This window comes from Canis lupus, chromosome 3, assembly GCF_048164855.1.
Source record: "Canis lupus baileyi chromosome 3, mCanLup2.hap1, whole genome shotgun sequence".
Taxonomy (NCBI): domain Eukaryota; kingdom Metazoa; phylum Chordata; class Mammalia; order Carnivora; family Canidae; genus Canis; species Canis lupus.
Window position 1 is genome coordinate 43,769,851 of NC_132840.1, and position 60,070 is coordinate 43,829,920.

The following is a 60,070-nucleotide window of genomic DNA, read 5'->3' on the forward strand; positions in this document are numbered from 1 at the left end:
GAGTCCTCATTGATTTTTTTAACACTGGTTGAATTGGAATGAGGAAGTCTATTGTATCAGGTAAACCTTCTTCAGATGAAAGTAACAGAAAATACAACCTGTACTGGCTTAAGTATAAATGGAATTTGTTGTATCACAGAACTGAAAGTTCTTGGGGATAGTTTTGGCCCCAAGAGTGGCCTGATCCCAGGCCAAAGAGAGAGAGAGAGAGAGAGAGAAACAGGACCTAGTTTCTCCCTATTCATCTCTTGGCTCTGCTTTTGCTGTGTAAGCACCATTCTTGGACAGACTGTCCAATCAAAGCAGCAAAAGAACTATAGCAGCTCCAGCCTACATCTTCCCAGGTTCAGGTGAACTAGGAAAAGCACTGCCTTTCTCCCAGCAACTTTGGCAAAAAGCTAATTGGTCCTGGCCAATTACAGACCATTCTAAATTGCAGTGCCCAGGAAAATGCAGATGCTGATTGATTTAGGAGTCATAGGCCTCATAACTGAAGCCCAGGGTTAGAGCTCACCCAAAACTCTGGACTGCAAGAGGGAGGAGGGAAGTTCTCCAGAAAGAAATTAGAATATGTTTACCAAAAGAAGAGGAAAATAGATCTTGAGATGTCAAAAACTAGCAAATGTTCACTACGGTGCATACCATAGTCTGACTAAAAGTTGACATGATTTGATCTAAGCAACTAAGCCAGGTATGGCCACTATGTAAAATATTATTATTATTGATATAGATATATTGATTAAATTAGCCAGCAGTGAAATCATGAAAAAATTACTACGCTTGGAGTTAGTTAGAAGACCTCATCTAAAGTCATAGCTTTGCTGTTTGCTAACTCTATGACCTTGGAAAAATCAATTAACCTTCCAAACGACATTTTTCTAGGCCATAAAAAAAGGATTACCTTAAAGTATAATTCCGGCATCATAGGGTGGCCTTACAAATATAAACACATGAAAAGTGCCTGACACATAAAGGGTACTTACTCTGAAATCCTGGGTCATAACCTTTTGTCTTCCACGTGTCCCCACCCCAGAGCAACTTCCTTTCCAACCAGTGTTTGCTTTCCTGATGGGATTTGAGAGATTTCCCCAGAAAATCTTTGGATCCATTGCCTCATTGAGCCCCAAATTGTACCCTCAGCTACATGATTAGAGCATAGTTCACTCCACTCTAAGGAATGTCATTGTGGTATGGTGAACCAGACACAGACAGTGGCCTTTGAGCAGAGCCTGGGGTGGAGACAGAATGATCTCTCAGGGAGGTCTAGAAAATGTCACCAGAGAACACAGATTCCCATGGTTTAACTTTCAGGAATGGAAATGAGGGCTCTGCTCCCCACCCCCCACCACTACCTCATACATGCTGCTGCTTTGTGTACTAGTTTGGTTACTAAACAGTGGGCCCCTTATTCCTCAGAATTTGGTTTCGAGTTTGGAGCTGCTCCATGGGTAGCCCCAGAATTTCCATATAAGAAATATTTAGGGATGCCTGGGTGGCTCAGCGGTTGAGCATCTGACTTTGGCTCAGGGAATGATCCCGGAGTCCTGGGATCGAGTCCCACATTGGGCTCCCTGCGTGGAGCCTGCTTCTCCCTCTGCCTGTGCCTCTGTCTCTGTCTCTCTCTCTCTTTTTTTCTCTCTCTCTCTCTTTCTGTGTCTCTCATGAATAAATAAAATCTTTAAAAAAAGAAAGAAAGAAAGAAATATGCAGGGGCAGGTGTCTGGCTGAAATGACTATGCAGAAGAATTGTTTTTAAAACTGTTTGCATTTTTTATAGGTAGGTTTCATTCAGGTTGAATACTATTTGAGATGGCGTGGGCGATTATCTGGAAACTTTGGTTATCCCTTGATACCACTGTGGACTGCCGTCTTTCCATCTCCATGACTCTGTATCTGACTTATAAATGTAGTAAAGTGTAGCAAAAGGAGCAAAATTTCCTCATGGACATTTTTTTTCTGCCTCGTGCCAGTCTAGGTTTTCTAGGAAGCAGACAGATACTAGGATGGGGTTAGAAATGCAAGCAACTTATCGGGAGTGGATACCTGTGGAAGGTACAGGAATAGAGTGTGGGGTTGTAGGGTTGAGCAGGGAAAACCTTTACTCCATGATGCAGGTCTGATACCTATGAAACAAGAAGAGGAAGGAAGGATGATAGGTAGGTAGAGCCTCAGACTATGCATAGGTCTGGAAATGTCATAGACAGCCTAACAGGAAGGCCTGGCACAAAGATTGCCCTTGAACAACTACCACGTTGTTGGATTGAAAGAACAAATCTTACTAAAATGTCTTTACTACCCAAAGCAACCTACATATTTAATGCAATCTCCATCAAAATACCAACAGCATTTTTCACAGACTAGAACAAACATTCCTAAAATTTATATGGAACTTAATAGCCAAAGCAACCTTGAAAAAAGAAAAGAAGGGGCACCTGGGTGGCTCAGTCGGTTAAGTGTCTGCCTTCAGCTCAGGTCATGATCCCAGGGTCTGGGGATTGAGCCCTGCTTCGGGCTCCCTGCTCAGTGGAGAGCTTGCTTCTTCCTCTCCATCTGCCTGCCACTCCTCCTGCTTATGCTCTCTCTCCGTGAAAGAAAGAAAGAAAGAAAGAAAGAAAGAAAGAAAGAAAGAAAGAAAGAAAGAAAGAAAATCTTTTTTAAGAAAAGCTGGAGACATCATAAATCTGGACTTCAAGTTATATTACAAAGTTGTAGTAATCAAAACAGTATGCTACTGACACAAAAAATGAATACATAGATGAATGGAACAGAATAGAAAATCCAGAAACAAACCCACAATTAATATGGTCAATTAATCTTTGACAAAGCAGGAAAAGAACATCCAATGAGAAAAGGAGTCTTTTCAACAAATGTTTTGGGAAAACTGGACAGCAATATGCAAAAGAATGAAACCGGACCACTGTCTTACACCATACACAGAAATAAACTCAAAATGTACTAAATACCTAAATGTGGGACCTGAAACCATAAAAAAAAATCCTAGAAAAGAGCTCAGGGAGTAATTTTTTTGATATCGGCCACAGCAACTTTTTTCTAGATAAGTCCCCACTATCCTTTGCCAAGGGAAACAAAACTAAACTATTGGGACTACATCAAAACAAAAAGCTTCCATACAGCAAGGAAAACAATCAACAAAATTAAAAGGCAACCTACAGAATGGGAGAAGATATTTGCAAATGACATATCAAATAAAGGGTTAGTATCCCAAATGCATAAAGAACTTATAAAACTCAATATCCAAAAAACAATTCAATTAAAACATTGGCAAAAGGCATGAACAATCATTTCTCCAAAGACATACCAAAAACCAACAGACACGTGAAAAGATGCTTATCGTCACTCATCATCAGGGAAATGCAAATCAAAACCACAGTGAGTTATTACTTCACATCTGTCAGAACAGCTTAAAAAATACATACAAGAAACAACAGGTGTTGATGAGGATGTGGAGAAAGGGGAACCCTCTTGTACTGTTGGTGGGAATGCAAACTGGTATAGCCACTCTGGAAAACTGTGTGAAAGGTCCTCAAAAAGTTAAAAATAGAACTACTATATGATCCAGCAATCACACCACTGGGTATTTACTCAAAGAATACAAAAACACTAATTCAAAAGGATACATGTACCTCTATGTTTATAGCAGTATTATTTACAGTAATCAGACTATGGAAGCAGCCCAAGTGGCCACTGATTGATAAATGGATAAAGAAGATGTCACACACACACACACACACACACACACACACAGAGGAATATTATTCAGGGGATCCCTGGGTGGCGCAGCGGTTTGGCACCTGCCTTTGGCCCAGGGCGCAATCCTGGAGACCCGGGATCAAATCCCACGTCGGGCTCCCGGTGCATGGAGCCTGCTTCTCTCTCTCTGCCTGTGTCTCTGCCTCTCTCTCTGTGTGACTATCATAAATAAATAAAAATTTTTTAAAAAGGAATATTATTCAGCCATAAAAAGAGTGAAATCTTGCCATTTGTAATAACATGGATGGCTCTAGAAGATATGCTAAGTGAAATAAGTCAGAGAAAGACAAATACCATATAATTTCACTCATATGTGGAGTTTCAGAAACATAACACATGAGCAAAGGGGAAAAAAGAGAGAGAGGCAAACCAAGAACAGACTCTTAACTATAGACAATAAGCTGATGGTTATCAGAGGGGAGGCAGGTGGGGGAAATGGGTGAAATAGGTGATGGGGATTAAGGAGTGCACTTGTTGTGATGAGCACTGGGTGATTAAAATGAAAACTTAAAGAACAACAACAACAAAAAGGAGTCTCATGTTGTAGAATAGTTGTCATACTCAAGTATCTCTATCATGCTCAGTCACTGGCTAAGGACTGCCTGGGGGAAAATGCTTAGACCTCACATGCTGGGGTAGATCCAGAAGGTGCCACAGCTGGAAACTCTCAGCTCTCTGCATGCCTTGAAACAGGTTCTTTCTTGGAAAGAGGTCTGAGTGGCACACCCTACAAGGCCACAACCCCCCTGACATCCATCTGCTCATTCTGTTCATGCCTAGAATCAGACTCACAGAAGGGAGGTAGAGTGCTGTTGTGCTCCAGAGAAACGCCTTGGCTTCCTTTATGACTCCCTTGGGTGAACTTGTAGTTATTCTATATTTTAGATTTCTTCTCTTTGACATATCTCCTCTGCCTGGCATGTCTTTCCTTCAGACATTGTTCCCTTGTCTGCCTCAGGTCTCTGCTCATATCACCCTAGTGACACCTCAGTCCATCTCTAATTACAATAACAACCCCCTTGCAAGCTTTATTCCCCCTTCTGGCTTGATTTTCCTCCCTAGCACTTACTCCATAGGACTAAAAAAAGTTTGTTTCTAGGGCACCTGGGTGGCTCAGTGGGTTGAGCATCTGCCTTCAGCTCAGGTCATATTCTCAGGGTCCTGGGATCGAGCCTCACATCAGGCTCCCTGCTCAGTGGGGAGTCTGCTTCTCCCTCTCCACCTCCCCCCCACCTGCTCATGCTTTCTCTCTCTCTCTCTCTTCAAATAAATAAAATCTTTTTTAAAAATAAAAAATAGAAATAAAAATTAAAAAGTTTGCTTCTATATCGCCTGTCTTCTTTGATGAGACTATAATTGTTGTCAAGTCAGGAAACTTTGTCTGTTACTCTATCCCTACAGTAGTGACCGGTACATAGCAAATGCCATTAAATATATGTCACATGAAAATAAAGAAAGAAGGAAGGAATAAAACTGATAAAACCACACAAATCATCTAAAAGTTGGTAGATATTACTAAACCTTTCTCTTTCTATTTTATTTTTTTTTATTTATTTATGATAGTCACACAGAGAGAGAGAGAGAGAGAGAGAGAGAGGCAGAGACACAGGCAGAGGGAGAAGCAGGCTCCATGCACCGGGAGCCCAATGTGGGATTCGATCCCGAGGCTCCAGGATCACGCCCTGGGCCAAAGGCAGGCGCTAAACCACTGCGCCACCCAGGGATCCCTAAAACTTTCTCTCTCTGATGCAGACTTCATATCTAGGATCATTTAACATTTCCATGAAGGTCAAGCATCTAACTTCTTGCAACTTTGCATCTAACTTCAAGAAACTTTGCAAAACTGTATCATTAAAAAGAAAAAAAAAACCTTCCTACAAATCATTTATTAATTACAAAGGAAATAGTACTTAGACAATGAATAAATCTGGCAGATGCCACCTCAACAAGTGATCCAAATTGGCATCACTAGCATTAAGACAAAACAATATATTTTAAAGACTTTTTTAAAAGATTTTATTTATTTGAGATAGTGCTCATGCAAAAGAGCACGAGGAGGGTGGGGGGAGGGAGAAGCAGACGCCCCACTGAGAAGGGATATGGGTCTTGATCCCAGGACCTCAGGGATCATGACCTGATATGAAGGCAGATGCTTAACCCTACTGAGCCACCCAAGTACCCCAAGATGAACCAATATTGTGTGCCTCTGCATATGACACAGTGAAAGCACACAATACCACTTCTGTGAAATTCTCACCAAAAAATGTATAATCTGAATGTAATCATGAGGCAAGTCAGACAAATCCAAGTTGAAGGACATTCTAACAAATAACTGTCTTACTGTTGTTGTTTTTTTAATTTCAAATTAGAGAAAATCAAAGAAAGGCTGAGAAATTGTTCCAGATTAAAGAGACATGACAACTACATGGAATGCATGATCTGAGACTGGATTCTGGCTTGGGAAAATAAAATAGCTATAAGGGACATCATTGGGGCAATTATAATGGAATTTGCCCATGAACCATGAATTGAATGAGTATTATATCAATGGCAAATGTCTTTTTTTGATCATTTTGCTTAGGTTATATAAAAGAATATACTTTTCTCAACCACTACTCTGAAGTGTTTAGGGGTCTCCTAGCACATGACATCTCCAATTTATTTTCAAAATTTTCAGAAAAGTCATACACACATACCATAGAAAGACAGAGAAAAAGAGAATGATAAAGCAAATGCGCCAAACTGTAAACAGTTGGTGATGTTGTGTAAAGTGCATACAGGATTCCTAATTTTATTCTTACAAATTTCTTCTAAATATAAAATCATTTAAAAATTAAAAGTTACAAAAGTGTGCTTTTAATCTCAAATAAAGACCCTCTCTTGATGTTAATCTGGGGGCTGGGAAAACAGTTCAGGTAATCACCATCGATCTTTCTTTCAAGCAGTTGAATTATTTTGCAAATCAAAATAAGAACTCAGGAGAGTTCCAGAAATACGTAACACTAATTTCTATTGGAAATGTAATCTACTCTTTTTCTCTAAGTGCTCATCAGACATTGCCTGAGTACTGGTCATTTTGTCAGAAGTGGTTGTTTGCAATGAGTTCTTTTGCAAAACAGAACATTTTATTATTTCAATTTTGTAAATGGAAATAAAATGTATGCAAAGAATAAAGGCCGAAAGAAACAATGAGTCTACTCAAAATAATTTCAAAAGACTTGGCCTCATTTTCTTAATCTTGATGTTCATTTTATAAGCATTCTGTACAGGAAGCTGAGTGACAGCAGGATTGTTTAGGGGGGAAAAGTGCGTATTTATTTTCTTATGAAGTATTTATAAATTAGACATCACACAAGGCTACTGTTTCTTCATTTATCAGTTTTCTAAATTACATTTTCCACTCTGTATTTCTCTACATTGTACTCTCCACCAGTGTATATCTGGCACCTTCTAGGTGCTGTAAAAATACAGAAGAAGGCCAGGACATGGGTCTTGGTGGCAGAGACCACTAGTTGCCTATTCAACATCCATTTCTTTCTCAAACAGAATACCTTTATTGTTGGGTGAGTCAGTGTACTCTGCTATAAAATATTTCCCAGCCTTCCTTGCAGATGTGGTGGCCAACAAGGCATAAACCAAAGTTATAAGGTGAGGTTTCTGGAAAAGGTTTGAAGAATTTGACTGTGAGGCCAACACTTTCCCTTCCTCTTTTCCTCCATCTTGCCTGGAACACAGATATGATGACTGGACTTTCAGAAGTCATCTTGTAACCACAACAATCAGGCTCACATTGTGGGGGTGGTAAAGGGAAGAGCTAAAAGAGGCTAGGCCCATAATACTCTTCTAAGGTCCACATTATCACCTGGCCTGTTTTCTCAGAACTCCTGTTAAGTGCAAGAAAAATCCACTTCTACCTTATTGAAGCCATCATCTCTCTGGATCTCTGTAACTAGCAGCTGAGTGCAATTCTTAAATGATATAATCTCTGATTTCAAGAACTAAATGAGAAGAGAAGACTAGTGCACCCAGAGCACTTAGACAACACCTCGGGGTAGTAGAGTGTTAGGAGCCAGCACAGGCAGAAAAAGGAAGAGCTTTAGGATCATTTACTCCTGTAGTTAAGTTCTCAGTTTAGTAATTTAGGGCATGTGACAAGTTATCTAACCTTTCTGACCCTTGGTTTCCTCTTTTATAAAATGAGGATGACAATAATGACCTCATACAGTTGTAATGAGGAGTAGAGATCATGGGACTGGCACTTAATAGGTCCTCCAAAAATGATGGTTGTAATTTATAAGGTAGATGAATTCCCAGAGGGATGAAATCTATATGCATTGAAATTGTCAGGAAAGCCTTAGAGAATACATGGGATTTTACTGGCAGTGAAGGATGGAAATATTCAGGGAGGCTGAAAGGGAAAGGTGTTCCACATGGATGAAAGGAAAGACAAGTAGAGCCTAGGTAAAGATATAGGATTGGCTGAAGCAAACATAGTTGAGAGTTACTATTATATTCTATAACTGATATAGAATTGAGGAAAACAAAGCAGCATGGATGGAGTGGGATCAGGGTGGCAAAGAAGGCTGGGATCAGGCCCAAAGCCAAAAGAGAAGATATGTGTATTGATATGAAAGAGCACAGGAGAATCCACAAATTTTATACAAAAGGAGTGTTCAGAACAGACATAATAAAAGCTCAACTGCACTAAGGTGTTCAGTTATCCTAAGTGATTTTCTTTCAGAACAAGCAGCAAGGAAATGAGTCAGAGTGCCAAATGGAAGGTGAATGTCTCATCCAAAAAAATATCCATTAATTTAATGGAAAGATTGCCTAATAGCAGACATTAATCTAGTTGTTAGAAAGGTGCTATGGGGGTAGCTTGAGTCCACACAGCTTTCTTCCTGTGGTTTTTATATAAAATGAACTTTTGGCATATGACAAAAAAAAATTAATCACACCAATCAGACAAAATATGTTTCTTTGTATAAACCATAAAGCACCAGCAGAAACTTGCCCATTTTGATTCTAATGGTATCTTCTTCTATAGCCCATTTGAAAAATCTGCTTAGCAATGCCATTTGTTTCCAGCAAATATTTTGGAACTTTCTCAAGGTAAAAGTTAAGAGGTCCATTAACCAATCCCTCCACTCTGGTTTTCACAGAATCACCAAATGATTGTTGCTTTTCCCACATGTTAAGGATGCAAACTGGCTACACCAAATGTCTGAGTTCTTACAGGCCTGCCTCTACTTCCCAGAGAGACCCACCCACAAGTCAGTCTCAATTTGAGAAGTCCTCTCTTCCTTCTCACAGTCTGAACTAGAGTAGGTAGTAGGAACTGTCAACAAATCGGTAGAAAGCCTGGCTTGACTGATCACATCTCTAAGTTGTCATGCAAAAAAGCATGAACTTAGAGTGAGAAGACTTGACTTTGAGTCCTGACTCTGCAGGCAAGTTGGGAGATATTGGGCAAATCACATGTCCTGACCCACAGTGCCCTTTCCTATAAAATAAGGTTACAACTTTTACTGCTTCAAGAAGTCTTTCCTTAATAAAATAATGCGTGGGCAGCCTGGGTGGCTCAGTGGTTTAGCACCGCCTTCAGCCCAGGACAAGATCCTGGAGACCCCAGATCGAGTCCCACGTCGGGCTCCCTGCATGGAGCCTGCTTCTCCCTCTGCCTGTGTCTCTGCCTCGCTCTCTCTCTCTCTCTGTCTCTCACGAATAAATAAATAAAATCTTTAAAAAAAAAAAATAAAATAAAATAAAATAAAATAAAATAAAATAAAATAATGCGTGAACATGCTCTGTAATTCCTAAAGAATTACAAATGTACGATGGTTTCATAGGAACTGAGAGTGCCTATGCACCATGCTCCTTTCTTTGGGAAGAGTCTCCATCACATTCTTCCAAAGGTGGACCCAGGAAGCCATATTTGAAATAATCATGATGATGATAATTTAGAAAACAAGAGCTACAGTTTGGAATGACGAAAAAGTTCTAAGGATGAATAGTGGTGATGGTTGTACAACAGCATGAATATGCTTAAGGCCACTGAATTGTACCCTTAAAATGGTTAAAATGGGGTGCCTGGGTGGCTCAGGTGGTTAAGCGTCTGCTTTTGGCTCAGGTCATGATCCCAGAGTCCTAGAATTGAGGCCTGCATCAGGCTCACTGCTCTGTGAGGAGCCTGCTTCTCCCTCTCCCTGTGCCTACCCGTCTCCTGCCTGTGCACTCTCTCTGTCTCTGTCAAATAAATAAATGAAACCTTTTTTTAAAAAGATTAAAATGGGAAATTTAAAAATATGTAAAAATTTAAAATACGTATATTTTCCCATATACAAAATTTAAAGAAAACTAACAGTCAACACATTTTGAGGACGTCTTATATTCTTGACAAGGGATATTTTATTTCATCTTTCCAATAATCTCATTCAGTAGGTGCCTCTGTTATACTCATGTTACAGACAGACAAATAGAGACACAGGGAAGCCAAGGAACTGGCTAAATGGCTAGTAAGTAGTAGGTTTGATTTAAATCTAGGCAGAATCAGGGAAATACAATCAAAACCACGATGAGCTACCACCTCACACTAGTAAGAACGATGAAAATTAAGAAGACACAGGAAACAACAAATCGTTGGAGAGGAAGTGGAGAAGGGGGAACCCTCTTGCACTGTTGGCGGGAATGTGAACTGGTACAGCCACTCTGGAAAAGTGTGGAGGTGTGGAGGTTCCTCAAGAAGCTAAAAATAGAACTGCCCTATGACCCAGCAATTGCACTACTGGGTATTTACCCCAAAGATACAGCTGCAGTGAAATGGCAGGACATGTGCACCCCGGTGTTCATAGCAGCAATGCCCACAATAGCCAAACTGTGGAAGGAGCCTCGGTGTCCATCAAAAGATGAATGGATAAAGAAGATGTGGTCTATGCATACAATGGAATATTACTCAGCCATCAGAAAGGACAAATACCCACCATTTGCTTCAAAGTGGATGGAACTGGAGGGTATTATGCTGAGTGAAATAAGTCAATCAGAGAAAGACAGTCATCATATGATTTCACTCATATGTGGAACATAAGAAATAGTGAAAGGGATTATAAGGGAAAGGAGGGAAACTGAGTAGGAAAAATTAAAGAGGGAGACAAACCATGAGAGACTCCTAACTCTGGGAAATGAACAAAGGGTTGTGGAAGGGGAGGCGGGGGTGGGGGGGTAACTGGGTGATGTGCACTGGGTGTTATACCATATGTTGGGAAATCAAACTTCAATAAAAACAAATGGAAAATAATAATAATAAATAATAGTAAATAAATCTAGGCAGATGTCAGAAGGTACCCTCTCCACCAATCAGAGGAAAGCACGAGTCATAAAGTCAGGGAAGCAAGTCATTCTTGCTCAGGAATTTGATATAAGAGACGTAAAAATTTTTATCAGATAATGAATGGTTGGTTCTGGACTCTTCTGACAGAAATCTTGGGTCTCTGGCTCCAAGGCAAGTTGAAGCCCTCTGCGAGTCAAAGTTATAAGGAAATCAAGAGTAGGCAGAGAAAGGCCATCTAAGGAAAACAAGAGACCAGAGAGGGAAAATGAGGAGTTCTGGATAACTTTCCAATTCCTACATGTGCCTTATATTTTGTATCCATATGCTTATCAACACAATCTTTTTTACCTAGGCTGTTCCAATGTGCTATATAATTTGCAACCAAGCGAATTCTAATTATTCCAATAAAGTATTTCAAGAGTGAAGAGAAGCTGTGTATGCAAAAATATCTAGAGCATTGCTTTTATAATAATTAAACATTGGAAAGAACTGAGCCACCCAACAGTTAGGAAACAATAAATCACACAATGTCCATTCGATAGAATTTTATGTAATCATGAAAATGCACAAACAGAAAAACTGTATATAAGTGGAATGATTACAGTAGGGAAAATATATTGAAAGCTGTGATGCTAGGAAAGATGTGTGTTGTGTGTGTGTGTGTGTCTAAGTGTGTGTGTGTGTGTTCTATATTGTTAAAAAATTGCATTAAAATATCCCTCCCCCTTCAACCAGCTTTATTGCAGTATTCCTCTAACTCAAGTTTAATCTACATTGAGATCTCACTCAATAAACGATGGGACATTTAATTTTCAGAATCATTGGGGTTTCCTCCCTTTCTGTGTAATCAAGGCGTTCAGAAAGCCAGGGGATGTGCTAGTTAGTCACAGTGGTCACCGGCATTGAAACTGTTCCTTCTGCTCCCTAATGATGCTTTTGAGCTTTATGTTTCAATATCCATCAAGCATTCGGCTCTGGGTAGACTTAAGGATGAACCCCTCAGCCATTCACTCCACCAAGCCCAGACACTGTGCTCTGCTCACCTAGCCACATACCTGCTGTTTTCCGACTCTTTCCTGGTTCCTCTTGTTGCCTCTGCTAAGAATTTGCTTGCATTATCCTACTTTAAAAAAAAAAAAAAAAGAACTCTATTGCTATGATTTACATACAATACTATTCACCCATTTAAAGCCTAAAACTCAATGGTTTTTAGTACATATACACAGACCTGTTCAGCCACCACCATAGTTAATTTTAGAACCTTTTTATCATCCCCCAAAGAAATCCCCTGCTCACTATCAGTCCTTCCCCATTTTGTTCCCGTTCCTCCACTCCCTGAAGCCCTAGGCACAAAAATTGCATTAAATTGTTGAGAAAAGTTGGAGGGCTCTTCAAATCCCCTCTCTTAAAATATTTGATAGAATAATCTAGTTTCAGAATTGGAAGTAATTTTGGAAGTCATTTGGTTAATTTTTTCATTTCTCACCTTCTAAACACTTTTAATGAGGAGGAGCTTTCTGCCCTCAAGTATAAAGTAACTGCAAAGTGGCTGCCCACCCTCTGTGCTTGAACACCTCTGGTGACAGAAGTGCTGAAGCATCTTGGGTTGATTTATTACGAAGTTCTCCCTCATGTTTGTTTCTTTGCTTTAGTTGCTACCCAATTCTACATTACTTTCAGGTGTACAACACAGTGATTTGAGAAGGGTACACATTATGCTGTGTTCACAAGTGTAGCTACCACCTGTTGCCTTATCATGTCATTATAATATCACAGACTACATTCCCTATGCTGTGCCTTTTATTACCAAACTTATTTGTTCCATACCCGGAAGCCTGTATCTCCCTCTCCCCTTCACCCATTTTGCCTCTCTTCCAAGCTCCTCCCCTCTGGCAACCATCAGTTTGTTGCCTCATGTTTTTTCTATAATTCTTCCCCTTTCATTCTAGTCCTGTTGAGGTCAAGTCTATCCCTTCTTCCCTCCTGACATTTCCATTTATTGCTGCAACAGACAATTGCTCTGAAAAGGCAATCACTCACCACAGTTCCCTCTCCACTGCAAAACTACTTGAAAATTCATTCTTAGAGCATCTTGGATCACAAGCCTCTCTGTGGGCAGAAAATGATTATCAGTGTCACAAGGAGAAAGCAGACACGTATGTGCGTGCCTGTGCATGTACGTGCATACATGAACAGAAGGATGGAAAGAGAAGAGTAGCAGAAGAGAGCAGGGGCCAATTGCAGATGGAAAACCAGCAAAGGGTCTACGGCCATACCACCCTGAACGCGCCCGATCTCGTCTGATCTCGGAAGCTAAGTAGGTTGGTTAGTACTTGGATGGGAAAATCAGCAAAGGGGTCATGGGAAAATAGCTCTGACAGTGCAAAGTGGAGACGAATTCCCTATCCCCAGCAGATCATTTTTCTATCTGTCTCTAGAACAGGTGATATCATAACCATAGCTGTGTTATGTCATAGCATACCAGAGACCAGTGGAGTCAAAATAAATAAAAAGACTTCTTAAGCTAGTTTGGAAAAAATAGGTTGGGCTTTCACGGGTACATATTAAAGAAAGACTAATTCAAGGTACTAAAGTCTTTGCTCATGAGAGTGAAAAAAGACAGTACTTGGGAATGGCTATAGAACTCTTTCATATTTAAAAATAAGTTGTAGGGGATCCCTGGGTGGCTCAGTGGTTTAGCGCCTGGCTTTGGTCCAGGGTGTGATCCTGGAGTCCTGGGATCCGGTCCCTCATTGGGCTCCCTGCATGGAGCCTGCTTCTCCCTCTGCCTGTGTCTCTGCCTCTTTCTCTCTCAGTCTGTGTCTCTCATGAATAAATAAAGAAAATATTTTTTAAAAAATAAAAATAAGTTGTATATTTTTATTATTTTTTTATTTTAGTGAGAGAGTGGGGGGTAGGAGCAGAAGGAGAGGGAGAGAGAGAATCTTAAGCAGGCTCCACACCCAGCATGGAAGCCCATGTAGGGGTTGATCTCACAACCCTGAGATCACGATCTAAGCTGAAATCAAGATTCAGGCACTTAAGTGACTGAGCCACCCAGCACCACCCCACACTCTTTTTAAAAAGATACTATTTTTTTTTAAGTGATCTCTACACCCATCATGGGGCTTAAACTTAAAACCCCAAGATGAGTCACGTGCTCTACCAACTGAGCCAGCCAGGCACCTCCCTGTAAGAGCTCTTAATCATTACTTATTGGAACCCTAGGTACTCCGATGAGTAACTGCTCATTTTTAAAGCATTCAAAAGTACCAACCTTAAAGAGGTTTCTGTCTGGGCATTGTGGATCAGCACACATTTGCTAACGTACATACCAAGCGATGAGAACTGAAAGCAGGTTTTTCTAACCGCCACAGACAAGCACAGCCATGCAAATGAAGACATTCATCAAGGTCACTTTTTCTCCAGATGTCCCAGTTTCAGATTATAGAATTTACCAATTTTAGTGCCTGACAACACCCAGCATTCCACTTTCCTTCCTCAATAAAGGGTGTGTAAGAACCCACCGAAATAGGCTTGACAACTGCTCATCTGAGACAATTATTATAGTCATTGCCCTCTGCTCCAAGTCCTGTACTTAGAACATGTATTATAATCTAGCTCTTAATCAGACTGGATTCTGCTACAGCTTAATTTACCAGGCACACTTCCTAAGCCACCTCAGTGAAACCCGTGTGACTCCCTAGATTAAAATGGACTCTACATGTGGCAGCATCTAAAAAGGAAAGAGTGCTCCAGGAGGGAGGTGGAGAGTGCAGGCAGGAGACTATACAAAATCAGTAACACATTTTCAGAAAGTGGAGGGTTTGGGGGAAGAGGGAAGAGAAATAAACAAAATGTCCCAATAATTTAATGGCAGGGCTAGAAGAGAACATTTACAGCTATTTCCAGGACTCTCCAACAAAAAGCTTTTCCTGGATGCACTGTCGTTCATAATACTGACATAACTCTCAGGCGACAGCTCTGGCTTGTACACATGGTCATGATGCCCTTTCACACAGTGTGAGGAGAGCATAACGGAATGCTCAGGAGGTGTCTGGAAGGCACACAGCAAAACAAAAAGTTGACACTCCTCCACAAAACTCCATTAAAATACAGTTTCTCTATTACTAAATCACATTCTCCATTTTTCTGCTTTATAAAGTCAGAGATGCTGGAGGGTATGTAGCAGAATCAGCCCCCCCAGGAGTGAGTGCAAAGGGGGATCGTGCAGGGCACGGACGTCCCTTGGGTGAGGAGCTGGAAGGACCGGATGGAGACCTCCCATCCATTTCGGACAAACGCATGTCTGTGTTCGGGCTGTGGTTGCTAGGTCGCTGCCAGGCTTATTCTATAGTGAAATAGTATCCTCCCGAAGCCACATCCACCACAGGGCTGCGGACTTCCTCCCCATGGTGAACTGTCGCCTCAACACAGCCAGGCAACAGGATGCCAAGGCCTTCCACAGGCAAACAACCCACCTGCCACCACTTCTGTTTGCATCATCTTCCCACATGGGCTGAATTCCTTCTTTGAAGAGAAGGAAGCCGCTGTGGCCCGTCAGATTCTGGGGAGGTACCACATGGTCGCTGTCAAGCTTCCAGGACTGCTCCGCGGAGGCAAAGGGGCCCATCGGTCCGATGTTCTGTGGGCGGTTCCCGGGGCACCACACGGCGCGCTGCGGGGGCTCTGCGGGCCCAGGTCACCGGCCTTCCTCTTGCCGGGCTCTGGCGTTCGGCTCCTCGGGTTCTCCTCACCACCTTCCTATGTGCTCCTCATTCTGCTCAAGGTCCCGCCCTTATCATCCTTCAAGGCCTCGGGCTCCCTGGCGGCGACGCTCACCCCTGCTTCCCAGGGCGACTCTGTCACTTACCTGGCAAGAGCCAAGGCCAGCTTTGGGCGTGTGCGCTCCGCGGGGCCCTGAGCCCAAAGGTTCCCAGGCTGGGTTAATGCTCTGCTGCTGTCGTCGTTTTGAAAAAAAATTTTTTAAGATTTTATTTATTTATTCATGAGAGACACAGAGAGAGACAGAGAGAGGTACAGACATAGGCAGAGGGAGAAGCAGGCTCCACGCAGGGAGCCCGACATGGGACTTGATCCCGGGTCTCCAGGATCACACCCTGGGCCAAAGGCGGCACTAAACCACTGAGCCATCCAGGCTGCCCAAATTTTTGTTATTGTTATTAGAATTTTATTTAGTTGTGAGAGAGAGAGAGAGAGAGAGAGCAAGCAGGGGCAGGGAGGGGCTGATGGGGAGGGAGAAAGAACCTGAAACAGACTCCACACTGAGCATGGAGCCTGATGGCGGGCTGGATCCCATGACTGTGAGATCATGACCTGAGCCAAAATCAAGAGTCGGTCGCTTAACCCACTGAGCCATCCAGGAGCCCCCACTGAAATTCTTATTTATTTTTGGAACCAGGGGGCCCACTCTTTCATTTTTCATCAGACCCCACAAATTATGTAACCAGCCTCATCTCACAATATTTCAAAGTAGCTTCATGTCAAAACTCTCCATTCATCTGGACATTCTTTTTATATGACCTGATTTGGGGTCTTTTAACCATCTTGATTGTTCTTCTCTGACTTTAGTTCCTGGAACTCCCCATAGACTCTACATACGATCTAGTGAGTGTGGAGTATAGGGATACCCCAAACACTGCTATTCTAAAGGCTCCTAAGATTGTGTGTATATTTTCGGGAATAGAAAGCAATTACTGTTTCCTGTGTGACAGGCATTATGTCAAGCATACTACATGTGTTACTGACTTCCACCACAACCCTCCTAGTTAAGAAACAGATAGGGATCCCTGGGTGGCGCAGCGGTTTGGCACCTGCCTTTGGCCCGGGGCGCGATCCTGGAGACCCGGGATCGAATCCCACGTCGGGCTCCCGGTGCATGGAGCCTGCTTCTCTCTCTGCCTCTCTCTCTCTCTCTCTCTCTCTCTCTCTGTGTGTGTGTGTGTGAGACTATCATAAATAAATAAAAATTAAAAAATAAAAAAAAAATAAATAAAAAAAGAAACAGATATATTCCCAGTTTTCAGATGAGAAAACTGTGGCTTAGAGAGGTTATGTAACTTGCTTCAGATTGTATAGTCATAGGTGGCAGAGAACTCCAACCTGTGTCAGAGAACTCCAACCTAGGCCTGAGTGATGGACTCTTCCACGCTATGCACTACTATGGTTTCTTCCAAGTTATTAGAAGCATTATTTGGGAGGCTAGATGCTGCATATATGGAGCTGTTACCAACTCTGATCTTATTGTTAACTAATTGTCATCTCGGGTGATTCCACTGGGAAGGTCTCTTTGGGTGCTGACTGAGCTACTCCCACATAGCCATTTCCTATTCCAGGTTCCTTATCTCTATTAGGTACTTTTCACAGGTGCCCTCCCAAGCTTGCCTCTATATTGGTTTCTAATTGCTGCTGTAACAAATTACCACAAATTTGGTGGCTTAAAACAACAAATTTATTATCTTTCAGTTTGGGAGTTCAGAAGGCTGAAACAGGCCTTACAGGGCTCAAATGAAAGTGCTGGCAGAGATGTCTTCCTTCTGGAGACTCTGGGGTGGGCGGGGAGTCCATTCTTTTTTCCAACTTCTGGAGGCTGCCTATATTATGTTCCTCGGCTTGTGGCCATGGCACTCCAACCTCTGCTTCTGTCTTCATGTCTCCTTCTCTGTCTCTGCCCTTCTGCCTCCCTAAGAGAACTCTGTGATGGTGCTGACTACCTGGATAATCCACAAGTCTCCCCATTTTAAGGTCAGCAGATTAGAAACCCTAATCTCATCTGCAACTATGATTTCCTCTTGGCAGGGAACATAACATATTCACAAGTTCCAGGAATTAGGACGTGGACATTTTTGTCCACGTCTACACACCACAAACACTTGCATACATGCACACCCCTAGCTCCTTGTGGGACCTGGATTCCAGGGCCTTCCCCTCTCTATAGATTCTGCTCACCTTTCTATGGATGCATTCTGGTTCTGTGTCAATAAACATTTATAAACCACCTATGTGTGCTAGACATTCTTTTTTTTTAAAGATTTTATTTATTCATGGGAGAGACATAGGCGGAGGGAGAAGCTGCCTCCCTGCAAGGAGCCCCATGCGCCCCTGAGCCAAAGGGAGACGCTCAACCACTGAGCCACCAAGGTGCCCCAGTGTGCTAGACATTCTGCTAAAGGCAAGGGATACCAAAAAAATACCTTAGTCCCTGTCCCATAGGAGCTCGTGTTTTAGAGAAGATGACAGAAAAATAATAAAGACAAGAAAATATGGCAAATACTGGGATAAAAGGGAGCACAGGAGATGATGGGGCACTCAGGACTTGGGTTTTGGGTATATGCAAAGATATGTCCTATTGCACCTATTCCTGTCATAGATACACAAAATCAAGACAGTAGAATTCACCATGAAAAAGAAGGATCTGTGATCTGGTCTGTGGCATCCCTAACATATCAGTGCCCAGTGATGGCAGGCAGAGCTGGGCAGCTCACAGACTGAGAAGCAGAGGCACACAGAAATTTCCCTGTGCGCTCCTGAAGCCCTCACTTCAGTAGGGGGTCAGTGGCAGCCAGGAGTTACTCATTACCAAGATGAAGAGGACCACTGCCAAGTGGAACAAGCTTTTACAGTGTTCACAAGGGATGGGCTCATCCCAGGTGGCTGGTCCTCCCATTTCCTCAGTCTGAACCTGACCTAAAAGAAGGTCTTATTTTGAAGGTTGAAAAGGGAATGAATTGTTAGATTAAATATACAAAGATGTAGTTTAGTTCCTCTCTGAGTCACAAATGTGGAGTCTGAGGAAGGAGCTAGAGCTTGTAATCTTTCAATTAATTTATGTTTATTTTAGATATCTATCTTAGCCCGGTTTCCTGGACATGCCTGATGACTGACCTTTGTTCCCTACTTTTATCATAAGAAACAAAGAAGCTATCATCTGAGTCTGTAGCTCCTACCCACAAACATTTCACAGGATCTTAGTGAGAGACTTATTTCCAGCTCAGCACTGAACTCTACTGTCTCCTTTCAGAAACACAAGTGCATGTATATCTGTATCTATATCTATATCATCTATATATTTATATTTCACTTTCCTATTTAACCCTCTTAGCTATAACAAACCAGGCTCTCTTATTTAAAACACATGCACACAAATTTCCTTTCCAGTGGCATAAAAAGCTACTTTGATGAGACTGAATTCATGTTAAGTCAGGTGACTGTGAAATTCCTAGTGTTTGTATAGGGCTTTATAATTAGTCAAGAGTATTCTTGGCCATTGAATTTTGTTCTTCATAACCATCTTGTGAAAGTGTCCTCGATGGGGGTCTGTTAAGCCCTAAGAACCTTTCAAAGCCAGAGTCCTCTCTGAGAATGCTAAATGGGGACTTGCCATTTTTTCACTATGTTGAATAAATTCTGCTCTTCATCTACGACTAATCCAGAGATCAGTTTTATCCTCTGCTTATAGTCCCATATCTGCTCTATGGCCCTCTAGCGACATGGTCATCATCTGCTCAGGCAATCTCCATCTTTGGTTGTTTCTGACTGATGGGCAGACAGAGGTTATAGATGCTCTTAGTGTATCTACAAGAAAGCCATGAGAAAGGACACCACCTTCATGGGGCTTGCTGTGAGCCCATTACAGTTTCTCTATATTGAAAATAGCCAACCAACCCAATCAGATCCTTTCTCTTGGGCAATATGAATGACAGGGAGTCAGAGGAAAGGTAGGTCACTGAATCTAATGTCTTTCCTTTCCATTTTTTTTTTTTTTTGCAGTTTTATACCTTTATTTGACAATCAGCGATTAGTTCTCATCCACATTAACAGTCTGTAGATTTTTGAAAGTGGTGACAGGTACGTAGGTAACCAGCGTGTAGAGCTTGTTTGGTGAATCTTCATCCTCGTTACATTTTCTGGACAACCGCACACGGATACGGTATGGAACATTCCTTATTCCTTTGGCCCAGACAGCTTTGTTGAGCCTGGTGTCAATGCGCACATCTGGAGTTCCCATCTCCTTCATGGCAAATTTCCGGATCTCTTTGAGTGCCCGAGGGGCATGCTTCTTGAAACCCACTCCATGGATACGTTTGTGAATGTTGATGGTGTATTCTCTGGTCACTACCTCGTTGATGGCAGAACGGCTCTTCTTCTTCTCGCCACCCTTCTTTGCGGGAGCCATTCTGCCGGGCCCTAGTTGGAAAGGAAGACTAATGTCTTTCCTTTCCAAATAATGCATGAAGCCTGCTGTTTATCCCAGTCCTTGAAGTACTGGGGACTTGGAGTTACTAGGGCTAAAGAGGACATTGCCTCGCATCAAGATAATGCAACTCCATTAATGGAAGGAATTGGGATGCTTCGCCTTGAAACTTTCAAAAGTCAAATATAAAAGTCTAATTATTATGTTCATTGAAAAGGTAAGGACATGCAGTCTCAGGAAAATTAAGAAATCCAGAAGTCCCCTGTCTAGGAAGTGGGACAGCTAGCCTCTGCAACCCTGGCTACAGATTTTAATTAACCAAAAACAAAACAACCTAACTGAAAGTTTTTAAAAATTAAAACTAAGTTAAAATTTTTTAATGTATGTTCTTTAGATAATAAAAACAAAAACCTATAGCATGACCTGGATGAATCTCTGGGGAATTATGCTGAATAGAAAAAATACAATTGCAAAAGGTTACATATTATGATTCTATTCATATAACATTTTTGAAATGATGACATTTTAGATAGGGAGGCTAGATTTATAGTTGCTGGGGAGAGATGGGGACAGAGGTGGGGTTGGTGGTCAGCAGGCTTTGATTCCAAGCTGGATGGTGTGGACACTGTTCCTTTTGCCCAGAGCCAAAGCAGAGTGAGTTTTGGGTCAGATGTTTTTCAGTGAGCCAACCCACAGGAAAGGCTTGGCTTCCAGAGTAATTTCTTAACTCACTGTCCACCCTAGAGAAATTAAGTGAAGTTGTAAGTTTTTCAAATGGTTAGTGTGGCACTAAGATTGATACACAGGTACTTCCTTGGGCAGAAAGAACGTATACAGCAGCTTAGTGTTGCAGGGTCAACTGGACTTGCAGGTGACAGTGAAGATTGATGACAACTACAAACCATCTCATCTGTTTTGTGGAAAGACAGGGTGACCAGATGGCTTGGGAAGTGAAGCCTAAGAAAAACACAGTTCCAGCTTGGTACAACTCAGTTCTTTCTGAGCTTTTGACTGCTCGCAGCCAACAGGCCAATGGTAAGGGCAAAGATGTACAAGAAGTCTGGCAGATAGTGCAAGAGAGGAGTGAGGTGAAAGAGACAGCAGAGGACATGTGTGGAATTCACAGCTTGAATAGACTGTGCTTGGGCTCTGTCAGAGACTGTGAGGCTCTAAGCAAGTCTCTTAGTCTGAGTTTCTGATTCCTCATTTGCAAAACAGAGCAATGAATCCTTACTAGCCCATTCCCAATTGGTTGGGACAAACAAATGGAATAATGTAAGTAATAAATATCTTGTCAACACTTACATTATTTGCAAATGCAAAGAATATAATGCGATTTGGCAAGATTCCTACTAGTGGTCTCTAAATTTCTGGACCTATAATTTGGCAAGTAAGTCAATTCCACCCAAAGGCTGATGGGCCCATGGCCCTCAAGTGAGCATCACTAAAGGATCAGGTCTTGCCAGCAGCCACCGCACTTACCAACAATTCATGGATGGGTCATACCATGGGAGAGGAAGGGAACACGATGGGCCCCATCTGAGCTGAGCTCTAAGAACTTCAGCCAGCTTCCTACTATGTTTCCATAGCTGACCCTTGGCCCAAAGAATCCCTTTCTATGCATATAGAAAGTCTTTAATAATGAATAAATGCTCATCTAATTTGGCAAGGGTTCTTTTCTTTTACTCTTAGGTAATTTGGGAAATCACCGCTTTTGGAAATGCTGCACAGGAGAGGGGAGACTCTCATGGTGGGTAACACTGGGAGAGAGAGGCACTTAGGGTTGGGCTGAAAACCATCTTTGACAAGTGGCATGGTGTGGCAGAAAGCATGTTGGCTCTAAATGCAAGTAGCTGTGTGAGTAACCTAGCTTTGTCTCCTCTGAGCCATGGTTTTCTCACCTATAAAATGGTGACGACAATAGTGCTCTCCTCACAGAACTGTCCCGAAGATCAAATGAGATACACAGATATGGTACAGCTGGCACAGAACAGGAGCACAATAATTTGGATCTTCAGGAGCCTTGTATAGCTAAACTTGTCTTCTTTGTAGTTCCTGGGAATGCACCTTATCAAACATGGGATTTGATGGCAAACACAGACTCATATTAATGCTACATCAATTACAAGCTACGCAATCTTCAGCATTTTAGCTAATCTCTCCTAATCTCTGTCTCCTCAGTGTAACACAGAATTTAATAATAGCTATTAATATGGTTGTTTAGAAAGGTAAACAAGTAGTAAATGTAAAGTGTCTTAAGACCTCACCTTACACACAGTTTGAGTGCAATAAACAGTTGTTCTCACCATAACTATCTTGGGTGTGGCAGCAGGCGTGCACAGAGAAATGAAGGACAGTGTCCACAGAGATCACTATTATTTTTAAGAATCCTCACTAATCCTTGGTTCCACCTGTGCAGTAAGTTCTTCCTACTTGAGTTCCACAGTAGTTCACACTAAAGGACTTCGGGAGTGTGGATGAGCCAACAGGATAGCATGATTGCCAAAAAAACGATGGATGGGATCCCAACACCACACCTAGACTACGGGCTGACACATTCACGTTGGTCATGAATGAACTGGAGAGCATGTCAATGGGAGCACGTGTGATGGGAAAGTGGCTGGAAAGATGCCATGTGAGAAATGTCTGAGGGACTGGGACAAGAAAAACTAAAGAATGAGTACAAATAAACCAGTATTTGAAGGGCTGAAGAGGAAAGGATGATTTCATTTATTCTTCATTCCCTGGAGAGCAGGACTCAGAAGAATGGGCTGAAGTTATTTGGGGATACAACTCAAAGAATGTTCTGACAATGTGGCTGTCTAGCAGTGGAGCGGGCCTGAAGTCCAGTGAAGGGGGGCCTGAGTCCCAGAACCTGGCACTTAGGGGCAGAGGTGGGTAGGCAGGCATGCACATCCCCCACGTCCTGCACAACTCTGAAAGTCTCTCTCAGGAGAGGCCCATGAAACAGCTTTGAATTAGCAAGTCATTTATATAAGCTGATTCCTTCAGTGTTACAAATCTTGGGGGCACCACAAAAAGATTCAAGGGAAAGATATCTTATTTACCTCAATACTAGTTATAGTTCCTACAGTACAGAAAAGGCCCAATCTACATATTTCACAAATACAAAATGCTTCTCTCTTCTAAGGAGGGTGCCTGAAGTGCCAAGCCAACTTCTTTCTCATGTTAAATTTCTCGTTCCAACAAAATAGTGAAGAAAGGAAATTATAATCACTAACATTTAAAAGTGGACTTTGAGGGCAGCCCGGGTGGCTCAGTGGTTTAGCGCCACCTTCGGCCCAGGGTGTGATCCTGGAGACCAGGGATCGAGTCCCACATCAGGCTGCCTGCATGGAGCCTGCTTCTCCCTCTGCCTGCATCTCTGCCTCTCTCTCTGTGTCTCTCATAAATAAATAAATAAATAAATAAATAAATAAATAAATAAATAAATAAATAAATAAATTTTTTAAAGTGGACTTTGAAGAAGTAAAATGCTTCATATTTGCACGTATTATTTAATAGCACAAACTTCAGTTTGCTTACATGCAATATGGGGATGATAGTGATATTCACCTCTAAGGACTGTTCATTCATTCAACAAACATCTGAGCTCATATTATGGCCCAGGCCTGGTTCTACTTGCTAGGAACTTACATCACTGAGCTAAGAAGACACAGCCCTTGTGGAGTTTATATTCTAGCTGGGGGAGATGGCAATAGATGCAGTAAGTAAACTAGAGTGTGTTAGCGTGAACATACTATGTAAAAGTGCTATGATAAAGTTACACAGGGACAGGGAGGAGGAGGCGGCAGTTTCTGAGAAAGGATTCAGGAAGCTAACATTTTAAAAATTACTGTATGGACAGGTTCAGCAGAAAGTCTTCAGTCTGTGTTAGCTATTCTTACCGTGGAGACTTCTGAGCTTGCAGGACCTACTGCCGTCCAGTCCTGAATTACTGAATAGGTGACATGTATTCAAAACCAAAACTAAAAGGGAATGGATCCTGATATTGTTTCCAAGTAGAAGAATCAATGAAAATGCCAGATCTCTGGCATTTTCTCACATATGCCAGGATGCTGGTAAGAATCTGCAGGAAATACAGAAATGCAGGAACTAGGGCTTGAATGCAATTACATCAGGTGAGTGACCTAACTTTTCTAAGCTTTAGTTTCCCCCCTAAATTTGACCGGGGCTACTGTAACATTTGGTAATCACATATTTAAAATGCTGGGCACACAGCAGGTACAGTTAGTTTACATTATTATCATAGTCCAAACTCCTCTGAATTTTCAGATTCTGTGTTCAGGATGAAAAAATAAGGCTGTATATTCCTCAGGAGGGAACATTCCACAATCATGTGTTGCTAGGAGTTGGCCTAAGGTCACTTGTTATGAGAACAAACCAGGAAAACATAAGGAAGCGTTCAACTGATTAAATGCTCAGTCCAGTTCTGCAGCCTAACTCCTTGGCTGCAGTCTTCAGAATTCCAGAAGATGCAAACAAAAGACACACTGATCCACTCAAAACAGTCCTTCGTGCAAATCTGAGGATTTAGCCAAAAAGCAGCCAAAAGGATTTATGAGGTGTGCTTTCCTCCACAGAGCCTCAAGTCAAGGAGACACACAGGCTCCCTTGAATCAGCCCTATTTTCCCAGAGACCTCTTTCGCATGGTCCCTCTGCTTCTTCCCACTCAGAGAGGCTCGGGAAATGAGAATTTAATTTGTGTGAACTTTTTCTCTTGGGGACTTTACAAAGGAGCTCTTTTCTGTTTACCCCTATCAATCCCACTTCCACAAGTTCTGAAGCAAATGAAAGATTTGAAGTAATTATTGGTGTTAGTGCCTTTTCTACTAGCCATCCCCAGATCAGAGGGCTATTTCTAGAATTGGAAGTCCTCCACTCACTCCTGGATGGCATAGCAACCCCTCATCTGCTGATGGGAGATTTGCATCCAGCAAATGTGCTCCTTCCAGGGTAGCTGTAACCAGCTGGCACTTCAAAAGGAATACAGGGGGACAAAGGTGTGGGCTTTGCTGGGTCTAAGTCAGTGATTCTCAAACAATCTGTGGTGAAGGGCCAGTTTGTTCTTATTTCCAACCCATCATGGACTGATAACTTTCATAAAATCCAATAAAAGTTAATTGCTAGGAAAAAATTTAAAGACATAAAGTGCAAGCCAATGTTTTATTACCAAATTCAACACTCATAAAATTACTGTCACATTGTGAAAATGTTAAATGTTTATTCACAACTTCTGTATTTTATCTAGCTGTGGATTGCAGCACTGATTTGCCACTGGTGAGCCACGAACACTTTACTTGGAACACAAAGTCAACTTGCCCCCTTTCCCTGTGAAATATTTGAGTGCAGTGGTTGGCACATAATAATCACTCACTAAATATTAGCTGTTGCTGTTCTCCCCAGGTTGGTGAGACAAGGGGACATGTTAACCAAGAGGCTGAGATGGAGGTCAAGTTCCTACCCGGTTGCTACTGACCTTGGACAAGTGTCTTCACTGTTCTGTTAGTTCCAAAATATAAAATACATAATGAGACAATCTAGAGTCTAACACCTAAATCAGTGACTTGTGAATGTAACTGAAACCCAGTGAGAAAAAAAAAAAATGCATGACGTCCCAGGACACAAACCCACCAACACACTCTTGAGCAGGCAACTGCAATTTCATGAAGTATTATCCTTACCACATGCTATGCATTGTTTATTTTCTGTTTATTTTGTTTTCAAATGATGCTCAAGACTTCTTTGATTTCAAACCCACAGCTTGAAAAATGCTAGAGCAAATGATCTCCAGGGTTCCTATCCTCAATGATAGGGATAATGAGTAAGTAGGTTCCTGTCAGTCATTTACAATCTGATTTCCATTTAGAACGGACATTATTAAAGACAGGAACATCGAAAAGTTTTTGCTGCTTTTGTTGAAGCCAGCTGATTCTACACTGGATATTCTTTAAAAAAATTTTTTTATTCAAGTGTAATTACAGTGTCACATTAGTTTCAGGTTTACAATGTAACAATCCAACCATTCCATACATTTCTTAGTGTTTGTCAAGATATACGTACTTAATACCCTTTAACTATTTCACCCCATCCCCCACCCCCAACCTACACTGGGATATTCTTAGTGAATCTATTGGTCTTAGACTCACACCCTTGGATGGTAACCCAGAGGCATCACTGAGTAACTCCTACCTGCCCTCCTGCAAGTTTCCTTCGGGCAAATGTGACCGACGATTGTGAGCGAATTTCCTTATTGGATTTTGCTGTCTGGCCTAAGTTGCCTCCTTTCTTCTGGAGAAAAGGGGCAGTAGTGGGAGTCAACAGGCTGCCTAACTGTTGGGACTGCACTGGTATTTTCACTCCTTCACATGTTAGAAGCAGCAGGAGAGGACTTTGTAGGAAAGGAATACTGACGTGCAGCCTTCTGTGTCAAAGGTGATTTCATAGTCCTTTTATTCTTTTAATAAATCATGTAAACTTGTGAACTGCAATTCCGTTGAAGAATAAAATGTGAAATCATTTCCAATGACTTCTACTTTTGTGCTCAGTATAACCTCCCCTTTCCTCTTTACTAAGAACATCTTCCCTCGGCCTCCTGATCTGGGCAGCTAAGCGTTTGGTTTGGTAACTTAACCCTCATAATATTCAGCATGAGGCTCTGTAGCTCTCTCCAGCTGAGGTGTCTTGGAGCTCTGGGGTGTGGAATGGAGTGAGGTGGTCTCAGCTGCACCCCTCACCTTCTCCCTGAGCTGATTCTTCAGTTGCTTCATTTCCATCCACAGTGAATTTGAGAGCAGGTTCTGAGGAAATGACACCTTTCAAAAAAGTTCCATCTAAATGCTAGCTTGCCTCTTCATGAAATTCAAAAGGATATCTTGAGGTGATGCCCCCCCCCCCATCCTTGGTGAGTGTGAGTTTTCTGTCTGACTAGAAGCCTGCACTTTAGGATACTATCCATATCCTGGCTTGCTCCTGACGGGCACATGTGTGAATTCTTTCCTGAGAAGCACTGCCAGGGTTCCCCTCAGGAGTTGTGGGGAGTGTTCTCCCTTTTCATTTATTTACTTATTCATGTGGGAGAGAGAGAGAGAGGCAGAAACACAGGCAGAGGGAGAAGCAGGCTCCATGCAGGGAGCCGGACTCAGGGGTCACACCCTGAGCCGAGGGATCCCATGGGGAGTGCTCTCCTGTCAGGCACTAGTCCCAAGCCATTTTCTGTGGATTCACTTGAGACCACAGTGTACAAGAAACATCATACCTGTGTCCCACCAAATTTGTCCTCTCTTTCTCTACTCCTCTTAGCTTTGCAGAGTCGACAGGAGGACCTCTTTCTGGGATAATGCTCACCAATTTTCAGACAAAAATTGATCTCCAAGTTGAACGCACTCTTCTCTGCAGGTGGTTTCCTCAAGAGTTGACATCCCTCCCTCTTTTACATGAGTGTGAGGGATGAATGCAATTCAAGAATTGGTTCTGCTGAAATGACCTTTTGAAAAACCTTCGGAGGAAAATGCTGGCCACAGAGCTGCAGTCCTGTGGCCACAGAAAAGTGTGGGTTTTGGAAGCCTGAATTTTACTTTTTATTTGTATTTCAGTGTAGTTACACAATGTTATATTAGTTGGAAAACTGGACAGCTGCAAGTAAAAGATCAAATCAGACCACTTTCTAACACCAAATACACAAAATCAAAAGGTAGTTAAGTACCTAAATGTCAAACATGGGGTTTTTTTTTAATTCCTTTTTTTTTTTTTTTTTTTTTTTTACCATGAGCTCTTCTCACATCTTCTTAGAAAACAGTAAAGACTCCACTTAGCATCTCACACTATCTCAGATTTCTACTGTAAGCCACGTTGCAGGCTCTGTGAACAAAGCAAAAGACAGACATATGGTCTGTGTCCTCAAGGAACTCCCAGTCTAAGGACACATCAAATATATGTATTCCACACACACATGTAATTGTGACAAGTGCTCTGAAGGAAAAACACGGTGTGACACAAGACTGGACATGGTGTGAGGAAAGAGGTCTCTAAGGAATTAATATTTAACCAAAGGCTAAGAAACAACCAGGTGGAATGAATAGCAAAGATATCCCAGGCAGAAGTAAATGCACCTAAGGCAGAAAGACTTCATTCCCCAAGGGGTGGGCCTGTCAACTGGGCACAAAAGATGAAGTCAGAGAGGCAGTTGAGAGGCAGCCTGCCCAGGACCTCCAGGTAGGTTAAGGACAATAGTATTGGTCCCAAAAGTAAAGAAAGCCATCAGAGGGCTCTTTTGGTGCCATGATCAAATGTTCATTTTAAAAGGGTAATTACAGCTGCACAGCTTGAGAGCACATCAGAAGTCAAGAATGGAATGGAGAGGGCAGCATGTATGGTGGAAGGTAAATTTTAAAGCCATTTCTATATACGCTGGGTCTAATCCCTTTGCAAAGCCTCACCTACTAAACAAGTTTCAAGAGCAAGGTTGAATTAAGTTAATACCAATTTAATTTCCTATACTTTTCCTGTTCTGGATTCATACCCTTCCTCTTACCATTTGCCAGCTGGGTGGCTTAGGGATCCCCTGGGCCTCCTCAGGTTCCTCACTTAGGAACCGAAGCACACTCTTCTACTCTGAAGATTTACATTAGGGTGAAACAAGACCTGCATCCATGGGTGCTCAACAAACATGGATTCATCTCAAGCAAAGAATCCTGTCCATTAAAAAAAGGAAGGCCTCTTCTATTTGATCCAATTAAACAAAATTCTACATATATAAATTATGCAAGAGATTGTCCAGGATGCATTTACTATATAATGGCAAATTTTATGGTATTAGAATAATTTAAGACCTGCTAGGTGAGTCAGGATTTTTTTACACTAAAATGAAGAACACTAAAAAAAAAAGAAGACTGATGTCTACACATTTTATTGGCAGACATTTAAAAATTGTACATATCTACAAAGGGGTGAGCAAAGGTACCACTGCTTCTCATTCTGATGCCCATGGCAGACACTGGTAGATGTAGACGGGTAGGTACAGCACCTCTTTTAGTGGACCAGATTTAGCTTCAGGAATCTCAACAAAGTGCTCTAGGCAGCTACCTTCCACTGACCCTAAAATATTCCCAGTATGAAGGTACTCATTTTCTTTTTTCCTAAAATTTTATTTATTCATGAGGGACACACACACACACACACACACACACACACACAGAGGCAGACACACAGAGAGAGAAGCAGGCTCCATTCAGGGAGCCTGATGTGGGACTCGATCCTGGGTCTCCAGGATCACACTCCAGGCTGAAGGTGGTGCTAAACCGCTGGGCCACCAGGGCTGCCCGGTACTCATTTTCCAAATGAAAAAATATTATATATGTATCAAGCAATGGGAATCTAAGTAATATACCTGGAATTTGATTTACAAAGAGCACAGAATGAAAACGAATTTCCCACTGACTAAATTGGACCTGTTCTCCACATCTTAACAGCACTACCCATCTCCTCATAATCTCATGGAAAACAGAAGTACACTAACAGCCCAAATGCATAAAAATATCATCAGCTTACTTGATTCCATTTCTACTATGTGAATTGTTTTAACATACATTACTTTAGAGGCATGTATTACAACCCCAAACCCTTTCAAACAATTTAAAGAACTCCAGCTGAGAATGTTCCAGGCACATTCTCATACTTGGCATTCTCTGTCAATGGGAATCCTCACAATCATCATGTTTTGGATACAAAAGAAAAAACGTGTTTTGGTGCTTCCCTTACTCCTGCCCATACTGAATGAGATTTTATGTGGTAAAAGATTAACGGAATAGCTAATGGTAAGAATGAACTGTATGACACTAATTACTTAAATATGAATGCAGACTTTTAAGAAAGCAATTTTTAGGAGGAAAAAGCCTCTATAAGAAGCACAGAAACACAAAGAGGCTTGCTGTCTCAAAGAACAATTGGTCTGGACACAAACTCATGGACATTTATAATTGCCTGGTTATTCAGAGAAGCTAACAATGTATTAGGTACAGCAAAATATTCAAAATTGGTGTGGCAGGGTCAAGAGCTCACCCCACTTGCTCCAACTTAAGTCAGAATACCGCATAGGATCTGGTGGGGGCAGTTCCTACAACTACAATCTGATTTCCAAAGCATGGCCCCAGGTAAAGAGCTTTGTGATGAAGTAGATAAAGTCCACAAATGAATGCTTTTACTCACGGCTAATAAAATATGATCCCTAAGAGATTATTGCTGCCTATTTCTTGTCTCTACGTTTTTACTTATTTTCAAATTTAGACATGTAATAACAAATAGAACTCTTTCACAATCAACAGGAAGCTTAGGACACTTTTAATGAGGCTAGTTGTATTTGAGTAACAAGTCCGATGTTTAAAAGTTTGATTTAAAAAAAAAATAAATGGGGCAGCCCTGGTGGCTCAGCAGTTTAGCGCCGCCTACAGCCCAGGGCCTGGTCCTGGAGACCAGGGATTGAGTCCCAAGTTGGGCTTCCTGCGTGGAGCCTGCTTCTCCCTCTGCCTGTGTCTCTGCCTCTCCCTCTCCTCTCTCTGTGTTCTCATGAATAAATAACAATCTTTAAAAAAATAAAAAATAAGTTTGATTTATAACTAGACATTATTGTTTCTGCATTTTGAGAACATGCCACACTTGAATGTTCCTTTAGTCATCAAAATGGTCACATATATACATATAGCTATGTGTATATATACAATTCATGATACATAGTACATTGCACATGTATATATGTATCTCATATATAATACATACGACCTCATCTTTACCACAGTTCCAAAGAAGCAGGCAAATGAGGCACGTGGAGCATGGAGAGACCCAGCAAGCCACCCTGATTTCACCAGAAACAGAGTAAAGCCAGCAAGAGATGCCCCATCACATCACTGTCTATTGAGACCCTTTTCCCATTTCACTTCTGGTATTCAGTTAGGCTTCATTTTCTTTCTATTTTACAAAATTTTGTAACTATGCTAAGTGATATCAGAAATCCTGGAAACAGGTCTTAACAGTCTATAGACTAGAGAGGTTTAAATGCAGAAAAACATGAAAATTATGTTAACATTTTAATTTTTTAAGATTTTATTCATTTATTCATGAGAAATAGAGAGAGAGAGAGAGAGAGAGAGAGAGAGAGGGAGAGGCAGAGACACAGGCAGAGGGAGAAGCAGGCTCCATGCACCGGGAGCCCGACGTGGGATTCGATCCCGGGTCTCCAGGATCGCGCCTGGGCCAAAGGCAGGCGCTAAATCGCTGCGCCACCCAGGGATCCCTTTTTTTTTTTTAAGATTTTATTTATTTATTCATGAGAGGCACAGAGAAAGAGGCAGAGACATAGGTAGAGGGAGAAGCAGGCTCCTTATAGAGAACCTGATGCGGGACTCGATCCCACCAGGATCACATCCTGAGCCGAAGGCAGACACTCAACCACTGAGTCATCCAGGTGCCCCAACATTTTAAATTCTTAATTGAAACTGTTAGCTTCACACTGAAGACTAAGGAAGAGAGCATTCAACTCACTCCTGTTGTTGGCTCCAACAGTGCTTTTACCTTGAAATGCTTTTTTTTTTAATTGTGGTAAAATACACATAAAATATGTATTTTAACTATTCTAAAGTGTACAGTTCTGTGGCATGAAGTACATCCACAATGTTATACAACCACCACCATCTCCACTTTTCCATCTTCCCCAATAACTCCACACCCATCAAACGTGCACTCCCCCCCACACCCCACCAGTCCTGAGCAACAACCATTCCACTTTCTGGCATTATGAATTGGACTACTCTAGGAATCTCATACGAGAGGAATCGTGCAATAGTTATCCTTTTGTGTCTAGTTCATTTCACTTAGCTATCAAGGTCCATCCATCTACACTGTAGCACATGTCTGAATTTTCTTCTTTTTTAAGGCTGAGTAATATTCCATTGTATGTATATACCTTCTGTTTATCCATTCATCCATTGCTTCTACCTTTGGGCTATTGTGAATAATGCTGCTGTGAACCTGGGTGTACAAGTATCTGTTTGAATCCCTTCATTTGGGTGTATAACCAGAAGTGGAATGGAACGATGGATCATATGGTATTTCTACGTTTAATTCCATTCTTACATACCTAAATGAAGAATGTAATGAATACACCAACCAAACATACTGCGTGTTTAATCAAAGCAGTGGAAAAAACCCATCAGATTTTCCTTGCATCTCTTTTCACTTAACCTGTTGGAACACCTTACATCTATGAACTGCCTTGAAAATGCCAAAGACCTCCAGGCCTAGGCAAGCCTTCCAGAGTTCTTGCCACAGACCAAGCCTCAGGCTTTCCTGTTGACAGGAAACAGGACCCAGTATAGCTCCATCTGTAGAAGTGCCGGGGTGATTCCAAACTACACCCAACACTCAGCTCTGCAGTATCCCACAGGCCTGGGTGTGGATTCTGGCATCAGAGTCGGGTAAGTACAAAACCTGAATTTTTATAAAACTAGTAACGGGAAAACAGGAAGATCGAATAAGGTGGTGAAATCCTCACCAAGGCCAATGATTGCACAACACATCCCTCCCTGAGGCACTTTTTTCCACCTGCTATAATACTAAAAATTAGGAATGTTTCAAGTTACTTGAGAATTCACCAATCCTAGAACTTTCTCTTCTTAGAAGTTTCTCTTCCAGGGTTTCTGTCAGAAATTCCCTTTTTGTTTAAGGAAGCAGAAAACTCCAAGGAATTTAGGAACAATATACTATAATACACAACTCTTTATAATTAATCAAAAACATAATCTAGCCTGAAGTTTAGAGAAATTCTGAATATATGAGGACATGTGAAGGTACTGGGCCATAATGTGGTCAATGCTGTGTGGAAAACAATTCAGGGCCAAGCAGGTATGGCTAAAGTGATTACCCTAGGAATGGTCCCTCTTCGGGAGAAAAGAGGGGCTAAAGAGAATTGTGTGAACCAGTGAAGGAATGCAATGACCAGGAATGCCTGAGGATCGAACAATGAAAGGTGAAACTGACCCTTTCTGGATGGGAAGGCAAGGCTTTGCCTCTCTACTCACACTTCTTGTTCCCCTTTTTCCTCATTTGGTCTCAGTGAAGGACTTAATAACACACTTGGCCCAAGTCCAAGACATTAACAGTGCAGTGGGCTGCACTGATTAGCAGGTAAGGTCTCTTTATACTAGGTCACACATATGGCTTTTCCTTTCCTGGCTCCTCTCACCCTGTGGTAGGCACACTCTAACCTCAGCAGGCTCTGTCACACCTTAGCCCAAGCATCTGGGGCACTTGCTTTGGGTTCTTACACTAGTCATCTATCTACAGGGTGGTCAGATTCCCCAATATAGACATGAATCTGAGAAGAGGTAGGAGGTCTCTGTTTAATGCACTGAGCCTAAACTCTATGAAATTACCTGAGCCTTGCAACAGACTGTGAGCTAACACATAATAAGTTTGTAATATTTTGATTCTTGTCTGCTGCTGATCCATGTGTATAGCTTCCTTAGGGGTCCTGAATGATATGGGAAACCCTAGGCTCTCTAAGAACCCCACCCTAAACCAAACAGTAGTCTATCTAGTGTAGGATACAGGCTAAAGGTGCAAGTTCTGTTAAATTTCCTAGTCTTTTATGCAAACCTGATGCTAGGTTGGTATTTATAGATTTATATCCCTGAAATCAATGTTTTAGATATCACTTCAGAGTGGTTCTCAATTCTTGACAGAAATAAAATTTTTTACATTTTATTTTCATGTAAAGGTAACAGCAACAATAACATGGGCATTCAGCAAATATTTTTTGAATTGGACTAGATTTTCAATTATTTTTCAATGTTCTTGAAATGTGAGGATCCCCTATCCATTTCTTAAGCACAAAGATATAATTTTATTCATACAATAACATCAATGCTGTTCAGCAGATAAGGCTTTCTTTTCTGTTTAATTTGAATTTCATTTTGAACATCTAATATTGACAAGTACCAGCTAATCAAGTTAGCTCTTACATTTATAAAAATGGCAAATCAATTGCTCTTCACAATCCCAGTGCAGCTCTTCTTGCCCATGGGTCCCGTCCCTGTGCTTTAGTAAAAATACCTCTTTTGCACTGAAAGGGGAAAAAAAATGGGTGGGGGGGCACCTGGCTGGCTCAGTGGGTGAGGCATGTAACCCCTGATCTCAGGGTTGTGAGTTCAAACCCCACACTTAAAAAATCTTAAGGGGCACCTGGGTGGCTCAGTGGTTGAGTGTCTGCCTTTGGCTCAGGTCATGATCCCGGGGTCCTGGGATCGAGTCCTGCGTCAGGCTCCCCAGAGGGAGCCTGTTTCTGCCTCTGCCTATGTTTCTGCCTCTTTGTCTCTCATGAATAAATAAATAAACTCTTTTTTAAAAAATGGCACATATTTCTCTAAATATCTTTTCAGAAATACTTATTCATACTTAGCACTTATGTAGTACCAACATCTTAAAAGTTCTGAAGATCTTGCTAGAGATCCACTCAATGCAACCGTCTTTACCCTGCCATGTAAGCAACTACCCAGTTCTTCCTTATCCCCACCACATCACAGAACAAGGCAAAGACAGACTAACATACCCATACCCTACGTTCCAGGAGCGGTCCAACACAGGAGCAAGGTCAGCGGGTCTCCGGGTCCCCACCACAGTGTCACATGCCCGGTTCATCTTGTCTTCCTTCCTGGGCACGATGGGACTTCCTTCGATGGAAGAAGGCAAGATGGCTGCCATCCTTCAGTTATCACAGTACTGTACCTTTAGAATGGACAGCATCAGCACTGTGATAACTGAGCCAGGGCAGCCTGTCAGTCACAGTGTGTGCCAGCGCCGTCCTTCCTGGGGGGGCTGCACGACTTCCTGTGAAGGCTCCTTACGAAGTGAAGAACTACAAGATCCCCTTCTGGTTCAAGATGTAGGGAAGTGAAGAAAAAGTAGCATCATGGCCCAGCCAGTATTGAGACTGAAACGGTGGAATAGTATTAGGATGAGAGGTGAAGAGAAGATGAAAGCATGTTAATGACCAGCAGCCATGTGATTCAGCTTTTACTCTGGTAATACATCAAATGTGCAGTAAGCTTCCCAGCTGTTTCAGTGTTCTCTCTTCCATGCATGGATTAACTATCTCCCTGACCTCAATCACCAACCAGTGCAATAAATACTTACGGAGGAACTACTCTGTTCCAAGTTCTCTTCTAGATGTTCAGTCAATGAAGGTAAGTAAGACACAGTCCTTCCTCCTCAAAGTGCTCACAAACATACCCAGATAGCCCTAATACTTCACATATGCCTAACATTAAATAATCCCATGTGCATTTTCATGAGAACCCATATGGGGTTGTCCCTGAATTATTAATCCATCACCAAAGGACTCTAGAAATAGATATCATTAGCCCATTTTACATATAGAAAATAAAAACCTGAGAGGTTAAGGTGTTTACCCGAGATTATGCCCTAAATTACAGTAAACCTGGGCTCAAATCCAGGCCCAATGATCAAGCCTAGTACTTTTTTTCTCTACCTCAACCTGGACATTCGACTCAATTAGACACACAATTTAAACAAGCAAAATGATTTCTGAAAGTATTTAATTTTGGCTTAAGATTTTTAGTCTTCTCAGTATCTCAGATCACAAAGCAGAAAGTTGTGGGGATTTTATGCTTTTTAAGGATATGCACAGTAGCAAAAAAAAAAAAAACTTTTATTATTCTTGCGCTGAGTGCTAAGGATGTACTCAAATTGATGACACTGAAGATAATTATGCATTTAAGCACACCTGCATAGTGTTTTCCACTACAGTTAATGTAAATTCTAGAGTTATGGAGGTCCAAGAACCACTGACAAGCTCTGGAATGTCTTTAAAAAAAAAAAAAAAAAAAAAAAGATATACACATCACTTGCTTTGAAATTATATGTACCTTTGAGATGTACCCTGAAGTCATTTCAGGGATGATTCTTACCTTTAATAAGAAGTATAAAAAGATTCTGAAATTGGAATTCAGGCTTCAGAATATCAACTTATTAAAAACCATGATTCACTCGGTTTTTTCCATGTCAGTCATAAGATCTCAAGTTATTCCAATATGAGTGGAACTTGACAGATATTTGAAAAATAATTATGTTTTCAATTAGGCACTTTCTCAGTTTCAATGACTCATTATATGCAAATTAGATATTAGCACAGTACTTCAAATAAGATAAATAAAGGAATCAATTCTTTAGATCAGAAGTCAGAACACAGGAGTACAGTGACTTTCTGCACGATGAAACCGACTGTATCTTTGGAAGAGTAATATCTAATGAAATAACCCACCTTCACACAAATTAAAACAACATTCTCTTAGAGTGCAAAAATATCTAATACTTAAGGAGGTCACAAAGGCTAGGGCTTAGCCAACTGATGTAATACAGAGTTGAAACACGAGAGGGCAACGAAGATTAAAAAAAAAAAAAAAGTTGGAGTCCATAACCTAAGGTTCTTGGAAACAGCTGCACATTTTCACTCAAATTATAAACATCTGTTACACGAACAAAGATACTGTGATTATTCGAGAATAAAAGTTTAGATAGCTGATCCATCAAAGAAGATAAAAAGATCACTACCTAACATTTCCTGGCCACAGGTCCTGCCAGCTTTAGAAAAGATGAATACTTAGTCTAGTCGCTGAAGGGTGGACAGTATGGGAACAAATTAAGTTAATAGTTATTAGACTGTTATTACCTAGTAGTTATTAGACTTTCTTCACTAATTGAGCATTAATGTAATTAAATTCTATATATGAAGTATACAAACATGAACTTCATGTTTGTCACGAAATATAAAGTTGAAATTCACTTTATTTAGCCATGACCAACACCCACACAACTAAACATTTTCAACACAGTAAATAAATGATCTTTCCTTACTTTTCTCTCACTTCATATTTTCCATCTAACCTGGGATTTAAAAAAAAAAAGAAAACCAAACCCAGAGACCAAGTGATAAAAAGTAAATTATAATTATTCCATGAATAAAATACATTTCTTTCTCAAAAGATTTTTCTTATAAAAATAGTTTAATGTTAAAACAAGTGACTGCAGGTACTCCTGGCTACACTATCTTAGTGTATATACTACATAGTTTGTGAAAAAGAAAAAAAGAAAAAAAAAAGTGACCTAAAATGCTTTCCTCCAGAGATCAAGTAGATTTTCAAGTTATTCTATGATAAAAGTGATACAAACTGAGAACAACTTCTTCATGATACATGCACCAAATATTATCAGTAAGTCAAGTACTTGTGGCAACCTGGTATACTAAAGAACTTGTCTTTTAAATCTCGTGGAGTACAAATGCACACAAAGAACATGTCACGTCCCTATGGACTAAAAATGAAAATACGATGATTTTGAACCTTTAAATATCTGAGTCAATAACTGGAGGCACCATAAAATAAACTGCTAGCAATGAAAAATATTTTTTTAAAAATACCTTCAAACTAAAATAGCTTAAATAGGTTTAATTTAAATCCACTAGTCTTTTATTAACGTGTGATTTTTTTCCCCTAACTTGAAAACTGTAATCCAACTCATTGACATTATAAAATGTGTATATCTGACCAAACTGGGAGGTTATAAAAATGTACAGTTGACAAAAGATGCTCAAATATCAATTATAGCTTTGCATCTTATTGCAAAGCTTTGCTACATTAAGAATTTTTAAAAACTAACTTGTGCTGGAGATTATTAGGAAACCTGGAATGAAGGGGTTACAGGAACATTTTTTTAAGAAAGTGGCTCAAAAGACCAGAAGCCAAGGACCGCTGCCCCGTGCATCGTCCACCCCAATTCTCACAGAGAAGCATTAACTGGGAGTAAATATAAAGGAAGCTCTCAGTTTTCCCCACCCCTAGCACTGGCCCCTACGTCATCTCCTATTGCATACCTCTGACAGATCCATCTTGAGAGAAAGCCCTATCAAAAAAAGCATGGACACAATAAGGTAGAAGGAGAAAGTACAAGCATTCTCACTTATGCTAACGAGGACTTTAGTCCAGAAAATCTACAGAAGACTAAAAATTTATAAATAAATGGATCGGCCCATAAATTCTATTTTTAACCTTTTCCTCTTACATACACACTGAGCATATATACTTGTAGTCCAACTGTCTATTCCACAGTTATTTTGCTCTAGATTCTACCCACAGATTTTGGATTTTATAGTCCACTCACAAGTCAGTTTTATTCTGACTTCACCTCTGTATAAAACCTTTTAAGATAACTAGTCAATATGATCTAACCCTAGCTAACCATCTCTAAACATCCAAATTAATCTATGATTTCCTCATTACTGCAGTACTGCCATTTAAAAATGCTGGGTCTCAGAATCTCAGATGCCCTGAATGGACAGCTAAAGGGGCAACACTAAAGATTCTCACCAACCTTAAGTTCTAGAGATGTGAGCTGTTCCAGAAACACATTAAAATCTTTTTCATAGAATCCACCATTCTCGGAGCTTTTATTCCTACAACTGTAAAATAAACACATTTCTACTTGTAACATATGCCATAGTTGCACATACACTCATTATTAAACGCTATTTCTTATACAGGCATACCTCAGAGATACAGTGGGTTCATTTCTAGACGACTGCGATGAAGTATCTCAGTGAAACTAGTCAAAAGAATTTTTTTGTTTTCCCAGTGCATACAAAAGTTATGTTTATGCTACACTGCAGCCTACTAAGCGGGCAATGGGCAATGATATCCTGTCTAAAGAAACAATGTACAGAGGCATCTGGGTGGCTCAGCTGGTTAAGTGTCAGACTCTTGATTTAAAGTTCAGGTCATAATCTCAGCGTGGCGAGATCAAGCCTCACATCAGGCTCTTTGCTGGGCGTGGAGGCCGCTTAGAGTCTCTCTCTCTCTCTTCCTCCCTGTCCCTCCTCTCTCTCTCAAAAACAAAACAAAAAACAGGTATATACTTGCCCAAAAAAATCCTTATTATCATCTGAGCTTTTAGCAAGTCATATTCACTGATTACAGATCACTGTAACAGATATAATGAAAAAGTTTGAAATATTTTAAGAATTAGTAAAAAGTGACAGACATGAAGTGAACAAATACTGCTGGAAAAATAGTGCCAATGGATTTGCCCAACATAAGGTTGCCACAAACCTTCAATTTGTAAAAAACAAAACAAAAAAAAAAAAAAAAAGAAAATCCAAACAACACAAAAACCGCAGTATCTGTCAAGCACCATAAAACAAGGTACGCCTGGGTGGCTCAGCAGTTGAGCTTCTGCCTTCTGCTCAGGGTGTGATCCCGGAGTCCCGGAACTGAGTCCCACATCAGGCTCCCTGCAGGAAGCCTGCTTCTCCCTCTCTGCCTGTGTCTCTGCCTATCTCTGTGTCTCTCATGGACAAATAAATAAAATCTTAAAATAAAACAACAAGGTATGCCTGCACTTTAATTCGGCACTGCTAATGATTGCTTCTTCAAATCAGCAGTATTGTTCCTAAAGTCAGAAATTGTTTTGTCACTTCACAACACTAATCACAGTCCTTTCCACAGTGTGCAAGCTCAACAGGTATTTGACTAATTGATGAATCTTGTCATTTCCTAGGAAGTCTCTAAACAGGTTATCAACCAAAGTATATGTTTAATTCCAGCCTCTGGACAGTCTTAAGCAAGGTACATGACAGTCTGTTATCTGTAAGATGATGGTATTGTATTTAAATGATCCCTAAGTTCCTTCCAGTGCCATTAGCGAATCTCATTAGACAAAACCAAACCCCAAAGATGGCACTATCTCCATCCAGGTCAGCATTATACTTTTTTTTTTTTTTTTTTTTTTTTTTTTTTTTGGAGGCAAGGGGTCAGCAGCCTTGTGGGCCCAGTTGCCACCAGTGGAGCTATGATGCAGGGATGGGGGTGGCGGGGCGGGTGGAGGAGAGAAAGTAAATGAAGGAGTAAGAGAAAACAACCATGAGTGGTATCACTAAGATGCCACCAGGTGTCACAATTGTTACTGTGTTACATACTGTACCGTGATAGTTTGGTATGTCCAAGAGCCTTTTACAAATGCAGCTACAGTCAGATGTGTGGGTATCTAAATTTTCCTATGACACCCCTACTAGCCTTTATAGTTCCCTGCACACTTTTATTGACCTTCCTGAATAGGGCATGCCTCCCATAGAGAAATATGCAAAGCATTCACTATTAGGTCTCATGTACTAAAATAATGATTCTTGGGAGTCCCCAAATTTCCACATGGAAAACAGCAAAGTAGAGATTTCACGCAGTCACCTCTTCTGAAATTAATCCATTGACCAAAAAGAGTGATGTTATAGGCCAGTGCTGTCCAAGAAAAGTAAAATGCAAGCCATGTATGTATTTTTAAATATTTTAGTAGCCATATTTTTTAAATTACAGGTTAAATTAACCTTAACATAATTATTTCATTTAGCTCGATATACCTAAAATAGTATCATTCGAACATGTAATCAACATAAAAATAACTTGAGATACTTTACTTTCTTTGTACTAAGTCTTTGAAAACTAGAGTGTTATAACATCTCAATTCAAACTCTAGATTTTCATCAGAAATACTTAATCTATATTTAGATTTCACACATTTTTACAGTTTAAAGAGTAGATGCATATGCCCAAGTTGTTTCCAAACATATTTAGGTTTTCCAATAACTGAATCAAGTATAAATTTTAAGAATTTACCAAAATATGAAATTCAGCTCTTTATTATCATAGCCAGATTTCAGGTGCTTGACAGTAACATGTGGCTACAGTATTAATGCAATTACAGACAACCCTGTACCCTGGATTCTTTTAAACCTGAACCAGATTAAATAATGTAACCTCTTCAAACAGCAAGTCCTTCTACAACACCCATCAGGTGCTCAAATTATGCCAAATATTTTCTATCCCACTACTAATCCTTAAATCGTCAATACTTCAGTGATGATCACTTATTAAGCAGTCTTTCCCAGAGACCGAACAATGCTTTTCGCTCAGAGGAAAGATACATTTCAATCTGTGAAAAGAATGGATGGCAGCCCGGGGTGGCTCAGCAGTTTAGCACCTGCCTTCCGCCCAGGGCGGGATCCTGGAGACCCGGGATCAAGTCCCACGTCAGGCTCCCTGCAAGGAGCCTGCTTCTCCCTGTGCCTCTCTCTCTGTCTCTCATGAATAAATAAAACCTCATAAAAAAAAAAAAAAAAAAAAGAGTGGAAACACTGCAATTCAAAGATACGCAGTTCAGTTCCAAGGTAAAGGTGGAAAATCCTGACATGGTTACTTGTTGGTCCAGGACCATAGTAACCACACAAAAGTTACAGTCATTGTTTACAATGAGCCTCTGAACTTCATACTCATAGCAGCTGTCACTGAATCCTGATTCTTCACCTTCCTGAAGTGCTCCCTCCCAGCCTCCTTCCACAACCCCCTTTATCTCTAGCAGACTCTTTAGAGCACATTCCAGGAGTCCCTCTTCAATTCATTCTGAAAAATGCTTGTTATTGTTGACATACTGAAACATATGAATAATTCAATAAATGAATCCCAAACCATCCTATTAATCATTCATTGGTCTGGGTACCTAAGTTATCTTGAGAAAAGCTTTTCTGAATATGCATGGGAAGCATCCTCCACTTTTCCCCCAAAGGAACCAATTACAAACACTTCAGTTTCCCCTCCCTGTGTCAAAGTTCAGTGTTCCTCCTGCAGCTGATTTAAAAGTTGATCTTTTAAAGGAGCTAGATTCCTAAGATAGTTCTATTTTGAGCGTTCTTCCTGTTCTGAAGCTAAAGTTGGAAGGGCTTAGGTGGTGATGTCATGAAAGAAAGGCTGTTGACTTTTACAGAAGGGTCTTCAGCAACTCTGGGGATGCTCTTATGGAGGAACCTGGGAGGGGAGGGAGGGATGTTCATTTCTCATCTCTTTTCCTTCCCTTTCTTTTGAGTCCCAGCTATTATTTAGCCAGCCAGAAACCAAGTTTCAAATAAGCATGCAAACATATTTACATATCTTACTCAAAAATGAAAAAACTGAGTTGATGAAAAATGCCTCACTCTAGGGAAGAAAGGTGAAAACACCCTTCTCCCAGTCTTCGTCCGCCACCTTGCCAAAGATCTATTATCAGAGGACTATGGGCGCAAAGGGTAAGGGGGACAGCTGGTGAGAGAAGAATCAAGGGATTATAAATCTAGGAGGCTTGAAAAGGAAAATGCTGTTGGTGATATTTGGGACAGAAAAGAGACCTTTGGGTCCTTTCTCTTCCACTGTTTTCTCCTCCCTTTTGGAATAGTTGGATTTGGGGCTGGGTGTGTCTTCTGCTGGGGAGGCGTGTTTGGCTCTGGAGAACCAAGAGGGGCCAGGGTGGGGCCCAGGGAAAGAGAGCCAGAGACAGGCTGCTTTCCATGGGATTTTGGGCTAAGCTCATAGGGGAAGAAAAATAGGTGGCTGTGAGGAGAGAGCAGACAATTCCATTAGAAAACCTGGTAGGGAACAAATATCTGGCATGACCTAAGGAGGTCATCTCTCTCCATCCAACCCAGCAGTTAGCTGCGGGTTGGTGGGGTGCAGGTCCAGAAGGAACAGAAAATCCCAGCACATCTGTAGACCACAACTTGCCTGGGTCTGAAGATGGATGTGCCCAGTGCCATCAGCAGGTGAAAGCAGCACTTTCTGGTCAATTCTAGGACGGGGGATTCGCTAAGAAGTCTGGGGAACGCAAGACTTTATGGTTTTTTCAGCTCACCTCTCCTCCAGAGCGAGAGTAAGCACAGGTGTGGTCCTTCTCCAAGAAGGTGGCAGCTGGCGTGAGGGTAGCTGAGCGAGGGAAAAGATTCCTTGGCCCGGGAAGGCAGGGAGAAGCCGTGGGTTCAGCTGCGGCCGGGAGCAGGCGATGTCCGCCAAGTCCCTTCCCCCTTCTTGAAAACCGAACAAGACCGGCAGAAATTACAACAACGCACCCCCACCCCCCTCCCCAATAACGTTTCTAATAAAAGAAACAGTCTCTCATGCCTACATTGAAAAAAAAAAAAAGAAAACACTGCACGCTCCGGTTGATGGAAATAAACAGGTGAGCCCCGAGTGAAGCGGGAAAATACTGGGAATGGGAGAAAGGACGTACAGAGAAACCGAGGCTTCCTCGCCCTCCCCGCACACCCCCTCCCCTCCAGCCCGAGAGAATGTGCGTGGCAGGTTGCAAGCTAAAAATGCCACACGGACCGGCCCCCCCGCCCCACTCCCCGCCGCGCGCCCAGGCTCCCTCCTACCCCAGGGTCCAGCGTCCCGGCCTCGTGGCAGCGCCGGGTCCCCGGACGCCGCGCGGGGCTCCCCCTCGCCCCGGACGCAGCCGCCGCGGGGACTCCGCTCTTCCTCTGTCTTCCCTCCCTCCTCCTCCGCCTCCTCCTCGCAGACTCCTCCCGCCGGATCCTTCATGTAAACAACATCCAGGCTCTATTTACAGTCGCCGCCGGACGGCGAGGGACCCACGCCAGCACCCTGGAAGGCGGCGGGGGTGGGGGGAAAAGCGAGTGCGCAACATTTACACACGCGCCCCGCCCCGCCCCTCCGCGCCGCTCCCCCTCCGAGGGGCCGGGGGCCGCCCGCGCCCCGGTCCAACCCGCGCCGCTCCTCGCAGCCCAGCGAAGGCCCGCGGGCGGCCGCGGAAAAGCCCAGGAGCGAGGGCCTCCCCGCCTCCACCCCACCCCGACCCCGCAGGAAACACACGCACACGCACACGCCCCTCCACAACCGCAGACCCAGCCCCGCAACACGCGCTCGAGTCCGGGCGCGAGTGCGGAGCCCCAGGCCCGCCCGGCGCCCCCGCCCCAGCGCCCGCTGCCTACCCCGCGGCGGCGGACTGCTCGCGGGCCCCGCAGGCGGCTGGAGGCTGGAGGCTGGCGCCCAGCGCCGGGCAGCGGCGCGCCCTCGGCCCCAGCCGCCACCCGGCCCGCCCTCGGCCCGCCCCCCGCGCGCGAGCGCCCGGCCGGCCGAGCCCCGCGGGTGCGTGTGCGTGTGCGTGTGCGTGTGCGTGTGCGCGCGCGCCGCGGCCACCCTTCTGCCGGAACGGCTCTCGTCGCCCCCGCCGCCTCCCGCGCCCCCGGCCGGCTCCGGCGCGCCGCCACCAGCCCCGGCGCACGGGCGCGCACTCGGGCGCAGACGCTCGGCGGCACCGAGCCCCGCGCGCGCACCGCCCGCCCCCGCCCCCGCGCCCGCCCCCGCGCCCGCGCCCGGCCCACCCCCCACGCCCACCTGCGCTCCCCCCGTCCCCGGGGTGGGGGGGTCCTGGGCCCCCCCTTCCTTTGTTCTTCCCGCTATTTGCATGAGGATTATCTAATGACGCAGCAAGGCTCGCCACAACGTGACCGTCGCCATTTTTCTGTTTTTATTCTATCTCTGCCATGTGATAGACCGGGGGGGGCGGGGGGGCGGGTTGGAAAAGGGAGAGAGACAGGTTAAAAAAAAAAAAAAAAACTTCCGGGTCTCATGACCGGGAAGGGAGAAAAACAAAAGGGAGACGAGACACAACTCCAGGGGAAGGATGTGTGCGTGTGCGTGTGCGCGCGCACGGGGGCGCGCCTCCCCCTCCCTCCTCGGCTCCGCGAAGGGAGGCTCCCGCCGCCGACAGGGAGCATCCTCCGGTCCGGGGAGCCCAGCGCCCCCCTCCGCCCCCCTCCGCTCCCCTCCCCTCCCCTCCCCTCCGGCCGTGGCGTCGCCCGTCCCGGCCCCACGCTCGCTGCAAGCGCTCGGCGAAAGCTGTCCGCCCGGTTCCTTCTGGCCGCCTCCCCTCGCCCCCGAGCGGTGTAGGGTTCTGGGTTACGTTCCGGGAGGTCTCGCCACAAACGGAGCAGATGCCAAAGTTTAAAGGCCGCCCAATTTTCTGCGCTCTGACATAGTTTGTCTCCATGCTGTTGTTTGTGACAACCGCGTGGCGACGCCGGGCGGACTCTTGCATTGGTTCGAATCCTTCCCCTTCCTCTACACCCCTTTTCTCTCTCTTCCCCAAGCGGGACACGCCCTCGCGTGGGGCTCCGCGGCGGCACCGGGATGTGGCGACGGACCGTTCGCCGTCGCTTGGCTTATTTTGTAAGAAATAGTTCCTAAGCGCCTGTTCAGGCCCGGGGAGCATTGTTTAAGAGCCCGCTGCGCGCAGCAAGGTGGGTCCGCGTGCCGGTGACCGCACGCACATTTGGCCGGCGTGAGAGACAGCCGGCTCTTCCCCAAGTCTCGTGTTCGCCGTGGCTGGAAAGAGAGAGAGGAAAAAAAAAAAAGTATATGGGCACTCCTGCCACCTTTTCCAAGGAGATCGAGAAATTGTGGACTTTTGTTTACTACTGTATCTCCTTTGGGCACTTTCACTTTTGTTTCTCTTGAGTTTCCTTTCTGGTTTCTTGTCTCGATTTCACAATTCACTGCAGAAATGGGCTTCGGAATTGACTAGGGTTCCTCCGCTTTACAGGCGCGGAAACGAGGCCGCGCGTAGCGATGCAAGTTGCTCCAGGTCACACATTTAATTAGGGCGGAGCTTGGAGGGAGCGTGGCTCACCTGATAGCTCCGCTGGAGGGGTGGAGATGGGGTGGGGGATGGGCTCGGAGGAGGGGAGGTGCCTGGTAACCAACGCCTGGCCGCGACCCTGCTTTGTAAAATTGATATCCTAGAAATTAAAGATGGAGAACACTTAACCAGAACATTACCTTCTTGGGACTGGTGTGAATTGATTGCTTCGCCAAAAACCCCCTTTTCTTGTGTTTTGACTCAACTATATCTGTTAATTCAGATTCCGCCTCGCGCTTCCCTGGGAGAGTTGATCATCTCCCCGAACAACTCTACATGATTGTAACGAATTGTTTTTATTAGAATCACAGAGTAGATCACTGCCCCTTTGTCCGCCTACTGTATCCTTTTTATATTTATTTCATGGTGCCTTTCACGCGTAAGTGTGCATAAAACGGTTCATGTATCTCCCTGAACTGGAGGGTACGGTTGGCTGGCAGGGCCATGGCATATTCATTTACTATCTCCCATAGTTAACACCCTGCCTGGCAATGAATAAGCAAATCGAGGCCTGATGAGGTTCCCAGTAATTCCTTTCTAACCATCTCTAGGAAATTCCTTCCATATTTCTGATGAAGGCAGGACACTGAAGATGCTTTTTGATTCTTAACACCTTTGCAGACCACTTTTTGGCAGGCTTCTAATTTACAGAGAGCCAAGCAAAACATGATTTGTTTATTCGGTTGTTGTTTCTTTCTTTCTTTTTTCTTTTTTTTTTTAACCAAACTCCTTCTTCCCTCTTTTTACCATGTTTGGTCCTCTTCTTCGCATTCCTTCTAATTCATACCATTAGTTATGCCATCGCTTGCCTTTTGACTTTTGCTTTCTCAGGCTCCAAAAGGTTGGTAAAGTTTAAACTGTGATTTAACCTGCCTCAGCCTGGAGTCAAATGACCAGAGGCAGCATTCTTATTGAGACTCTCATTCTTCCTGGAACGCAGTGAGGAGGCTGGCAGTTGAGCAGTATGCAGAGGGTTGCTGAAAAGATCTGAGCATCTGGACAAAGAGTGTTCATTTGCAACTTAATAGGCCTGAGAATAACTGATGTATGCAATCAGATTGACAGCTCAGAGGAGGGTCTGGATTGTCCCACAGAGGAGTTCCTACACATCTGGATCAATGAGGTTCCATCACATGTCTGAATATGAACTACAAGTATTCCTTTGGATGGGGCAAATGAAGTTGGTATTACTGATGGTAACATCTAAAGTCCGTATGTTTCATCCTGGATAATAACAATGTGATAACAATTTTAAATATAGCAATATCACCTTCTAGGAAGGTGGAGATGGCACCTAATTATATTTAAAGTCACATGCTCCCTTAAGTACAAAGCTGAACAGAGAAAAAGGGAGCATAAATAAAAAATACCTCCATATTTCTTTCACACATGTACACTCACACATCATCACAAAGAAGATCAAACTTTAGTCCTCCAATGTACTACATGGTTGCTGATTAAAGTAGAGCTCTTATAGGCATTCTAACAATATTCTTCATCTCTCCAAAACACACTTTAAAAAATGACAATTCCAGGTGTATGAGAGCCCAGACTTTGGAATAAGTCTCTGATCTGAGCTCTGCCAGTCTATTAGCTGGGCAAGTTTCTCATCGGTTCTGATTCTGTGTAAAGAAATAGAAAATGAACATAATGTCACCTACCTCAAAGAGAAGCTTTTAGGATTGAAATCTCATCAGAATTTAATAATATATATAAAGCCCCACCCTGGTATGATGCTTAGAATATAATCTTCAATAATGGGGGGCTGTAATAAACTTTTAATTATATTTTTAGGGCAGCCCAGGTGGCTCAGCGGTGTAGCACTGCCTTCAGTCCAGGGCGTGATCCCGGAGACCTGGGATGGAGTCTCAGGTCGGGCTCCCTGCATGGAGCCTGCTTCTCCCTCTGCCTGTATCTCTGCCTGCCTCTCTCTCTCTCTCTCTCTCTCTCTCTGAATAAATAAATAAAATCATTTTTTTAAATTATATTTTTATTTATCCCATGTGCTTTCTAGAATTATTCTTTCCCTTTTGGCTTCCTGCTCTTGACAATTCAACAAACCTAGTATTAGTGAAAGTTCTGTGACTATGAAGATAAATAAGTCCTGTCTTCAAGAAGTTCACACTTCAACCTTGGAAAGGTACATACAGAAGTAACTGTACTGATACTGGTAGATGGAAGACAAACACTTGATTCATACCACTTTATGGTGATCTAATTGAGAAGCATTTGCTAAAGATCTAGCTTCACTAATACCCAAGCAAAGACAAAGCTTATGGAAGCAGTTAGGAAGATGCCACACACACACACACACACACACACACACACACTCCCAAACCATCAGATTTTTCACATACACAAGGAAGATTACCTTTAAAACTCCATCCAATTTGTATGATTCTGCAGCTTTTGAAAACAGTTTTCTGGTCCAGTATAAGAGGCAGGCTTCTTTTGCATTCAAGTGAAAACTATGCCAGATTGTACCTTTGAAATAATGTTGGAGAAGTGTAGTTAATAGGAAGCACTTCTGGTTGTTAATTAATTAGACCACTTTAATCAAGAACTATTTTCTGAGAAACTTATTCCCAGCCCTGGGTCAGGTGCTAACGAAACAAAGATAATGAAGATATAGACTTTGCCCTTACGGAACTCATTCAACAAATGTTTATTGATTACCTATTGGGGATGCAGTGGTGAAAAAGACACCGAGCTTACTAGCAAAGGATTGATATATACACGTTATCTTTACAGGGCCCTCAAGAAATGTTTGATTGACACGAGGTTTGGGCAAGGCAAAAAAATATAATCCCCCACCCCAAGAACATTCTTTGTTTTTCAAAACAAAGAACAACTCTTAAAAAAGAAAAAAATGGTCTCTACAGTTCCACCGAACCTTGGAATCTCACTAGCATTAGGCAGAAGTATGAAGTGAACCAAGTTAGAGTCAATTCTCCCGGAGTCTAAGCTATTTAAATAGCTTTCTGGTCTCTCAGTCCCTAACTTTCTGAACTCTGCTTCATTCTCCCAAGGTTGACTCTAAAATGCAAACCTGATTAAATTGTGCTCCTGCTTAAAGACTTTCGAGGCTCCTCATTATCTACCAAGTGTGGTGATCTTGGCTTTGGTGATCTTTGTGATCTTGCTCTACCAAACCTTCCCACCTCATCTTTCTTTGTAACACCCACAAGAGAGGGTTGCCAGATTTAATAAATAAAAATACAGGATGCCCAGTTAAATTTAAATTTCAGATAAACAACACCTTTTTGGTGTAAATGTGTCCCCGTATCGCATGGGACATACTTGTACTGAAATGCTTTCATTATTTATCTGAAATTCAAATTTATTTATTTATTTTTTTTTTAAATTTTTGAAATTCAAATTTAAATAAGCATCCTGTATTTTATTTGGCAACACTACTCATGCTAGTCTGAACGATTAACTTGCCATTCCGCACTAGTCTCTTCATGTAGGTGCTTGATAACCTCTCCATTCTGCCCTTTATCCACATGGCATATTTCTGTTTCTTCTTCAAAAGCCAGTCGTGGGCTTCTGGACCCCTGCAGGTGTTAGCACGGAATCCATTGTGCTGGAGGTGGGCCTGGCCATCTATGTGCTTTGTTTAATATCTGGGCTTCTGCCCCAGTGCTTGTTCATCCTTCCCTTTCTCCCTCCTGGAACTGGAGTTCTGCCCTGAACCCTAGTTAATTTGGCCGGAACCCACACACAGTTCTTTATCCTTGCCAACTTTCTCCCTGAGGCTTGTGGGGCTAGATCCTTTCTCCCAGCTGCTGTCTGGGCTCCTGATCTACACTGGATGGATCATTGAAACCTGTCTCAAGATGCTGCAACCTTCCCGTCTCACCTACCACAAAGGGAAGACAAGATACTCAAAAGAGATGAAGTTTGTGAGTGTGGTTTGTAAAGTATAAAGCCTCTATGATGGCAATTTAGCTTTCAAGCTCTTCACCTGGTCTTGTGGATGAAAGACCCTCTTTGAGGTGCTCTGGATTTCCCTTGTTTCTGCTCATGCCTAGTGATATATGATGCTGAAAATGATGGGGATATTTGCCAAATGTCCTCTAATTTTGATTAGTGCATTCAATCACACTGGCTATTTTATTATGAATGGATTTAGGTCAGTGGCTTTAATTTTTAAAATTTTAATTTTATAACCAGGACATACCTCTTCCGAACTCAACCAGAATCTTACAAACTATGTCACATTCTGAGTATGGGTAATGAACTCTGATATTTTCTTTCTTTCTTTCTTTCTTTCTTTCTTTCTTTCTTTCTTTCTTTCTTTCAAACTCTGATATTTTCTATTCTACTTCACCTTTTAAAAATTTGTCAATCCACCAAGTTAATTTCATAATCCGATAATGGATTGTGACTTGCATTTGACTAAAGACTGATCTGCACTATCCAATGAGATTTCTCTATTAACCAACTGTCCAGGGCAGTTGTCATTTCTATTATTTTCTCTCTCTCTCTCTCTCTTTGGATGACCAGGGCAGTTGTCAAAAGTCATCAAAAGTCATTTGGTGCTATCTCCAGTAGGATCCACCTTGTCCACAAAAGGCCACTTCACTGAAGTGAGTTACAGTTGTTCCTGCTGGTAACATCAGCAAGCAGTATACTACAGCCAGACTTTCTAAGCTGCTTGAGGTTAGTATATATAATTCCTGGCGAGGCCATTTACAGAGACGGAGAGCTGTAAAATCATCATACATGGCAATTTATTTATTTTAGAGTGAGGGGGAGAGGGGAGACGGAACGAAAATCTGAAGCAGACTCCACACTGAGCAGGGAATGATGTGGGTGACTCAAGACCAGAACCACGAGATCATGACCTGAGCCCAAACCAAGAGTTGGACACATAACTGACTGAGCCACTCAGATGCCCCACCTTTCTCAGACTTTTAAAATTATTCCTTGTTGGATCACAGAGACTTTAGGTTTCTGAGGTTTTACATTAATTTCAGATACAAAACATAAATGAAGACTCTCTTCATTCACTGCTATGATTTTGTTTTACTCTCTTCTCCCTGAATAGTGAGCAGATTAATCTGATATTCAGACTGCTTTAAGAAGCTGGGCAACAGTAGATTCTGAAGACAATCAGGGAAACATATGGAAAGGAGGTACGGTTCAAATAAAGTGAAAAGAAGACTAATTATCTAAAGAATTCCTATGATACAAGTGGTCAACCCAGCTGCTATCATTCAGGATCTTTTCCTTCCACTCCCTACCTTCTTCTTTCACTCAGTGCTGTTTCATTCACTTTTCTTTATGGTAAGGTTTTAGTTATGTTTGTTTTGTTGGCCTTGAAAAGACCAGGTGGCACAAAAGCTGGACTGGAGAGAATTTAAGAGAGAACAGAAGAGGAAGTAGAGGCAGCAAATACTGTAGAGACAACTATTTGGCTACAAAAGATTACAGAGAAATAAGGTGGTAACCAAATGGGGGAAATACAGTCAAGGGGAGATTTTTATTTGTTTGTCTTTAACGTGCTTGAAATGATTTGTTTGTATACCAATGGTGATGATCCATTAGAGGAAAAATTCATGGTGTAGAATAGAGAGCAAGGGTTTGCTGGCTCCGTGTTCCTACAAGAAGGTAGAACTTCATGCACCAGTGGAAGTTTTTATACAGGGGCCCTAAGTGTGCATCCTGACTGATAGGAGGTAAGGCAGGGTCTAAGGGGATACACCCATATAGATATGGGGATGTGGTAGGAATCGGTGGATGTTGTTTCTGATTGTTCAGTTTTCTCAGTGAGGAAAGAAAGACACTCATCAACTGGGAGGGAGAATGGGGGAGAAGAGAGGAAAAGCAACAGTCCTTGAGAAGAAAGCGAATATAGTAACTTAGAATGTAGGGAAGTGAGTGGATGAGGGAGACGTGGGATGTTAGTTGGGCAACAGCAAGGTCCTTCTTAAGCTCCTGGTGACAAATTTAAGGTAAGACCAGTCTAGCTGGACAGTTGGATCTAGAATAGTGTTGTGATTTTGCCAACCAGTGTGAGAGACTGATATGATTAAGGAAGTTGAGGGAGTGATTATATTTACCAACTCTGAATTTTAAGCTGAGCAAAGGAATAGACAGAAGGCCTCAAGGGACAAAGTACAGTTAAAAAAAAAAAATGGTGCCTAAGATGCTCCTCCTTCTGGTCTTTGCAAGACTGGCTCCCTCTTGTGGTTCAGTCATTTTCTAATATCAAGCTTTAACTCTCTTCTGAGTACTTAGGTGCACTTTCCTTTTACTTTCCTTTGTCCTTCCATCTATCTATCCATCCATCCTCTATTTCACACTACTAGAATATAAGTTCTGGAGGGCAAGGACCTCGTTCATATTGTTCACCATTTTATAGACACAGTACTCTATCTGAACAGGAAAATCCAGAAGGTGTTTGATAGAAGAATGATGAATGACTAAGATATAATTTTTAAAAAGATTTTATTTATTTATTTGAGAGAGAGAGAGAGAGAGAATGAGCAGGGAGGAGGAGCAGAGGTGGAGAGAGAAAGAGAGAGAGAAATCAGACTCCTCACTGAGCAGGGAGCCTGATGTAGGGCTTGATCCAGATCCTAGGACCTGGAGATAATGATCTGAGCTGAAGGCAGACAGTTAATGGACTGAGCCACCCAGGCAACCATAAGATATGATTTTTAAGGTCTTCCTCATCCTGATCATGCTCTTTTACACATGCTCCTGTTCATCAATTCTCTCCTTCTAACCTCCTCCAAGAGAAAGAAAATCCCTCTAGCAGGATTAGAGCTGCTTGCTACACGGTCCATATCAGATCTTCTGTGAGGTCTCTAGAGAATGTGGAAAGGAAAGTTCAAGGACTATTTTACCAGAGTTATACAGTCACCACATATTTCAAAGGTGAGCCAGAAAGGGTGCTATGAAGTCACAATAGCTTTCTGTTTTGTTTAAAACATCTTTATTGAGCTTTAATTTAGATACCATAAAATCCACCCATTTACCAATAAGTGTAACCTCATTGAATTTTAGTGAGTTTATATGATTATATAGCCATCACCACAATTCAGTTTTAGAGTACTTTCATGACCACAAAAAGTCCCCTTGTGCCTGTTTGCAATCCATCTCAGTTCCCACCCCAGCCCAAGGCAACCACTGATCTGTCTCTACAATTTTGCTTTTTCTAAAACTTTCATATAAATGGAATCATATAATATGTAGTTTTTTGTGTCTGTCTCTTTCCATTTAGTATTATGCCTTTGTTGTGAATAATATTCCCCTCTATAGACACACAACATTTTGTTTATCAATTTACCAGTTGTAAATTGATACCAGTTGAAGGACACTCTTTCCAATTTGGGGCTATTATGAATAATACTGCAATAAATATTTGTATGCAAGTTTTTTGTAGACATACATTTTCATTGCTTTTGGATAGATACCTAGGAGTTGAGTTGCTAAGTCAATTGATAAATGTATGTTTAGCTTTTGCAAAAGTGTCAAAGTTTCCCAAAGTGGCTGTCTCCCTTTCTGTTCCCACTAGCAATGAACATGTTTCTCCATATCTTTTTTTTTTGTATATATAGAAATTTTTATTATTTATGATAGTCACAGAGAGAGAGAGAGAGAGAGAGGCAGAGACATAGGCAGAGGGAGAAGCAGGCTCCATGCACCAGGAGCCCGACGTGGGATTCAATCCCGTGTCTCCAGGATTGCGCCCTGGGCCAAAGGCAGGCGTTAAACCGCTGCGCCACCCAGGGAACCCTGTTTCTCCATATCTTAATAAACACTCGGTTGGCTTTTTTTTGTTTTAGCCATTCTAGTAGTGGACAGTGTTATTTCATTTTGGTTTTAACTTGCATTTCTCTGATGACTAGAAATATTTAACATCTTTTCATGTACTCACCTGCCATTTGTATATCTTCTTTGTGAGGTGATTATTCAATTATTTTGCCCGTTTCTTATTGGGTTGTTTTCTTGATGATGAATTATACAAGTTCTTTATATATTATGGATTCAAAATCTTTATCAGGTATATGTTTTAAAAATGTTTCCATTCTCTTGTGTCTTTTGAGGAGCAAAAGTTTTCATTTTGATGAAGTCCAATTTGTCTTCCTAATTCAAGGCTGCAAAGATTTCATTCTATGTTTTCTTTTAATTTGTTATGTATGGAGTAAGGTAAGGGTTGAGTTTCATTTTTATGCAAATGTGTATCCAATTGTCTCAGCATCTATTGTTGAAGGAACTATCCTTCCCCCCATTTAATTACTTGGCATCTTTCTTAAAAATAAAATTGACTATATATATAAGTCCAGGTCCATTCCTGGACTTTCCATTCTCTTCCATCTACCTAAATGTCTATTGTTAGCTTTGTAGTAAGTTTCAAAACAAAGTAAAGTCCTCTGACTTTGTATTTCTTTTTCAAAATTATCTTACTATTTTAGGTTCTTTCCACTTCCATATAAATTTTAGAAACAGCTTTTCAGCATCCACCGAAAAAGAAAAAAAAAAGCCTACTGGGATTTTGATAAGTATTAGATTGAATCTGTAAATCAATTTCGGAAAATTGCCATTTTACGAATACTGAATCTTCCAACCCATGGACATTATATATTTCCCCATTTTTTATAAGTCCTCTTTAATTTCACTCAATGATGTTGTGTAGTTTTCAGTACACAGATTTGCTCTTCTCTTGTTAAATTTATTCCTAGGTACTGTAATGCTATTATAAATGGAATCAATTCATTTTAAAATTGCTTGCTAATAGTTTATAGAAATATAATTGGTTTCTGTATATTGATCTTGTATCCTACAATCTTGCTAAACACACTTTTTAGTTCTAGCTCTTTTTGTAGGTTCTTTGCAATTAAAAAATTCTAGCCATGTTGAAGTATAAGAGACAAAGAAAATGGTAACATATTTTATTAATATGAATTAAGCAATATTTAATTAATAAATTAATCAACAATTTAATAATTAACTTTAATATTTAAAATCTACAATGTGATACCTTGATATACATATACATTATGAAAGGATTTTTGCTAACAAGTTAACTAACACAGCCATCACCTTGCATAAATATACCTTTTTTCCTCCCTTTTTTGATAAGAATACTTAAGTTTTATTGTCTTAGCAAATTTCAATTATATATTACAGTATTTTCACCAGTACAGTCATAATGCTATAAATTAAATCCTCATCCTTTGTTCATCTTATAACTGAAAGTTTGTACCCTTTTACTAGCATCTCCCTAATTTTCTCCATCCTCTAGCCCCTGGAACCACCATTCTGCCCTCTATTTCAAAATTTTTTTAAAAGTTCCAGATATAAATGATATCATGCAGTGTTTCTCTTTCTCTGCCGGTTTGTTTCACTTAACCTAGTACCCTCCCAGTATCATCCATGTTTTCATAAAGCAGGACTTCCTCCTTTTAAGGCTGAATAATATTCCTCTGTGTGTGTGTGTTTGTGTGTGTGTGTGTAGGTACCTTTCCCTGTGTGTGCGTATATCTTGCATTTTCTTTATCTAGTCATCATTGACCAACACTTAAGTTGTTTCCATGTCTTGGCTATTGTGAATAATGCTGCAATGAACACAGAAGAAATATCTCTTTGAAATAGTGATTTTGTTGTCTCTGGATATGGTGGTGCTATTTTTAATATCTTCAGGCAAGAAGTTAAATTATACTCTTTGTATAATTTACTATTTTCCATAGTGGCTATACCAGTTTACGTTCCCACCAACACTGTACAAAGTTTCCCTCTTTAATTTTTTACATACATGATCATGTTGCCTGAGAATCACAATAGCTTTTAAATTCTTTGCTCACTGCATCTCAGTCAACCCTCTCGCTTGCTCTAATACCCAACACCACAGTCCTAAAATATCCTTACTCTTGATAATGTCAAACACTTCTATGAGGATAGGGTAGAGTGTCCTCAAATTCCTTCAAAAGACTGGAATGTTCCACTAACACTTGTATTGCCTCCCCCCCAATCTATGGTAATCTTCCATATTCATCTCTTCTACAAAGATAAACTTGTCACAAGAACTAAGTGGTTGTGTTGATGAATCTCGGATTCTTTTCCTCTTTGCTCCTGTGACTTGCCTATATCTTAGCTTCTACTGTTGACCAAACACCCTACTGGTGTCCCTATTCTTCTTTTGAGGTATGATAATACATTTAACCAGATTAAAGTAAAGCCCTTGCCAGGAAGCTTTCTGTCTCTAGTGAAGCTGTCTTTGTCTTCTCTGACCTATTACTTATTTTGTAGTAACTCTAAAGGTTGTTCCTATTTTTAATCTCCAAATGCTGTGTGTGTGTGTGTGTGTGTGTGTGTGTGTGTGTATGCACAGGGGGGGAAATGGATACCTAGTGGTAGCACTTGGTTATTATCCATTACTCAAGCCACACTTTTAGTCACCTAGACTCTATACAATTCTTTTTTTTTTCTATATAATTCTTTTACATGTATCACTATTAATTCATTTTACCTCCAATTGATCTATTTTTTGGACCTGTTTAGGACTTGATGATTAATTCTCTCACAGTTACATCTTGTTAGATTCAGGTCATTATTCCAGACCACTGAGATCTTACTGCATCCTGATTTTCTGCCATCCAGTATAATTTACCCCACTAAATTCATGCTTTCCCATATTTGGGCAATAGATCACAGTCTTTATCCAAGGAAATTTGGAATGAAAAGGTCAGAGTGGGAACAATTCACTGTGGCCTTGGTGACCTTCCCTCTACTTTTGTGCAGTCAGCAATTAGCACTCTTCAGGAATGGTTGCTCAGCTAGTTACACATTGATTTATCTGTGCTTCCTTTTCCTCTACTATAAAATGATGATAATTTTAGTACCCAACTCATAGGACTATTGTGATATTTAAATGATTAAACAAACATTTGCAATATGCTTAGAACAGTGCCCACCACAGTATATATGCTCAAGAAGGTGAGTCATTCTTCTTGCTAAGGTCAGGGTTTTATAGTCAACAGCATGTCCTTTATCTTCATCTTGTCATTTCCTAGTTACTAAACTTCTCTGAACCTCAATTTCTTCATTGTAAAATAGTGTGAGAACAGTGACTTTTTTTATAGGGTTAAAGGATTAAATGAAGTAACATAGAGTGTTTGATGCAGTGCATGACACTCAATAAATATTTGTTGCAATGATTCTTATTAACATTCATCTTGGACAATCTCCTACCAAGATGTCTCCAAAGCTTGAAGATATTCAGATACATTATGTCTATAGCATTCCCCTGATTAAACTATTTGTAAATTAAGTAACTGGTTTACAGAGTTATAGTTCATTTAAGTCATCTTTTAAAATCCCTCTAAAATTATTTTTTAATTTTTTACTTATTTTTAATTTAGTATATTTATTTTTCTTTATTTAAATTCAATTAATTAACATATAGTGTATTATTAGCTTCACAGGTAGAGTTCAGTGATTCATCTGTCTTATATAATAAATACCCAGTACTCATTATATTACATGTCCTCCTTAATGTTCATCACCCAGTTACCCCATCCCCTTACTGCCTTCCCCTCCAACAGCCCTCAGTTTGTTTCCTGTGATAGAGAGTCCTTTATGGTTTGTTTCCTCTAGTTCATCTTGTTTTATTTTTCCCTCCCTTCCCCTATGATCTTCTGTCTTGTTTCTTAAATTCCACATATGAGTGAGCTCATATGATAATTGTCTTTCTTTGATTGACTTATTTCACTCTTTTCATCCTCTACTTCTATCCATGTCATTGCAAATTGGAAGATTTCATGTTTTTGATGGCTGAGTAGTATTCCATTGCGCATATATATATATATATATATATATATGCAATATCTTTTTATTTTATTTTATTTATTTATTCATGAGAGAGACAGAGAGAGGAAGAGACCCAGGCAGAGGGAGAAGCAGGCTCCATGCAGGAGTTCGATGTGGGACTTGATTCTGGAACTCCTGAGCCAAAGGCAGACACCCAACCACTGATCCACCCAGGAGTCCCTATGTCACGTCTTCTTTATCCATTCATCTGTTGTTGGACATCTGGGTTCTTTCCATAGTCTGGCTATTATGGACATTGCTGCCTTGAACATTGAAAACCCCTTTAAAATTCTAAAACTACAAGCAAATAATTATTTAAATGTTTAATTAATATGTTATGGGTAGACTATTAATATTGGATTCACTTCATGATATCCTAGGTTTGTATATTATATTTGCCATATGTACAGTTTCTAAGGTAATTTATTACCTTCATAAATATATGAAGGTATATATTTGGTTTTATTACTGCTTTGTTCTTTCATTTATTTGATGCCAAGAACATAGTTCAAGAGTGGAGCCACCAATGATAATGCTATTTCTGTGAGAAGATAGCCTGCCCCACAATGGTCAGCTGAAATGTGGAATCTAGGACTCATTGCGATGAAACCCAGATACCACTTGCTAGATTACAACACTTCTTATGTGTGGTAGGAAAAAAAATCACAAATCTTAAAGGTATGATTTCCACAAAACAAACAATTCAACTTATAGCAACTAAGAATTAAGGCTTGAATTTTTATTTTTATTTTTTTAAATGTAATTTTTACTATGGGTCAGATTTTCTAAAAAGTGTCTATATAGAGACACTTTCTAAAAAGTGTCTATATAATATAAAACCTCGCAAGTCTGGGGCACCTGGCTGGCTCCATTGGAAGAGCATGGGACTCTCAATTGCTGGGTTGTGAGTTTGAGCCCCACGTTGGATGTAGAGATTAAAATATAAATAAATAAAACTTTGGGAAAAGAAACAAATCTTGCAAGTCAAACGCATTTGAATCTTATTCTCCATTGTGCTTTAAAAAAAAGATTTATTTATTTATTTATTTAAGGAAGAGAGCACGTGTACATGGGGAGGAGGGGCAGAGGGAGAGAGAGAATCTCAAGAAGACTCCTTGCCAAGCTCAGAGCCTGACTGCAGGGCTGATCTCCTGTCTGAGATCATGATCGGAGCTGAAATCAAGAACAGACACTTAACTGACTGAGCTACTCAGGTGCCCCCCCTTTTTCTTAATTTTGGGCACATTATCTATATTTTTGGATTCTCAGGATTTCTTTTCCAAAATGTAGATAATAACTACCAAAAGGATTATTCATTCCAAAGATTAGATGATGAGTATAAACTCTAGAGAATAGTGCCTGGCACACAGTAGATGATCAATAAATGTTAGTTCCTTTCTTTTTCATTCTCCGTGGTGATCCATTAAAAAATAGGAATGCAGAGAGGGGGGAAGTTTTTTTTTTAACTTGGCTCTGGTTTGATTGGCTCCTTTAAAAGATACAAAGAGGGTGTTTTATTTTGTTTAGTTTCATTCCACCATGGTAGAATTTTCAATTGCGGAAGGTGAAGCCCTTTTTGGGAAGTTTTTAAAAATACTGGTGCCTACATTCTATCACCAGAGACTCTGATTAATTGGATCAGGATGTAGCCTAGGCATTAGGATTTTTTTAAAGTATAATTTAATGCAATAAATTGTACAGATCCTAGGTATACAGTTCAATCAATTTTGACAATTATTTGTCCTCTTTTAACTACCACCCTGATTAAGATAGATAACTTTCCCATTACAAGACAAATGTCCCGGGATCCCTGGGTGGCGCAGCGGTTTGGCGCCTGCCTTTGGCCCAGGGCGCGATCCTGGAGACCCGGGATCGAATCCCACGTCAGGCTCCCGGTGCATGGAGCCTGCTTCTCCCTCTGCCTGTGTCTCTACCTCTCTCTCTGTGTGTGTGTGACTATAATAAATTTAAAAAAATGAAAAAAAATTACAAAAAAAAAAAAAAAGACAAATGTCCCTTTCTTGTCAATTTGTCCCACCTCCACCCTAGGTAACAGATGTTCTGATTTCTATCAGCATAGATTAGTTCTGACTGTTTTGAATTTCATATGAAATTTACGAATGGAACCAAACAGTACGTACTCATTTATGTCTTGCACAATGAAACATTTTTGAGATTTATCAATTTTGATATATATATCAGTATTCTTATTATCATTATGTTTTGATGAACAAAACTACCATAATTTGAGTAGTCATTCTCCTCTTGGCTGGTGTTTGGTTTGTTTACAGTTTTCACTGTTATAAATAAGGATGCTACTACTGTTCTTGCACAAGTCTTT

General features: G+C 41.5%; 1 protein-coding gene across 1 annotated transcript; it reads right to left on the bottom strand.

Moving 5' to 3' along the window:
- Window positions 1–19,869: 19,869 nt before the first annotated feature.
- Window positions 19,870–20,328, bottom strand: LOC140630441 (large ribosomal subunit protein eL31-like). The gene has a single exon (XM_072820618.1). The coding sequence runs from the start codon at window positions 20,292–20,294 to the stop codon at window positions 19,917–19,919; it is 378 nt and encodes a 125-aa protein (XP_072676719.1). The 5' UTR covers window positions 20,295–20,328; the 3' UTR covers window positions 19,870–19,916.
- Window positions 20,329–60,070: the final 39,742 nt, after the last annotated feature.

Coding starts and splice junctions, on each gene's coding strand:
- LOC140630441 (XM_072820618.1), bottom strand. CDS start 20,294: ATGGCTCCCGCAAAGAAGGGTGGCGAGAAGAAGAAGAGCCGTTCTGCC.